This window comes from Clupea harengus, chromosome 7, assembly GCF_900700415.2.
Source record: "Clupea harengus chromosome 7, Ch_v2.0.2, whole genome shotgun sequence".
NCBI classification, from domain to species: Eukaryota; Metazoa; Chordata; class Actinopteri; order Clupeiformes; family Clupeidae; genus Clupea; species Clupea harengus.
The window spans coordinates 28,789,757-28,851,118 of NC_045158.1; the positions used below are offsets into that span (position 1 = coordinate 28,789,757).

The 61,362-nt window shown below is 44.4% G+C and overlaps 5 protein-coding genes across 6 annotated transcripts; 2 read left to right on the forward strand and 3 right to left on the reverse strand.

The window, feature by feature from the left end:
* Positions 1-14,634: 14,634 nt before the first annotated feature.
* On the reverse strand, positions 14,635-17,458 carry LOC105896796 (H-2 class II histocompatibility antigen, I-E beta chain-like). Its single transcript, XM_031571068.1, has 6 exons — positions 17,358-17,458; positions 16,853-17,134; positions 15,994-16,275; positions 15,542-15,655; positions 15,264-15,290; positions 14,635-15,042 (listed from the first exon to the last, which is right to left on the reverse strand). The coding sequence occupies exons 1-5, from the start codon at positions 17,416-17,418 to the stop codon at positions 15,265-15,267; spliced, it is 765 nt and encodes a 254-aa protein (XP_031426928.1). The 5' UTR covers positions 17,419-17,458; the 3' UTR covers positions 14,635-15,042; position 15,264.
* A 1,384-nt stretch (positions 17,459-18,842) lies between these two features.
* LOC105889862 (H-2 class II histocompatibility antigen, A-U alpha chain-like) lies at positions 18,843-21,809 on the reverse strand. The gene is made up of 4 exons (XM_031571067.2): positions 21,652-21,809; positions 20,823-21,071; positions 19,877-20,161; positions 18,843-19,613 (listed from the first exon to the last, which is right to left on the reverse strand). Exons 1-4 carry the CDS (start codon positions 21,707-21,709, stop codon positions 19,492-19,494), a joined length of 714 nt encoding a protein of 237 aa, XP_031426927.1. The 5' UTR covers positions 21,710-21,809; the 3' UTR covers positions 18,843-19,491.
* A 19,590-nt stretch (positions 21,810-41,399) lies between these two features.
* Positions 41,400-45,081, reverse strand: LOC105889866 (HLA class II histocompatibility antigen, DP beta 1 chain-like). Of its 2 annotated transcripts, XM_031571065.1 has the most exons (5): positions 44,999-45,081; positions 44,570-44,842; positions 42,682-42,963; positions 42,049-42,162; positions 41,400-41,840 (listed from the first exon to the last, which is right to left on the reverse strand). In XM_031571065.1, the coding sequence occupies exons 1-5, from the start codon at positions 45,060-45,062 to the stop codon at positions 41,800-41,802; spliced, it is 774 nt and encodes a 257-aa protein (XP_031426925.1). In that variant the 5' UTR covers positions 45,063-45,081; the 3' UTR covers positions 41,400-41,799. The 2 variants fall into 2 exon arrangements, with proteins under 2 accessions (XP_031426925.1, XP_031426926.1); XM_031571066.2 differs by having other exon boundaries at positions 44,570-45,039.
* A 1,617-nt stretch (positions 45,082-46,698) lies between these two features.
* Positions 46,699-48,060, forward strand: LOC116220978 (H-2 class II histocompatibility antigen, A-R alpha chain-like). Its single transcript, XM_031569910.2, has 4 exons — positions 46,699-46,705; positions 46,857-47,138; positions 47,468-47,587; positions 47,874-48,060. Exons 1-4 carry the CDS (start codon positions 46,699-46,701, stop codon positions 47,888-47,890), a joined length of 426 nt encoding a protein of 141 aa, XP_031425770.1. The 3' UTR covers positions 47,891-48,060.
* Positions 48,061-59,549: 11,489 nt separating this feature from the next.
* LOC116221170 (E3 ubiquitin/ISG15 ligase TRIM25-like) lies at positions 59,550-60,398 on the forward strand. The gene has a single exon (XM_031571078.2). It carries the CDS (start codon positions 59,588-59,590, stop codon positions 60,227-60,229), a length of 642 nt encoding a protein of 213 aa, XP_031426938.1. The 5' UTR covers positions 59,550-59,587; the 3' UTR covers positions 60,230-60,398.
* The last annotated feature ends 964 nt before the right edge of the window (positions 60,399-61,362 follow it).

The window sequence follows — 61,362 nt, forward strand, 5'->3', positions numbered from 1 at the left end:
GACCGACAATAATCCTTTAACTTATATAATGACAAAACCGAAACTTGACGCTTACGAACAAAGGTGGGTAGCAAAGCTTTCCCCATACACATTCAGTATCAAACACATCCCTGGGGTAAAGAACATCGTGGCGGATGCCCTAAGTAGAGATCCTTTTGCCAAGTCAGTGAGCCAAAGGTTGATCAGCGAGCCGTATGGAGGTCTGTTGGCCGAAGCAGAGGGAACAAAGGAGGAAGAAAATTCAGGATCTCTTCCGCTGCAAGGTCCAGTGTCTCCGGACAGATGATGCAGGCTGCTGTGTGACCATGGACACCACTCAAGACATACTGGCTGGTAGTCAAGAACCCTCACATGTAAGATCTGCTTTTGAAGCTCACGTAGAGTGGGAAAAGGGAGCAGAGATAAGAGCCACTCAGTTTTTCAAAGCTCTTCCTCAGGCGGTGCCCTCAGAACAGGACACACCTCCAGCCCTCTCCATCGGCGAGCTAAGGCACAGCCAGGAAACGGATCCAGTTATCAGGGAGGTCCTGCCACTCGTTCTGAGGGGTGAGCCACCACCTAGGCGAGGGAGAAGTAGGTTAACAGCTACGGCTCAGACACTGTGCAAGCAGTGGCATCATCTGAAAGTCCAGGACGGAGTCCTATACAGGGTAACTAAAGACCCATTAAGCAAAGAGAAGAGGTATCAGTTTGTGCTGCCTGTTAGCTTGAAGGCCAAGGCTCTCGCTGGTGTGCATGATCTCGCTGGGCATCAAGGGCAAGCTAGAACAGCACATCTTGCCCGACAGCGTTTCTTCTGGCCGCAAATGGGAAGAGACATCAAGGAATATGTGAAATGCTGCCAACGCTGTATCCTTGCAAAGACCCCTGAACCAGCTGCCCGAGCTCCCTCGGAGAGCATTCGCACTTCAGCACCTATGGAACTGGTGTGCATTGATTTTTGGAGTGCTGAGGACAGTCAACAAAGATCTGTAGACGTGTTGGTCATAACAGACCACTTCACAAAATTGGCCCATGCGTTCCCCTGTGTCAACCAAACTGCAAAGCAAATAGCGAAGAAGTTATGGGATAACGTGTTCTGCATCTATGGTTTTCCAGAGCGAATACATTCCGATCAGGGAGCCAATTTTGAAAGTAAACTCATTGCCGAACTCCTCAGCCTCACAGGGATTACAAAAACACACACAACAGCATACCATCCCATGGGGAATGGACAAACTGAAAGGTTCAATAGGACGCTCGGCAGTATGTTGCGTGCCTTACCAATAGCAGCCAAACAACACTGGGCTCAACAGATACAGACTTTGACCTTTGCTTATAATGCCACTATCCATGAAACGACTGGATATCCTCCATTCTACTTGATGTACGGTCGAGTCCCCAGACTCCCGGTAGATATGGTCTTCAAACAAGTCCTGAAGGATCCAGTCGTGGTGAATTATAAGACCAATGCAGAGAAGTTGATGGCGAACCTCCATGTGGCTGCCGGCCTAGCTCAGCAGCATGCGAGGAAAGAACAGAAACATCAAGCTGATGGCTACAACAAGAGAGTCCGTGGAACCCACCTGAACGTTGGCGACCGAGTTTTGCTTGCCAATAAAACGGAGAGAGGGAAGAGGAAGCTAGCGGACAAGTGGGAGGCCACCATGTATACCATCATAGACCGGAACCCTCAGACTCACATTTACAAAGTCAGGGATGAGAGTGGAAAAAACAAAGTCGTCCATCGGAACCTGATGTTGGATGTGAGCTTCTTACCTGTCCCAGAACAAAGCAGTGAGGAGCTGAATGAAGATGCCTCAGATGTGGCCAGTGAGTTCCAGCCTCCCTCTGTTGATGCCTTGAGTGGCCTGGCAGTAGATGCTTCTGAGGACCGTACCTACTCGTGGTTAAGCACATCATCTGATGCTGTGTGTGAGTCTATGGGAGATGCTGATGAGTGTGAGGTGGAGGATGAGAGACCCCATTCTCTGTCCAGAGACTCTGTTCAATTGACACCCACGATAACCCAGTCTGATGAGGTCAGAGGTCAAGGGGAAAACGAATTCTCACCTGTGAGAGACTTAATTGGTTCCAGTGTTCCTCCTGACTCAAACTTGACTGACACTGACTTTGACTCCCCAACTGAAGCTCTTGATTTAGGCGAGACAGTGCCCCCTGATGTCAACTCACCTGTTACAAGAATTGATAGTCAGATACCCACAAAAACACTAGGGCCTGTGAGACAGGTAGTCAGGACACGTACTGGCAGGGTTGTTAAGGCAGTCAATCGCATGATAGAGAACATGGTGCAAAAACCACTCACCAAGGGTTTTGTTGAAGGGGTCAATAGAAGGTCACTGTCTTTACTCAACTTATTTTAGATAGAAAAATAATAGAGACTTAGGTGCTGTGGTATACTTTGCTTTAATGCATGCAGTATGACTTTTGTCATGAGATGTGTTCCAAGATCTTATATGGTGTAAAAGGCATCATACACACTGGAAGAGGCAGTAGCCTGATCAACTGCTGTTTTCTTTTAACTTACATTGTAAGTAGCTTTATATGCTGTGAATGGGAAATAGAGTTCTCAGGGTTATCTTGGACCAAGTGAACAAGAGCTTTGTTTTGTATATCTTTTGTTTCTTTTCTACCCTCTTATGTTTTGAGGATTTTGGCGAAATTAAAGAGGGGTGAATGTAACAGGTTAATGAATGACACATATTTGTGCAATCTTCTTTTCTATTTTGTGTATATGTAATTTTATTTCACCAAAATCTTGGTTTCTTTCATGGTAGCTAGGTATTAGGCCTATCATTTGTTGGGTAAGTGCGCCCTCTATTGGTTGGTTTGGTGGTTACAGGCTGCATTTTCGTGCCTTGCTCAGTATGTGTTTTGCTTGGCAACGAGAGGTACGTGTTCAAATTGTAGTGCTATGAAGGTTTCAAATGTATGTGTTTTAGCTTAAATTTGGGTGCACACGGTGGATTGTAAATGTGTTTTGTGATGAGTTGTGATAAATTGGTCGGATTGTTTTGGAGGTTTTGCTGTTTTGAGAGTTAGGGATATATTTGCTGATATAGCTAACCTCGTGTGTTGTTTAACTGTATGATAGGTTTCGTTTTTCTGTCTTTCTGTAATGTAGCCCATATGTTTCAGTTGTCCTTCTTTTCTTATGTTTGTATGTGTTTTGCTTGGCAACGAGAGCTACATTCTACATACTGGAAGAGAAAGTAAAGGGATTAAAAGAACTTCAGCGTCCTGTGATAATTGCACCTGAACACAACGCAGTAGTCGGCGAAGTACAGACCACACCGGCTACATTGGTGCCGTGTTGCTTGTTTGCAAAAATGAAGGTCTCGCCTATGGAGCTGTAGTTATGGCAGACATGACAACCACCAGTCATCTCTGCTGTTAAGCAAGGTATTCACTATCAAGCAATCAATTGTAATCAACAAGAAACTTTTACAGTCATTTTAAAGTGTAGTTATTTTTTCCTGTCAAACCACACATCTCCAATCTCAATATGCTGCTTCATCAGAATTGTCAGGGTGAATCCAGAAGCATTTAAATTTTTTCTTGACAACAAAGAAACTATGAACAGTACCTTTAACTTAGTGTAACTGCCACCGACTGCATAAGTACACCACTACACCAGCCATTATTTTCTAATTCACTTTCATCTGTGCATTTAAACTGTTCGTCTCTGTACATTGTGCATCTATAGATTGAAACACGTATGGCGTACCACTCGTGACATCGGTGTCGATGACCGTCCATGCGCTTCTTCACCACCACCACCGTCAGCTTGGGCCTGCAGGACCACGACATCAACCGATAACACACCACAACACACAACCATATTAGTACGCAGTTAGTAATTACTACATTAGGAAACACAGCTCCAATTGCAGGCTACCAATCCTAACTGCAAGAGGCTAATTTAACCACAGCCTTGGTTTCCTTGGTCGTGGAGCTGGTCATGTCATTAGCCTGCGTGTGGCCCACATCTCTAGTGAACACTAATTCACTGAGGAACATTCCGGTCAGTGGTTTAGTTCTGAGAACGTCAAGCTCACATCATAACCCACTTCTGACGGTGTTTTAAGAAGAAGAAGCAGCATGACTCAGGCTGTCCAAATACACCAACATGCTTAATAACTACATAATAGCTACATTTAACAAATAATGATAATACATACTTTTGTTATATAATTTTAGATTCACTTTTAAAATGCAATTCCGTTTTCGCGGAAAATCGTTTGGAAAAAATAAAAGCCAGGAGTGAATCTTGCCTAGAGTGCCAAATGTGCTAGGGCCGGCCCTGCCGCCCTATACTTGGAATTAGTTGGGAATACTGTATACTTAAAACATATTCTATCAAATCAAATATCAAATAAAGCACAATTAAATGTACCATAATAGCAATGTAGTTCAATTTCAAGAAGCAGGGATGTATACTAAATGGGTCAGTATTCAACAGTACAGTAATGTACAGTATTTAACATTTTAATAACTATGCTACTAGTGAGTGTTCCAAAATAGTACTCTAAAGTTATACATAATGTACTTCAAACACTACCTAAATGTGGCTTAAATAATATATTTTTAAATAGTACTGTGTTGTTTCAAAATGATACATGCTACAAATATAATGTGTATGTAAGAAAAAATACTTTCACAGGGTGGAGGGAGGGATGTTTTTTAAATCTTCTTGAATGTGACATATTTTTCCTGAGTTTCCTGAAAGATCTCTCTAATGCTCTCTTACACACACAAGAAATTCCATCTAGTGAATGAAAACACATACTGTATAAGACCCACACCCACTCAACAACCCTCACTGATGGAGATGAGAGTCAGATTCACTCCAACCAACCCACCTCAGTCAGTCAAAACTAACACAGAGAGATATTACTGTCCTTGATTGGACTAAATCATCAGATGTGATTCCTACATCTGGACCTTAACAAGGCATCGTTGGTATGTTTTATCCTTTGTTGTAAATTTTGTGAGATACAATATATGTTTATTTAGCCTATCGTAACTGTATGCAATGAGTATATGTTTATGCTAGAATTTATTTGTCTATGTCTTTTGTAAATTTCAGTTTTACACTTCCTATCTACTATCATTAAACCTGTGGACTACGTATATCTTCAGAGTCGTGATTTCGTAGGAAGAGTTTAGCTGGCTGTCAGCGTAGAGCTTACCGAAGACGGCACAGTAAAACAACGCGCTTTCAACAGGCAAGATAACGCAGCGCAAGCTAACAGCTAACCGCCATGTCGTCGCCAAGGGCAACCAGTGGACGCACATCTTTAAATACACGCTCGGAAGCTCAGTGCTCAGTGAGATCCAGCGCATCATCCATAAGGTCTGCGGCAGTCCAAGCTAGAGCAAGAGCCGAAGCAGCAAAGGCACGTCTGCCCTACTTTGAAGAGGAAGCTAAACTGAAGTTGGAATTACTTAGGCATAAAAGAGAGGCAGCCATTGCTGAAGCAGAGGCACTTAAAGCTGCTGCATATGTCTTGATGTCCACACCATCAAAGACGACGCCGACCCCTAGCCACAACATATCACCTCCACAGCTTAAGCCACACCCTCTACCAAAGAAGTTCAAAATTAAAGTCCAGTATTCTGAAAGTGAGAGCGACAGGTACAACACAGCATTTCACCCTGGACCTGCACCCTGGAAACAAGAGGTCAGCCCTGCTTCTGAGCACGGCGGGGAGCAGGAGGGAGCTCCACCACAGTCTCATGTCAACCACAAATGTACTAAAGTCTGCGGTGGCAAGCTCACAGACCGCTCCTGCTCGAAGACATGCCTCGCCAAAGTGTATCCGGCTGGCCACAGAGAAAAAGCAGTGAAACAGTATGCGTTCCTGAACGAGCAGGGCAACATGTCACTGGCTCACTCACAGTTCTTCGATGTGTTCAACGACCAAAGTCTAAGCGCTCCATACACACTGAGAACATGTGCTGGAGTGGAGCAATCAGCAGGCAGAAGAGCCAATGGCTATGAAGTGGAATCCTTTGATGGAACTGTTCGCATACCGTTGCCAAGCCTCATAGAATGCAACAACATCCCGAACAACAGAGAGGAAATTCCAACCCCCGAAGTGGCTCTCCATCATGCTCATCTAAGGTCAGTGGCACACCTCATTCCAGACATCGACCCCCAAGCCCCCATCATGCTTCTCTTAGGACAGGACATTATCAGAGCGCATAAAGTCCGCAAACAGGTGAATGGCTCTCACAACCTGCCCTATGCACAGAAGTTGGACTTGAGGCGGGTCATTGTCGGGAATGTGTGCCTAGGCAATGACCACAAACCACTGACAATCAGCACGTTTCACACGAACACCACAGAGCTGAAACGCTCTACTCTCTTTGCTCCACGCCCCGACGGGTTCCATGTGAAAGAGAACTTTAACAGCGTCCAAGACACCGGTCAGCCCCCAGCGTGTCCTGCGGACCAGCCCACCTGTGAAGCCGACCACCTTGGATGCACGGTGTTAAGGCAGATCAAGGATGACGACCAGGTGGCTCTCTCCATTAAGGTGCTGGTGACTTTCATGGCAGAAGCAGCAGTGATCATCAATGCCAGACCACTTGTTCCAGTGACAACGGACCCTGATGACCCACTCATACTCACGCCAGCATCTCTTCTCACGCAAAAGTCAAACATTCTTCCAGCTCCTGACGGTGAGTTCGGAGTTGCCAACCTCTACAAGTCCCAGTGGCAACAGGTTCAGCACCTTGTTCCAGTGACAACGGACCCTGATGACCCGCTCATACTCACGCCAGCAGCTCTTCTCACGCAAAAGTCAAACATTCTTCCAGCTCCTGGCGGTGAGTTCGGAGTTGCCAACCTCTACATGTCCCAGTGGCAACAGGTTCAGCACCTGTCAAACACCTTCTGGGACCGCAGGAGGAAGCAATTCCTCCCAACACTACAGGCGCACAACAAGTGGCAGTCCAGCCAGCCAAACATTCAGCCAGGAAGTGTTGTTCTCCTTAAGATCAGCCAAGCACGCAGGAATGTATGGCCTCTTGGACTGATAACACAGGCCATCCCTGGCAAGGACAGTAAAGTGTGCCAGGTAGAGGTGAAGACCGTTAAACCAGATGGGACTAGCCTCTTTGTTGGGCCGGGCACTGAAGTAGTGCTCCCTCTGCCTCCAGAGGCAGGGTAAACGGACTGTGCATGGATTTTGGGGTGACGTGTATCCACGTCAGGCGGGGAGTGTTTTGTTACGGTGTGTCTGGTTGGGAGGTGCAAAGATAGATGTTTTGTTACAATGTCAGTTTAACATTCTATTGTGTTTCCGTTGTGGTTCGTGCACTTCAATAAGTGTTTTCATTTCAAGTTGTCATTGTACAAACTAAGCCTTAACTGTCAATTCGCGTGACCCGTATATAACTATAAATAAGGACAAACGAACTAAACTCACGACACAGTTAATCAGCCAATTCAAGCGTATTATTTCATGTTCGTGTTATCTACAGCTAACCTGCATACATCTGGACCTTAACAAGGCATCGTTGGTATGTTTTATCCTTTGTTGTGAATTTTGTGAGATACAATATACAGTGGGGAAAATAAGTATTTGAACCCCTGCCGATTTCGCAAGTTTGACCACTTGCAAAGAAATGTGTGATCTATAATTGTAATAGTAGGTGTATTTTAACAGTGAGAAACAGAATATCAACAAAAAAATCCAGAAAACTGCATTTTATAACATTTATGACTTAATTTGCATTTGATGCAGAAAATAAGTATTTATATATATTTATTTATATATAAATAAAAAACGAGCAACTTCATGCATACAAGACTCACACTGACACTCACACACAGTGTTTACATGGCCTGGATATTCACTTACTATTCTGTGAAAGAGTTATATGCTCATTTTATGCACCGAAGGTCTAGATAAATACCCCTGTGAGGTTCTTTTATAATCAGTAGTAATTTTGTGTCGCTTTTTTTGTGGAGAAAAATTATATTTTCCAGCGCCTCATTTAGAAGAACAAATAATAAGACAACATGAACACTAGGTGAAGCTCTCGAACATTTTTTTCTGCCCAAAACTTCCTCTTAAAAAAAGGAAATGGGGCCCTTCCTTAGCAACAGGTGATCATCTGATCTCATTGGCTTCAGTAAAGTCAAATCTTGCACCCGAGGGACTTTCCAAGAAGGCGTATCACTGAATGTAATGAGCAGAATCTGACACTGGGGGCACTGTTGTGCCACACAGACTTGTGCCACAGAGTCTTGTATCCTGAGCTGAAGCTCCTCTGAAAATTGAAATGTGTCTCTTTCCAGTAACAGATGACGTCTGTGTTTTAAAAAGACCTCATTGGCTGAATGAAGTAAACTGGTCCTTGTTTGGGACTTTCCGAGGTGGTTCTCGAAAAGGGATGTTTGTGTAACCAAAGCTAGTTTCACTTTCACTTGTTTGCTTTCTGAGAACAAACAATGCAATGCAATTTGACCTCATTAGCACCATATGAGGTCAGAAAAAGGCCTTGCAGCACTGCTACTACTATAACTACTGCCATCATCACTACTGCTACTGATAATATTAGTTATAATTTGTCCATAAACCTAAACAAAAAATGTGTTCTTGAAAACGATATAAATCATTTAACATTATGAATCTGTAGTGGTTTAAGTGGTCACTGTGAAATGTATTAAGTGATCTTCATTCATTACTGCCTGTAGGTTCTCACTAAGCCATGGTTGACCACACATACTGAAGATGTGGCTCTGCAACAAAGGATGCAGGGGCGTAACTATAGGGGGTGCAGCAGGTGCGGTCGCACCTGGGCCCGTGGGTCTAGGGGGCCCGTAGCCAGTGCCCATAGACATATTTATGTCAATCTACATAGTCCGGATAGCCAAGTCGCATTGCCAAAAATACTGATGTATACCTATATTCAGCGAAAACATTACACTGACAAGTGTTATAGGCGGAATATGTGTGCGGGGGAGGGGCGTGGTGGCGGTGGCAGTTACAAACATGAAGAAAAGGGTACGGGACTGTAAAATGTTTGGGAATGACTGCCTTGGGTCCGTCATAATAGCCTGCACCTGGGCCCGTGGTAACTACGTTACACCACTGAAAGGATGCATTAGTCAACCTCACTGCTAACGCTGACACCTTTGGATTGAGCATCACGCTCAGTATCTACTACATACATCTCTCATGGTCAGCATCCTCTATAATTACACAACTATAAATATATCCAAACACAACGCTAGTTAGTTTTCACGCCTGTCAGAAAGATGGACTTCATTTGTCAGCACTGTCAGAAGAAGAGGCTTTTTACTCCAGCATCAGGACCTAGTATCTGCTTTACACCCTCAGCACCTTCTACTATCATTTAAACTCAAGCAAAAACAGCACTTAAGGTTTGGTTTGCTATGAGGAAGCTGAGTCAAACAATGTCATATTGAAAGTGCTGTCTGCGATCGCCTGCACTTGTGTCTTAATTGACAAGGGTTATTTGGCCAAGGTTTAACCCATGTTTGGTCTGTTTAGACCTAGCCAGACAATGCGGGTTATTTATTTGTGACGAGTGAGAATAATGTGTCCAGTCCCAGTTCTTAGCAATCCAGATGGTTCCCTTCGTACCAGAACTGACCTGCAACTGGCCCTCATTTGACCTTGCTTAACCCGGCTGGTCATACGTTTTGTTTTTCCATCGGCCTCCTGCAAAACAAAACAAGCATTCCTTGTTTATTATTCTTTTATATTTTAACATTTAGATGACACAGTAGCCTTTTACAAGCTATTTTAATTAAATATTAAGCACATTCGTGCACGTATGAATGATGCATGAATTCAGATGTTAGATTGATACACATTGACAGATTTCAAAATCTTTTTGTTAGTAACAAATCCTTCTGCTGTGTAAGTGCAGTGTCCTTTTCCTGAAAAGTTTTTTGATTTGAATGGTTACAGCACATCATGTCATTGTGGTAATTTCAATGGTTACAGCACATCATGTCGTTGTGGTAATTTGAGCAGAGTACGAGTGAGATGGGCCCTTGCTTGCAAAAACACAGTTTGAATCAGATTCCCTAATCTTCTGATCAGATGACCAGATTGCTCTGGTGAGACATGGGTTTGGCATCTGGCAGTCTCGAGAGTTTTCCACAACATCAGACCAAACTGGGCCCTGTTCGTCGTACCTCGTTTAGCGAGTTACCGAGATCATTTTCAGGATGAGATAACATAAGTCCCTCTTTTCGGTTCGTCAAAGCAACTTTGGCTAAATCACCATAGCAACACATCAATAAACTTGAACCTGCTCCAGGGCAGGCTAACAGCTTTAGTGAGCTGGATAAGCTTGCCACTCCCCTGGAAAAAAAATGGCAGCTCCCTTCCTCAGAGATCTCATTGGCGAAGGAGCAGTATTAGTTAGATTAGCTTTTCATAGGGAGAGAGTTCTTCGCAATCGCCAAGATCCGTTATTCAATCATGATGAGTTCTTGTATGAGCGCTACCGACAGCCGACAAGGAATAATTGATTTACAAGACCTTCTCGAGCCATTTATTGCAAACACCACTGATTGAGACCAGGCTGGGCTTCACTGTGTGAGAGCTACAACCTGTTTTTTATTTAAAGTTGCAAGCGATTTCAGGCCCTGGACAGTTTTCAGCAATTTTGTAGAAATGAATTGCCTAATGGATGCACACACAAGTCAGTAAAATGAAAAGATAGTGGCAGGAAAAAGGTTAACAAGCGTCAGTAAATATATGACACTGGCACTGGGCTTTAAAAATAACAGATTGGTCAGGTAAAGTTGCTTCTGTTTTTGGGGTTGTTTTTAGCTGAAAGTGCTTTGCACTGAGCGTGTCGATAAACAGCATTTGGACAGAGTGGCGTGTCACATCCACAAGCCTGACGCAATTTTGAGAAGCTTTGCTGTTGCTGAGTCAAACACTTTCCCGCTGGGTGGGCAGCCAAACAGTGGAGGACTTGCTGATGTGACTCTCATGACAAAGTAAATGGACACCTGAAGAGATGTATTTACTTCTAAAATAAATGTCAGGGCCTTAAAGTAAAGTATTCAACTTTACTTTAAGGCCCTGACATTCAGCTCATAGTGAAGTTCCTGTATTTCAGATAACAGCCAAACTGAAAACACAACCTGTCCAGCAAGTCACTTAATTAACAGGATATGCTGAATGAACATGTGGACACATATACAGAATACTGTGGCTCTGATACTCTCTGTGACTAACACATCATTACACAGAAACATTGCATGCAATGCCTGGCAAACACTACTGAGTAAATGAGGCCTATGACTTCAAGCCTGCTTAGGACCCCTGGGCAAGGGCAGCGCTATTGATTTTGGGCCCCATGAGAGAAGATCTTCTTGACCGGTCTCTCCAAACCTGCATGATGATGTACTGTATGTAGTACCTGTCCCCTCTCACGGCACCCATACACCTGCGATGTTTACAAAAACACCTTTATAAAGTCTTGATAAAGTCCTGTGGCCCCAAAATAGAGGAATATACTTTACTCCATACGCCCTGCGTGAATGTCCATGAATGTTAATTGCAATTTGACTGTAATAAAGAAGAACGGTATATATATCAACCATGCGGTGGAAATGTGGTGGAGGCCTTTCCTTGGCAACAAAAGATGTCATAACACCCAACTCATGCCATTGGTTCACTCATGAATATGGCAAAGGATTAAAGGGACTTTCCGATTTAGTCTGGTATTTCCACATCTGTGCTTTTGGTTAGGTTTGACAGACAGCCTGGCCTTGTGTCTCTTGCCAAAAGAAGGAAACAGATACATACAGATACGCATATTTGATATATATAACGTTCTTCTTTATTACAGTCAAATTGCAGTTAACATTCATGGACTTTGTTTAGATAATTGCAGTGCATATGGAGTAAAGTATATTCCTCTATTTTGGGGCCACAGGACTTTATCAAGACTTTATAAAGGTGTTTTTGTAAACATCGCAGGTGTATGGGTGCCGTGAGAGGGGACAGGTACTACATACAGTACATCATCATGCAGGTTTGGAGAGACCGGTCAAGAAGATCTTCTCTCATGGGGCCCAAAATCAATAGCGCTGCCCTTGCCCAGGGGTCCTAAGCAGGCTTGAAGTCATAGGCCTCATTTACTCAGTAGTGTTTGCCAGGCATTGCATGCAATGTTTCTGTGTACTGATGTGTTAGTCACAGAGAGTATCAGAGCCACAGTAGTCTGTATATGTGTCAACATATTCATTCAGCATATCCTGTTAAGTGACTTGCTGGACAGGTTGTGTTTTCAGTTTGGCTATTCTCTGAAATACAGGAACTTCACTATGAGCTGAATGTCAGGGCTTCAAGTTCAGCTTGTGAGGCTGAACACACAAAAGGATCTTTCTCTCCAACTGTACCTGTATCTCTACCACACAAACAGGTAAAAAGAAATCATCCTCAGTTCCACACCACTGTTCTGGTATTTGTGACAGCACTCATTATCATCTTTTTAAAGTAATTAAATTCCTCCAGGTGTCCATTTACTTTGTCATGAGTATCACATCAGCAAGTCTTCCACTGTTTGGCTGCCCACCAAGCGGGAAAGTGTTTGACTCAGCAACAGCAAAGCTTCTCAAAATGGCGTCAGGCTTGTGGATGTGACACGCCACGCTGTCCAAATGCTGTTTATCGACACGCTCAGTGCGAAGCCCTTTCAGCTAAAAACAACCCCAAAAACAGAAGCCACTCAATCTATTTCATTTTTTTATTTTTTAAAGCCTAGTGCCACTGTCTTCATTCCATATTTTCTGACTCTTGTTAACCTTTTCATTTTACTGTCTTGTGTGTGTATCCATTAGGCAATTCATTTCTACAAAATGGCTGAAAACTGTCCAGGACCTGGCTCTAAACCCATTTAAAGGCTGCACTTGTTAATGTAATTGGAGAGACGTAAAAACAGATTGGTGACTTGATTTGGCCCCGACAGGAACCAACGCAGACTGGGAACCCAACACTTCACTTTTGCATTGGGCATAGTGTTACATAAGGCTCGTCTCACACCATCATTGACATGTTTGATACCAGTAAAACCCAATGAAGAACAGCTGAGAGCTGACCAACATAAGCAAAATGATTCCTATTCAGTTCCTCTCTGAAGTACAGCCAGTGTTGTATTTACAGTATATACTCTTTATTAATGTATGTGATCATTGGCAGGCTCTTTATTAGTGTACTGTGATCATTGACTTCACTGCTAGTTTTATTTTTTTAATTTTTTTAGTTTGAACCTTTCTTACAATCACCTGCCTGGTCATTTTTCTTGTACATTTTCATCAGTGGGTAACCAGTCAAAGCAACTCCAGGCCTCCAGGCACAGGTAACCAGCAAACACAGAAAGAAAGGAAGATTGAGGATCACATGGTTGACCTGAGATGAACTAAACAACATTGTTTGTCTTTCTCATATTACTGTTTGGTGTCTTTGGGAAAGAAAAGCCATCTCCTTTTTCCTCAGTTTCTGTCTCAGCTGACCTCGATCTGATAGATGTACTGTACCTACATTGAACAAGTTCTGCTCAAGGTATCCTCTGATGAGATATCAGGATCTTGCTCTATGTGTGATCATTTGAGTAATTAATTAATCCTGCGCTTCATGACGACTAAAAGAGCTTCAGGAATTGAATCTGTTTCTTGTATTCACTTCCTGGTGAGCAGAAAGTATATATCTGTATATTCGTGTGTCATACATACAGGGGAACGAAATTTAAGTCCTCAAGGACTACAGCATTGAACATGGAACACAGAATGCACACGTAAGTGGCAATAAATGCATTAGGATTAGGATTATACCGCCTCACCCCCCACTACTCCTCTCCAAAAAACACTTTTTCCAGCTGATGTACTTCAGGCACAAGTACATGATTATCGCCATCATCGTCATCATCACAATCATCATCATTGTCATCTTCATCATGGTCATCACCTTCATGACCATCATCAACATCGTCATCACCATCCTCACCGTCATCATCATCGTCACCTTGATAATTAATTGCAATATTTAATTTAATATTAAATAAGGATACATCCAACTGTTACGGCTCATTGGTGTGCAATACTCATAAAAGTCCAGTGGGAGGCGACAAAGGACCTATGATTGTCACTCACACACACAAGGACAAACGATTTTCATTTCAGTGAGACCATTCTTAGACAGTGTTGGACCTCATCGCATGAGTGACATAACTCCACCAGTTCAGTCTTAACTGAGGCCTGTCACAAATTCCCTGAGCAGGTGGTGTCTCCTGTAAATTAGACTTTGATGATACGCTGCTTTATGTGAGTACATTTTAAAAGAATAGATCATTAGAGTCTAAGTACTGGTATGATGACAGAGTTACTGGGTTCAAAACAGTTAACTCAGTAAACTGGTTATTCGTGGATTAAAGGCATGATGGCAGTCTCTTTAAGACATGGATAGTGTAACACAAATAAAACTACACAAACTATGCTTGAGCCAGTTTCAAAATATACAATATAAGATTACAAAAAATTGCTTCAAACATCCTTGAACAGTCATGATAAACCACATAGAGACAGAGAGATAGCAAGAGAGAATGACATAACAAGAGAGAATGACATAACAGTTTTTTCCCAAACTTTATTGTTAGAAAGGAAGTTTTCATATTGTGGTTGATTACATGTGACTGAAACTAATTATTGACAGAAGTGACAAAGCGGCATCTACAAATATTTACAAAGACTGTAGGAGAAATTAGTTAATATAAACCTCTTTGTGTTATCACCAGTGTTTGATACAGGACAAACATGGAAGGAAATCAATATTAAAGCATTTTTCCCTTCCTCCAAACCAAAACAACTATATATTTTTAAGATTTATGGGTATATGTAATTCATATCTCTAAAGCAAGTTCAGGGAAAAAAGACAGCAAAAAAAGCTAGCAATCTTGATCATTACCATCCCTGATATTCATGATTGATTTCTTGATAGATGTCTTGATTGAATGTCAGTTCAGCGTGATGTGACAGACCTGTAAGAATATAATACTCAAAGGATTAAATCACTTTTTTTATGATGTACAGGCATATTCGAGAATCCATTCTATACAGTGATACAGAAATACTAAGTACTACTCTGTTTTACTTTATTATTTTAATTATAAATAGAGGATAAGCCTTCCTTTCAGACTTTTGATTCTGAGATAAGATGTTAAATAAAAGTGTAGAAATGTCTCATATACTGATGACTTACTCTAACTACTGGGTACCAAGATCCGCCCTGTTAGAAAATAAATCATTAAAATCAGACCATCATCCAAAACACTTTGTTGACATATGACAAATGACAAAATCTATGAAAAATAGTCAATTTTACCAGCGCTGCTTTTTTTTCAATAACCAAATGAACTTTAACTTGTCTGTATGTCCTGAGTGTCTAATGAGTGTCATCCATTATGCAGTGTCATATGTTAACATATTCTATCCTGACTGCTGGATGCATGTTGGTTGTTGGTCACGCACACTACAGACCTCTGGACTTTGTCTTGTAGTAGATGAACCCAGCAGCAGTGACGATTAACCCCAGCACCAGTGCTGCAGCTCCAATGGCAATCCTATTCCTCTCAGGCTCAGGCATGGAGGGGTCTGTGAAAACGCCACGTCACGCATGATGTGTGAGGTCACACAATGTCAACACGTATGATCTGTGTCTATATAGAGCCACTGGGACCAAAAGAGCATCTCTGCTCTGTAGAAGCAGTTTACATTTGAGCAGTCTTACCTGAATAAAACTATGAAAAGCATACATTAACTATAGGACTAAAAGCTGCTATATCGTGTGCAATACTAGGGCTAATGCTACATGTAGCCTGCAGGTCGTCACATGTGTCTTAGCTGCAGTGCGCATGTATATTATTAACTACACCTGATACAGCATGAGACTACAAGTGAGGTCTGCATCAGACAGGAGCCAGTGTTCTCACCCCAGGTGATCTCCACAGGGTCCCTGAGGCTTTCGTGCTCAACCACACAGGAGATCTTCTCTCCAGCTTTGGGGGTGAACTCCAGGTGGGAGTGGGTCTGGTAGTACCAGTCTCCATCCGCCAGCTCCTCGCTAGATACCACATCACCAGTCACCTCCTGGCCATCTTTGTGCCAGGTCACACGGATCATCTTTGGGTAGAAGTTGTACGCGCTGCACACCAGCAAGGCAGGATGACCACCAGTGGAGGCCTTCCCCAAACTCAACCTCACCTCTGGCTCAACTGCAAGACATAGTCCTTTGCATTATGTGTATGCACACACAGGGAATTAAATAAGTGTTGACATCACGTGTATCATCTATAATTTGGTATTTAAAAATCAGTTATAATTTGAAATAGCAACAAAGAATTTGGATACTAGTGAAGTTAGTTTATACTCTGTGAGCAAATGTTTACTAATAAAATGGATTCAGTGCATTGACATTGTACATTGACTAAAAAGTGATGATTACAGTGACATTAGGATTACATTTATATGTATTATATAAATAGATAGATAGCTAGATAGATAGACATTGTTTGTTTGGAGTCAGAAGAAAAATTCTACCTAAATTAGATGGATCAGACGCTTCTCTAGATATACACAATGCATTTACATGTACAAATATATATACATGTATAAAAACTGCCATGAAGAATACCAATTTTATCAATATAATTTCATAAGAATTATGGTAGCTCTAGAGACAGTTTAACTAAAGACACCAAAAAGAACATTTCCTCTTTAACCCAGTCTGATGAGCATAGTGTGTGTAAACTGATTTCCCTTCTTAGAGGCTTCATTTGACTCTTTACTCACCTTTCTTTGTCAGTATGTAATTAATTTCATTCTGGGCACTGGGTTTGCAGTATCTGTCCATCTCAGCCCGCCACTTTGCCATAATTGCTGGATCCTTGTTCCATATCTCTGCATTATGCACTCCATACTCAGTGTATCCCACATACTTCCCCACAGTGCTGTTGAACCGTGCAAATTCAACCTTGTTAAATATTATAGACAGAATGAACTCCATATCACTCAGGTCCCAGGAGCTGTAGCGGCACCGAGCCAGACCAAAGCGGTAGTATCCATTAAATCCATCTGCAGATGAAAACACTATTAGCAGTCTATCTCTCCTGTAATATGATCAGCAGTTTAGAGTCATTCTCACATTTGGTCTAATTACACATGAAGAGTTTCTGCCTATACGCCTAAACACTTTTTACACTGATGACATTTATTACAATCTATATGAAAATGACTGACCCTTTCGTATATACAACTACATGTAGGTGTGTACAGAAATAAACGGTATTGAACTTACCCACTCCCAAAAGAATGGAGACAATGATCACCCTAGAAATCAAATGTTGTGATGAGGACATTCTGCTGCCGTCTGAAAGAGCTAGAGGAAGACACAGAGTATTGAGTGGCACATGTGGAAATGGACCAATCAGTGTTGAGCATCGGGACTGTCAGGTGTTCCTATGCAGAGCTTGATTTGAATAGGCTAGAATTCTCATTCAACAGAAAACTCCATCAAGTCAGGTGCAACAAAATGCTGTTACTCAAACATTTATTTCATATCATATTTCTCTCTATACTGGTTTACTGTCAAACTCAGGACCAGTATTTTTCTTTTTTTCAACAATGCCTCACCAGGCAAACTCCTGACAGACTTAGCTCTGTGAAGCTGCAGTGTTAATTACGCATATGCGTGTGTGTGTGTGTGTGCTAGAGGTTTAGTCTAAACACAATGTGTTTTTTTTGTTGTTGTTACGAGTGATGTGCAAAGCTTACACAAACAATCCTTGTTAACAATAAGTGAGGGAAATTGATCTTACATGGAGAAAAAATTGCCCAGAATGGCATTATTTATTTTATTGTGGCTTTGCTGAGGACTTTATTAAAGTAGCAGTTAGGAGTCTAAACGTGAATCTCTTAAAAGGCAAAACTCAAGCCTGCTCTCATGGTGTTTTCTCAGTGTTTACCATTTCTTCAAGATGTTGGTCTACACCAGATCTGTAGAAGACCACCCATATTCCAGCCCCTCACTCTTCTTCTCCTTACCTTAGGCACCTTGGATGTATCTTAATTTAAACTATTCTTGTGTTCTTCCCCTCTCCTTTCTAGAACAACACAGAAAGTGTTGCAGCTGTTCTACAGGGCAGGTCGCCGGATCCTCCTCTTTGCGCACTGCATGCCGTATTCAGAGTGGTAACGTGCACCTCACCATTTGCCGTGATCGCTTTTTGCAGTGTTGTGTTGTGTGGACATGTGAGGAGGCACCAGAATCAAGAGCACGGGTAGCTGTTGGTAACCCCCTGCAACAGCTGCTCCCTGTAAAACCCTTCAGTGCCCCCTACCCTTCTGGTGGCAGCCATTACCCTCCCTCTTTCCAGATGGTTACTTATGTTGTGGTGGCCTGACGTGGTTCTATCCCAGCTGCGAGAATGGTTTCTTCCGTATTTTATTGTGATTTAGCCATGTATTAATAAATATTGTTTATTTTTCTATTGAATAACATCTACATTCTACCACATCTCTGTCATTTCTGGAACATATCTGTGTGAGAGCCCGCTTGTCTCTGTTAAAGGTACAATTGGACACTTCCTTGGTGTGAAAGGCTCCAGGTGGCATAGAGCCAAGACCTTACTACCAGTAGGTTGCACTTGATTCACCGGTTTTCAGATTTCATGGTGGAAGGTTCCACATGCCAGAAACCTTAAGGTAATGCCTACTTGTAACGAAGGATGGGTAGGGGTTCCCTTAACTGAGTCACAAGAAAGCTTTGGCTGATGCAAACGAATTATTTCAGATTTTTATTATTATCTTTTTTTTGTACATATGGAAATGGTTATGAAAATTTCATCAAAATCATTCAGTGGGTTTCTCCTGTCTATAAGTAACCTATTCTCAGATCTTGGTGGTGGTCTTTGTTCATCATTGAAATAGTCAAGAATTTCCTCTATTGTCAAAGTTAAACCTGACATTAAGGCATCATTTACATCTGGATTAGTCCTAAGATTCCCTCTGGAAATCTGATTGTTTAAATCAAGACTAGGGTATGTCTGAAACTATTTTAATCCATGTCTGAGACCTCTGGGTTTAATATATGATTTAATCTATGACTAGGCTTAATCCCTGTATGGGAAACCAAGCCAATATTTTTTATGGAAACATATGTCGGGAGTAAATCCACAGAATATTAATTAAAAATGCAAAGTAGAATCCATCAAAGCCTCATAAACATGGGTTCAGAGAAACATTAAACAGTAAACCAAAGTAAAAATAGGAGCACACACAGTGATTTACAGAGGGGTCATTGTGAAGTTTCATTCTTCCATTAAACTTCCAACATAAAGGCTGAGGCAGAGAAACAGGGAATGTCAGGATTGCATTATCTACATTTCATTCATCTGATGGGAATGAATAGGAAGCCACATTAGAATACAGTTTCAGTTGCACTGGTTTCCCTTGACGAGGAAGAACGTTCCGGTAGCCACTCCCAGCAGTCCCAGAGTCAGACCCACTCCACAGAACACTGAGGGACCAAGACTGGGCTCCGACACCTCAACATCTGAGGAACACACAGATGTGCACACGCACACACACACTTTAATATCTGAGGAAGACACACAATCAATATTTATACAAATCATGATCTGTAATCTAAAGCCTACAACACTTTTACGTCAGTAGAGCCCAATGCATTGGACAGGTGTAGGTGAATGGTACAACTGTTGAATTGTCATGAAGGCATCTAGTGAGATATAGCAATATGATAATATATGCAATATGAATACCCATCTGGATATGTGGCAATATGATGTAATGCTTTACCAAACTCTCTTGTCATGGGCCACTCCAGTGCTGAGTGCTCCACAGTGCAGGTGTACATGTCCCCCTCCTGAGGGGTGAACTTCAGGGTGGAGAACTGGCTGAAGGAGAAGTCATTAACATTTATACGGAGCTGACTGCTGCTCACTCCCTGGGTCACGTTCTTGTTGTTCTTGGTCCACCTCACGGTGAGTCGGGGAGGGTAGAACCCAGTGATGAGACAGATGAGGGTGTTGCCAGTGCCCACCTTCACCTCATCTCTGGGGTAGATGGAGCACATGGGGGGGGCTGGGGACGACATAAAAGAGTGAGATGGTGTGCCCCTGACAGGAAGACATTACTGTGCAACAAACATTTATCATCAGTGACCAATGACACTCACACACACTGTGTACATAAGAGAAACATACAATGTGGGAGAGACAAAGCGTAGCTGTCTTGACACTCAGTTATTACTGCTGTAGAAAGAGGAATGAGAGAGGAGTGAGAGAGGGAGTGAGAGAGGGGTGTCCCAGAGAGTGTTCCATGGAGCTCATCAATGCTAATAACATGTACACCTTACTAATGCTGGACGTCTATAAAGCCTATAAAGTGTCTACTGAGTAAAGAAATGTAAAACATAAATTTGTCCATGATGAGCAAAACTGTAAACTAATTTACTGCAGCCATTTGTACAATAATAATAATTTGCATGTTAGGCCTACTTAGTCAGTTGTTAACTGTAAATTTGGCTTAAGTGTCCCAAAACTTTGCAAACTATCTCAAATGCAGTCTGCCTATTGAAGAATCCCAATATATCTTTATAAAACTGCACTGAATATTTTTTTTTAATGTGGAAAATCATGATGTCATGAAACAGCTTTGTCCTTAAATATATCATATATTAGCACATGACCAGAGATTAAAACTGACTGAAGAAAATCAAATCTGTGACGTTATTTAAACTCACCCTCTGCTACTGCTGGACTTTTGTTTCCTTTTATGTCTGTTTGCAAGTACTGTTTGCAGCGTTGCTGTTCTGCAACTGCCCTCTCATATGTGCCTTCCACATATTTATACGGATCAGCAAACTCAGGCAGTGTCATAATCATTTTGCCCTTGGTGAAGTCTGCGTGGCCCTTCTCTTCCCCATCCACTCCATACATCTCCTCTCCATCTGAGTCTGTGCACCCCCTCAGACCAATATCCTCATGTACAACTGGAACACACAACAACACACAGTATTAAAACCCCTGCACAAGCTGAGAAAATACATGTCAATATAAAGCACTTTGAGCTGCATTCTTTTGCATGAAAGGTGCTATATAAATAAAGTTTTATTATTATTATTATTATAATATGTGTATGTAATAGGGACACTTCATCCACACAACTCAGTAGAGGTATGATAAATATTCTTTCATTTTATCTCAGTAGCTCTTTACCAACCATGACATCAGCAAGGACGTTTATTAAGACAAATTAATAAATGATCTCATTGTGATATTTTGCAGCCTCAGCGTACACACTATGATTTCCCCACTCCTATCACCATCATATACTGAAGTTCTATCCATGGTGAACTGTAGTCATATTGGCCTTAATCTCACATTTATTTTTCATTTGAAATGAACGGAGAGGCTGAAACAGTATCACATCGAGATTATGTGTGAACAACTCATGCCGCTACATTTTCTATGCAGTATTGAACTTCGTATAGTATATAATTCACAAGTGTTTTCTTTCCTCAGCATTCTCAATGTGAAAATCCCAGTGAACTAAAAAGGCAGTTTACTCACTCTTAGTCTCTGTGCAGATAATCCCAGTAAGGACCAGTAAAATCCATGTTAAAGTCATCTTTGGATGCAGGAACCGAAGGGGTCTCAGTGTTGAACAGAGAGTGAGAGCACAGGGAAGACAAACTCTCTCAGACTACAGAGAAACTCAACTGAGACACGCTCACCCAACAACCAATCAGATAATCAGGTTCCTCAGTGCATCATCTGTGTCCGGGAGAACACCCCTGTCAAATTTCAGTGTAGGGTTTCTGTCAAGTCTTTAGTGACTTTAGTGAGTTAATGACAAACAATATATATTACTCTCTATTTTTCTTCATCAGATTTTCATGAACTGATTCAAATGAAACCCCCCACTGTTTCTCACCGTTTGATTTGATCAAATGATCATTTCTCCTGCTGCATGCAAATACTGTATAATGGTTCCATACTCTAAAACTTTAGAATCAAAGTGTCCAATTAGGCAGCAGTTAAGTTGATAAAATGTCTCATCTATTAGGATAGAACTATCAGTTCAAATGCAGGGAGTCCCAGACAACTCAAATATTTTAAATGAGGCCCAACTAGACTACAAAAGTATTATTTTAATCAGTATCATTTTCAACAAACATGCTTTTTCATATCTTATATGCATTATAGTTATTTGTGTGTACAATTTAACCAACTAGACGCTAAGCGCTGACAAGGCATACATTTGATCAGTCTGTGCTCTCCCGTGGTTTCAATGTCATTCCAAACGTGTTCTATCAGGGCAGCAACAGAAACGCATATCCAACAGCCCTGTCCATTTTACCACGTCCATTTTACCAAAAGCTTCACCTATGTCTCATCTAGTCAGCCATTACAACATTTCAGTTCTTATATTTTCCATAGCCCCCTCCCTTCATGAATATGTATCAGTTTACTACCTCTGAGACGGGAAAACTCTGAAACATTTGTCCAGAGGGGAAATTGTTAAGAGATCCAGCTGTGAGCAAATGTCTCAGAGGCCTGTATTCATGAAGGCAAGGGTTATCAAAGACACTTGACTGTTCTCTCCCTTGTACGTCGCTTTGGACAAAAGCGTCTGCTATATTGACTAAATGACTAAATGAATATAAGATTCAGTGGATCATTGAATATTGTCAATCATTATTAACTGATCCATTAATTCAGATTTTTTAACAGTTCTCCCTTTCTAAGTCTTTCTGCCTTGGACACAAATCATTGTTATAAGATCAGTCAACTTTGCTTGAATTGAGTGATATTCAGTCTCCCTCCACTGAAGATGCCATAACTCTCACAAGGAAAGGCGAAACCCGTGGTTTCCAGAGTAAAACACAGCGTTTAGCCAATTTGGTGGGAAAACCATTGGGATGTTTGCTCAGACTCAAAGACACATGATGACTATAAGACAAAACTAAATGAATGTGTTCGGATTACACAATTGTCTTGCCCAGTTTCCCAGAAATGTGTTCTAGCCTATCCTGATGTGTTTGCTTAGGCCTTTTAGGATGGTACAGGAGATCAAAGATCATGGGAGAGTTATAACAACAACAATATTACAACATAAATTATCAACATTCTGAAGAATTTTCCCTTTCTGGGTACTGATGATACTAAGTGTAAGATGAACTTAATGGGAATGTGGGTTGACTGTGTAGCTGGCATAGGCTGCACTGGTGTTGTGTGATGCAGCCACCCTCTGTCGGGTTCTTCCCACAATGTTGACACACGTAAGTGAGTGTGTGTGTGTGTGTGTGGTGACGATTAACTAATTTAGATTCTTCGCCTCCTGTGGTCTTCTCCGTGTATTGTGTGTAGTGCTTTGCCTATACTAAAGGCCAGGGTAGACTGTCTGAGCCTTAAGGATACTTGCTTCTCAGGGGTTTGTTCTGCCCTCACCAATGGTCCTACTACAAGATGGTGGCGCATGCACAACGCGAGGCTCAGCTTCTATCCAGATTTTGCAAAATAGTTGCTATCTGCCTATTTGTTTCAAGTCTGTTCACTCAGAACAGTCTTGCAAACACTTTCTACAGCCGACAGGATATTTTGGACATCGGATCTTGTAATTCTATCCACTTTATCGATGGGCTCAGGCTCATTCCTGAGATCACCAAGACTACGGAGGCTAGTTACCCGGCTCCACCGACCAGAAGTGCTCACAGGCGGAGTTGAGACCATAAACAAAGATGGGGGAAGAGAGGTGGGCTAAGGGCTAAGCTGAAGCTAACTCCTCACCTGCTATCTCTACCTAGCCTTTTCCTCGCCAACGTTCGATCTCTCTCGAACAAAATGGATGAGCTGCGGCTGCGGATCACCACACATAAATAGATTATGGACCGTAACATCATGATTTTCACGGAAACATGGCTCAACAGCAGCGTTCCCGATAGCGCCATTGAGCTAACGGGGCACTACCTCCTCTGGGCGGATAGCACAGCTAATGACTCCGGTAAGACCAGAGGTGGGGGTCTGTGCATCTATGTGAACAAAGCTTGGTGCACGGACACTATCATTATCGAGAGTCACTGCTCTCCTAACCTAGAATATCTCATGGTTAAATGCAGACCTTTCTATCTGCCCAGCGAGTTCACATCTACTGTTGTGACTGCAGCCTATATCCCCCCTGATGCTAATGCTAAACTGGCAATGAAAGAACTGCATGCTGTGCCATTAGCAAATGACAGACTTCACACCTGGAGGTAGCCTTTATTGTAGCGGGTGAATTCAAACACTCCAACCTGAAGACTGTGCTCCCCAAATTCCACCAACATGTCTCCTGCGCCACAAGAGGAGTCAAGACTTTTGACCATGTTTACACCAGCATGGCTGGTGCATACAAAGCCGTCCCCCTCCGCCACCTAGGACAGTCTGACCACCTCTCTACTCCCCAAGTGCACACCACTCATCAACGTGTGAAACCCACAGTGAGGACAGTTAAAGTGTGGCCAGAGGGAGCAGACTCTGCACTACAGCCCCGGTTCGAACACACGGACTGGAGTGTGTTTGCCATTCAGGCCACACTGGACTACCACACGAACATCGACTCCTATGCCTCTTCCATTTTGGACTTCATCAACACCAACATCAACAGTGTCACCACCCTCAAACAAATGACTACATTCCCTACATTCCCTAACCACTAGCCATGGATTGAACAGAGAGGTCCGCCTTACTGCTGAAGGCACAAGACACCGCTTTCAGATCAGGTGATGCTCGGGCCTACAGTTCATCCAGGGCTGACCTGAAGAGGGGCATCAAGAAGGCCAAGCACTGCCACAAGCTAAGGATTGAGGAGAAGAACAAGAACAACTCCGACCCCCGACGCATGTGGCAAGGCATCCAGGCCATAACGGATTACAAACCCACCACCAACACCCCCAAAAACAGCGATGCCTCCTTCCCTGATGAGCTTAACAGCTTTTATGCCTGCTTTGACAGGGACAACCAGGAGGCGGCCACCAAGGCTGGTCAAGGCTGGTCACTACAGACCACCACTCTCCTCCACCGACGTGTGTGCTACACTGACACTAATTGCATTTGCGATTAAATCGCGATATGATAGAACGCGATTTTCTAACCGTAACGTTCGCGATTTAAAAACGTGGTCTAAAAAAAAAAAGTAAATGTTTTTTTTTTTTTCTTAAGATGGTACATTTTGCACACAGTGTTTAAAAAGTGCATTCCTTGTGTTTATTCTTACAATGACTTTGTTTAAATTACTTAAATGCACAGTGGCAAAGCCACCGATTTGTTCTTGATGAGCAGTTCAATAAAAATTTAAAATGGGGGAAATAATATTCTACACTAAATGTATCAAATATTGTGTTGGTCATATTTAAATCATTAATTACGATTTGTTGGGAAAAAAATGTGGATAAAATAAAAAAATTGCATAATAAATCGCAATCGCAATATTTGGGGAAAAAAATTGCAATTAGATTATTTTCCCAAATCGTTCAGCCCTACACTCCGCCCTTTCTCACCTGGACAATAGCAACACCTGTGTGAGAATGCTGTTCATAGACTTCAGTTCATTCATAGACTTCAGGGTATTGTGTGTAGTGCTTTGCCTATACTAAAGGCCAGGGTAGACTGTCTGAGCCTTAAACACACTGGCGTGCCACAGGGCTGTGTGCTGAGTCCACTCCTCTACTCCCTCTTCACCTACGACTGCACACCTGTACATGGTTCTAATACCATTGTCAATCACAACGGTGATTGGCCTCATCAGCGGCAACGATGAGTTGGCCTACAGAGAAGAGGTCCACCTGGCGGAGTGGTGTGCCGACATCAACTTGGCTCTCAGGAAGGACTTCAGGAAGAAAGGTGGCACACACACCCCAGCCATATCAACCGGACGGGAGTAGTGTGTGTCGCCAGCTTCAAGTTCCTGGGTGGCCACATCTCTGAGGACCTCTCTTGGACCCTCAACTCCTCAACACCAGCGTCTCTTCTTCCTGAGGAGACTGAAGAAGGCCCATTTGTCTCAGATTCTGGTACATTTCTACAGATTTTGTCATGTCACCAAAGTGTTTTGTATGATGGTCTAATTTTAATGATTTCTTTTCTAAAAGGGCGGATAAGAAGTTTTAATGGAATGGAAATTATAATTAAAATAAAATAATAAAAACTTAGTAGTACTTGGTATTTCTGTATCACTGTTTATATTGGATTATTGATATGCCTTGACACCATAAAAAAAGTTATTTAATCCTTTGAGTGTTATATTCTTACAGGTTTGTCATAGCACACTGAACTGACATTCAATGAAGGCATCTATCAAGAAATCAATCATGAATATCAGGGATGGTAATGATCAAGACTGCTAGCTGTTTTTTTGCTGTCTTTTTTCCCCAAACTTGCTTTAGAGATATGAATTACATCTACCCATAAATCTTAAAAATATATAGTTGTTGTTGTTTTTTTTATTTTTTTTAAAGGAAGGGCAAACAATGCTTTAATATTTATTTCCTACCATGTTTGTCCTGTATCAAACACTGATGATAACTGAGATCACAAAGAGGTTTATATTAACTCATTTCTCCTACAGTCTTTGTGATTGGAGATATTATAGAATGTGTCTAGTTTCACTAGTCCGGCTTTGGCTCCCTCTGCAGTATTTTTTCTCAGTGCTTGCAGTTAAATAATTCCCTCCAGAGATTTTCCGTAGATCTTAGATCTTTGTTCAAGACGTTTTGTTACTTCTGTCAATAATTGGTTGCAGTCACATGTAATCAACCACAATATAAAAATGTTCTGTCTAACAATAACGTTTTGAAAAAAACTGTTATGTCCTTCTCTGTCTATTTCTCTAACCTTTTCTCTCTCTCTCTCTCTCTCTCTCTCTCTCTTTTTTTTTGTTGAGTGTTTCCTTGGCAAGATGCCAAGTCGCAGTTTAGTGACTTTTTGTTTTTTTAAACACAGGAATAGGAGCAGGTCTAGGGATAATTGTCTTTGTTTTGTGTTTTGTGCCTCTTTTGTGTTTGGCTACAGCGGCTGCTGACCAGGAAGTGAATACCAGAAACAGAATAAATTCCTGAAGCTCTTTTAGTCATTTTGAAGCGCAGGATGAATTAATTACTCAAATTATCACACATAGAACAATATCCTGATATCTCAGATCGAGGTCAGCTGAGACAGAAACTGAGAAAAAGGAGATGGCTTTTCTTTCCCCCAAAGACACCAAACAGTAATATGAGAAAGACGAAGTATGTCAACCATGTGATCCTCAAGCTTCCTTTCTGTCTGTGTTTGCTGGTTACCTGTGCCTGGAGGCCTGGAGTTGCTTTGACTGGTTACCCAGAAGCCAAGCAGTTTCTATGGTCATAAATTGAAACTCCTCACTCTGCTGTTTTGCTTTTCAGGTTTTGATGAAAATCTGCAAGAAAAATGACTACCAGGCAGGTGATTGTAAGAAACGATCTGAATAGATAACAATACAAACTCAAATTTGCCGTGAAGTCAATGAATAAAGTACACTAATATCACTAAAGCCTGCCAATGATCACATACACTAATAAAGAGCCTGCCAATGCTGGATTTCTCCTTGAGCAGCTGCTGTTGTGATGCGATGTTTGAGCAGAATCACTTCCTGTCCCCAAGACCCTTTGGTCATGTGTGATGGACATATTGTATGTTCTGTGGGAGTGAGAGGTCCTGGTATGACCCTGAATGTCTTCTGGTCTGCTCACCTTCAGGAGGAGCTCTTGAGGGTAACATTCCCATTGATGAGGTTCTCGTGCTTCTCAAATCTTTCTTCTGTTTGGTTTTAACGATAAAGCAGAAGACACACCCAGCAGACAGACAGACAGGCTCACTCACTTACTCACTCGCCTCACTCAAACGACCTTCACTAATGACCTTCACACCTGGCACACTTTTACCTTTTATCCCTCAGAAGACGTTATTATTTTCCCCTCTAGTTCTTCCTTTCACCCCGTCTGACTCTGGTGTTGCTTATGCAGGTCAGCTCTCAGCTGTTCTTATATGGGTGTTCTGATAGCCATAAAAATAAGTGAAATAGAGGTATAGAGTTTCCCTGAGTCTCTGCTTAAATGCCCTAAATGCTGAGATAACTTTATCCTCCAATGAATTATAATATATAGTACACAGTTTCCATGGACAATGTGAATAAAAACAGTGTGTTTCCAATTATAACTAATTTTGCCACTGTCACTGAGGTAATACATTTGATACTGGTGATAACATTTCTATATACAGCAATGGCTGTACTTGAGAGAGGAACTGAATAGGAATTGTTTTGCTTGTGCTGGTCAGCTCTCAGCTGTTCATGATTGGGTTTTACTGGTATCAAACATGTCAGTGCTGGCGTGAGACAAGCCTTATGTAACACTATGCCCAATGCAGAAGTGAAGTGTTGGGTTCCCAGTCTGCGTTGGTTCCTGTCAGGTCAAATCAAGTCACCAATCTGCTTTTCACGTCTCTCCAATTACAGCAACAAGTGCAGCTTTTAAATGGGTTTAGAGCCATTAAGTAAACATTGAAGAGGGTCTGATGGAAAGTCTCTTTTGAAACCACAAAGATCAGCCTTCCATTGCCTCCTGGCTTGACTGTGTGAGAGCAACAATCTCCTTTTTTATTTAAAAGTTGCAAGCGATTTCAGGCCCTGGACAGTTTTCAGCCATTTTGTATAAATGAATAGCCTAATGGATGCACACACAAGTCAGTATAATGAAAGGATAGTGGCAGGAAAAGGTTTACAAGAGTCAGTAAATATATGACACTGGCACTGTGCTTTAAAAATAATAGATTGGTCAGGTAAAGTTGCTTCTGTTTTGGGGCTTGTTTTTAGCTGAAAGTGCTTTGCACTGAGCGTGTCGATAAACAGCATTTGGACGGCGTGGCGTGTCACATCCACAAGCCTGACGCCACTTTGAGTAGCTTTGCTGTTGCTGAGTCAAACACTTTCCCGCTGGGTTGGCAGCCAAACAGTGGAAGACTTGCTGATGTGACAGTCATGACAAAGTAAACACCTGGAGAGAAGAATTACATGATAATGAGTGCAGGCGCAAATCCCAGAACAGTGCTTTGGTTTGTGGAAGAGTTACAGGTACAGTCGGAAAGAAAGTGTTCAGCCACACAAGCTGAACATGAAGCCCTGACATTCAGCTCATAGTGAAGTTCCTGAATTTCAGAAAATAGCCCAACTGAAAACACAACCTGTCTAGAAAGTCACTTAACAGGATATGCTGAATGAACATGTGGACACATATACAGAATACTGTGGCTCTGATACTCTCTGTGACTAACACATCAGTACACAGAAACATTGCATGCAATACCTGGCAAACACTACTGAGTAAATGAGGCCTATGACTTCAAGCCTGTTTAGGACCCCTGGGCAAGGGCAGCGCTAATGATTTTGGGCCCCTTGGGAGAAGATCGTCTTGACCCCCAAACCTGCATGATGATGTATGTACATACGCCCTCGATTATCTAAACAAAGTCCATGAATGTTAACTGCAATTTGACTGTAATAAAGAAGAACGTTATATATATCAAACATGCAGTGGAAATGTGGTGGAGGCCTTTCCTTGGCAACAAAAGATGTCATAACATCCAACTCATGCCATTGGTTCGCTCATGAACATGGCAAAGGATTAAAGGGACTTTCCGATTTAGTCTGGTATTTCCACCTCTGTGCTTGTGGTTAGGTTTGGCAGACAGCCTGGCATTGTGTCTCTTGCCAAAAGAAGGAAACAGATACATACATTGTTATTTAATTTCAGTGAATTATATTTACTCATACATATTAATTAAATTCAATTGTATCTATATAGCATCAAAACAATAACATTGTCTCAAGGTGCTTAACAGAGCCCAGAGCCCCCTGGAGCAAACACAAAGGGGCAAATGTCTTCATATACATTTATTTGTATATAGAAATGAAACATCTTGTTTATGTTCAGTCTTCACAGCTATTAGTCAAGTTATTCTTTGATGTATTTAATGCATTTTCATGAGTATTCTCATACACACCCTTAAGAGGGGCACGTGGACAGGTCTGGGGTGGGTCTTATCAAGTTTTCAACATTTGCCTTTGCCCCTTCGTCACAGGCTTGCTCTTGAAATTTATATCTAAAATTGTGGTCAGGTCAGGTCACCCAGGTCACACGGACAGATTGGTAAAAGTGGTGGGATTCAGTGGAACACACAGTGGAAGACTGAGAAAAGTGTGATGCCATCATACCCTCATGTCTAAAGATTATAGAGTGTGGATCTTACCTTGTGTATGTGATTAAACCATTATAGAACACAGTATGTTACAATAAGGAGTCCTTAACTGTCCATGTTGTAAGGTTAAATAAATCAACCATATGGACTCTTTGAACTGCATTTTGTCTTCTCCATTGCATAGACTTTGCCACCATCTACTGGTAGTCATGGTGAACTATAAATTCTATTTAGCACAACCATGAAATTGCTAAGCTTTTTTTATTTACCTTTTGTTGTGATTGATTGTTCATTGATTAGCTCTTTGGTGTTACATGCAGGCTGAGAACAGTGAAGTCGTTTTTAGAGGTTAGTTTGTCTAGCTGCATCCCATATGCTGTTATTGAGCTGAGGAATGCCTGAGTGTCATGCAAGCATAAAGAGGCACTGCTGGTTTTGCGTAACTGGAACAAAAATGTTTGCAATAAATCTCAAAGCTTAATTAAAAGACACTGTTTCCAAATGGTCCCATTCATTTGGTGCAATTGGATAGAAATTAAATGAAAAGCCTGAAACTCTTTTAACTGCATATTGCTTTCTCCATTGCATAGATTGTTTCAGGCTTTTCAATTCATTTCTTTACATTTTACTGATAGAAACAATCATGAGACAATGTGTGAACACGGTGAATCATGATATTTTACATGATCACTCTGGTGGGTTTGGAAACATTGTAAAAATATGTGGCACATTTGAAAAGATGTCACCTTTTGTCTCCAGACTGCATCCTCTGGATAGTCTCTTTTCTCCTTAAGAGGTTGAGCTGCGTCATTAAGGGTCTCCTTCTGATTTGGGTCCTTTTCAAGGTTTGGACATTTTCAGTGAGTTGTTTTGTCTCTATGACAGCAACTAACTGCTCTACTCATGGAGGATAAGGCTGCTGTACAACAGTAGGGTTTAAAACATGAAATGATGTTCATGCTAATTTTGTTTTAAATTGGTCCACTGCTGCAGTGAATAGGAAGACCAATGCATAATCTCACCACTGGATATATGAATCTGTTCAGTTATACACAGATACAAGATATTATTTGATGTGCTAGTGGTTAGGGATCTTAAACAAATATAGTTTTGTTTTATAAGTCTCGTGCTCTCGGTTGACTGTGAAATAGGAAAATTAGATATATTAACCAGGCTACTGGTGTCATCTGTTGGCATTCTTACAATCACACACATATGAAACAGCATGAAATGTATCAGTCCTTCACAAAGTTTACGATGAATGACAGGTTGTTTCTTCAAATTAGATTTAGGATTTAAAATTCAATTAGGCCACTTTATTTTAGAGGTTTAGTAATGACAAGGCGTGTATACAGAATGTTAAGACTATTACCAATTAATTTATTAAAAATAGGAATGATTCCATCCTTTTGATCATTAAGGTCCATATTTACGCATGGTGTTTTTTATTAGACACATCTAACTTCATTTTTTGTACCGTCGTCATGGTCTCTCATGTTTCAGGAATACAGACCACTGTGCCAAAACTCCGAGCTGTAGATTCTGGAGTGTAGTCCTTAGGCTGTCTGGTGTACAAGCTGTGGCTATTAAATAATGAGGCCAATGCTCTAGTTCAATTCTAATGAACAAAACGCATGTACCTCTTACATACTCTTAATAACCATCTTGTTTTTAGGCTATGTGGTGTAGGTTCATCATAGCACTGGCAGGAGGAGAGTGCAGCATTCTGACATGTCCAGAGCTTCCTGCTTTACTGGGGTGTTACCACCTGCTCCAGCCACAACACACAACGAGGCGAACACAAGAATTTATTGGAAGGGAAAATATAAAGAAACAAATATCTAGGGGAGAATATTAGATCTGCGAGCTGGGTGTGTGTGTTTGCATGTGTGTATGTGTGTGTGTGTGTGTGTGTGTGTGTGTGTGTGTGTGTGTAGTGTCAAATGTGAAAAATGAGAATGACAGATGGAGGAGTGGTAGGCCGCTTTATGCGCACGAGAGGATAATGAGGCCTAATACTACTGCCACTCCCTCAACCACAGAGAGGATATCAAGGCCTAATACTACTGCCACTCCCTCAACCACAGAGAGGATAACGAGGCCTAATACTACTGCCACTCCCTCAACCACAGAGAGGATAAAGAGGCCTAATACTACTGCCACTCCCTCAACCACAGAGAGGATAACGAGGCCTAATACTACTGCCACTCCCTCAACCACAGAGAGGATATCGAGGCCTAATACTACTGCCACTCCCTCAACCACAGAGAGGATATCGAGGCCTAATACTACTGCCACTCCCTCAACCACAGAGAGGATATCGAGGCCTAATACTACTGCCACTCCCTCAACCACAGAGAGGATATCGAGGCCTAATACTACTGCCACTCCCTCAACCACAGAGAGGATAACGAGGCCTAATACTTCTGCCACTCCCTCAACCACAGAGAGGATAACGAGGCCTAATACTACTGCCACTCCCTCAACCACAGAGAGGATAACGAGGCCTAATACTACTGCCACTCCCTCAACCACAGAGAGGATAACGAGGCCTAATACTACTGCCACTCCCTCAACCACAGAGAGGATAACGAGGCCTAATACTACTGCCACTCCCTCAACCACAGAGAGGATAACGAGGCCTAATACTACTGCCACTCCCTCAACCACAGCACAGAGAGGATAACGAGGCCTAATACTACTGCCACTCCCTCAACCACAGCACAGAGAGGATAACGAGGTCTAATACTACTGCCACTCCCTCAACCACAGAGAGGATAACGAGGCCTAATACTACTGCCACTCCCTCAACCCCAGAGAGGATAACGAGGCCTAATACTACTGCCACTCCCTCAACCACAGAGAGGATATCGAGGCCTAATACTACTGCCACTCCCTCAACCACAGAGAGGATATCGAGGCCTAATACTACTGCCACTCCCTCAACCACAGAGAGGATATCGAGGCCTAATACTACTGCCACTCCCTCAACCACAGAGAGGATAACGAGGCCTAATACTACTGCCACTCCCTCAACCACAGAGAGGATATCGAGGCCTAATACTACTGCCACTCCCTCAACCACAGAGAGGATATCGAGGCCTAATACTACTGCCACTCCCTCAACCCCAGAGAGGATAACGAGGTCTAATACTACTGCCACTCCCTCAACCACAGGACAGAGAGGATATCGAGGCCTAATACTACTGCCACTCCCTCAACCACAGGACAGAGAGGATATCGAGGCCTAATACTACTGCCACTCCCTCAACCACAGAGAGGATAACAAGGCCTAATACTACTGCCACTCCCTCAACCACAGGACAGAGAGGATATCGAGGCCTAATACTACTGCCACTCCCTCAACCACAGGACAGAGAGGATATCGAGGCCTAATACTACTGCCACTCCCTCAACCACAGAGAGGATATCGAGGCCTAATACTACTGCCACTCCCTCAACCACAGAGAGGATATCGAGGCCTAATACTACTGCCACTCCCTCAACCACAGAGAGGATATCGAGGCCTAATACTACTGCCACTCCCTCAACCCCAGAGAGGATAACGAGGTCTAATACTACTGCCACTCCCTCAACCACAGGACAGAGAGGATATCGAGGCCTAATACTACTGCCACTCCCTCAACCACAGGACAGAGAGGATATCGAGGCCTAATACTACTGCCACTCCCTCAACCACAGAGAGGATATCGAGGCCTAATACTACTGCCACTCCCTCAACCACAGGACAGAGAGGATATCGAGGCCTAATACTACTGCCACTCCCTCAACCACAGGACAGAGAGGATATCGAGGCCTAATACTACTGCCACTCCCTCAACCACAGAGAGGATATCGAGGCCTAATACTACTGCCACTCCCTCAACCACAGGACAGAGAGGATATCGAGGCCTAATACTACTGCCACTCCCTCAACCACAGGACAGGGAGGATAACGAGGCCTAATACTACTGCCACTCCCTCAACCACAGGACAGAGAGGATATCGAGGCCTAATACTACTGCCACTCCCTCAACCACAGAGAGGATAACAAGGCCTAATACTACTGCCACTCCCTCAACCACAGGACAGAGAGGATATCGAGGCCTAATACTACTGCCACTCCCTCAACCACAGGACAGAGAGGATATCGAGGCCTAATACTACTGCCACTCCCTCAACCACAGAGAGGATAACGAGGCCTAATACTACTGCCACTCCCTCAACCACAGAGAGGATATCGAGGCCTAATACTACTGCCACTCCTTCAACCCCAGCACAGAGAGGATAACGAGGCCTAATACTACTGCCACTCCTTCAACCACAGGACAGAGAGGATAACGAGGCCTAATACTACTGCCACTCCTTCAACCACAGGACAGAGAGGATAACGAGGCCTAATACTACTGCCACTCCCTCAACCCCAGAGAGGATAACGAGGCCTAATACTACTGCCACTCCTTCAACCACAGAGAGGATAACGAGGCCTAATACTACTGCCACTCCTTCAACCACAGAGAGGATAACGAGGCCTAATACTACTGCCACTCCCTCAACCACAGAGAGGATAGTGAGGCCTAATACTACTGCCACTCTCTCAACCACAGAGAGGATAACGAGGCCTAATACTACTGCCACTCTCTCAACCACAGAGAGGATATCGAGGTCTAATACTTCTGCCACTCCCTCAACCACAGAGAGGATAACGAGGCCTAATACTACTGCCACTCCCTCAACCACAGAGAGGATAACGAGGTCTAATACTACTGCCACTCCCTCAACCACAGGACAGAGAGGATATCGAGGCCTAATACTACTGCCACTCTCTCAACCACAGGACAGAGAGGATATCGAGGCCTAATACTACTGCCACTCTCTCAACCACAGGACAGAGAGGATAACGAGGCCTAATACTACTGCCACTCCCTCAACCACAGGACAGAGAGGATATCGAGGCCTAATACTACTGCCACTCCCTCAACCACAGGACAGAGAGGATATCGAGGCCTAATACTACTGCCACTCCTTTAACCAAAGAGAGGATAAAGAGGCCTAATACTACTGCCACTCCCTCAACCACAGAGAGGATAACGAGGCCTAATACTACTGCCACTCCCTCAACCACAGAGAGGATAACGAGGCCTAATACTACTGCCACTCCTTCAACCAAGGAGAGGATAACGAGGCCTAATACTACTGCCACTCCCTCAACCACAGGACAGAGAGGATAGAGAGGCCTAATACTACTGCCACTCCCTCAACCACAGAGAGGATAACGAGGCCTAATACTACTGCCACTCCCTCAACCACAGAGAGGATAACGAGGCCTAATACTACTGCCACTCTCTCAACCACAGAGAGGATATCGAGGTCTAATACTTCTGCCACTCCCTCAATCACAGAGAGGATAACGAGGTCTAATACTACTGCCACTCCTGTTACGAATGGTGGGTGTTGTGCAGGACTCAATCGCACGACTCAGCACAGGGGTAGATTCAGAAGAATAAATGTTTACTAGCAGGGTTCGGTACACAGGTAGGCAGTCCAAAAATAGGCAAACAAATCCACACAGGGAATAGGCAGGAGAATAGTAGTAGGGCAGGCAGAGGTCAGAAGCACGAGTAATCACTTGAACAAGGCAGAAGCGCTAAACGCTAGGAATACACGAGGAGCAGTGGAAACACAAGGAACATACCATCAAACACAAACTTTTACGACGACACAACGAGGAACAAGAAAACAAGGACTATATATACACACACAGGCAACAGATAACGAGGGACAGGTGAGAACAATCAAGGCGGGGCAGACAAAGACACAGGTGGACTAAACAAGGGGAATAACAGGACACAGGTGAAACCAATGATACACACAACCCGGGAGATTGGGAACAGGTGAGGGGTGGAGACACGGACAACAACAAGAGGGCACATGGCATAGACAAACAAACATAGGGAAAGCACATGGCGGGAACAAGGAAGCACGAGGACTAGACATGGGAACAAACATGTGACCACACAAGGGAGACAAACACAGAAATTAGACACGGACAGACACAGACCTTACAGTACCCCCCCTCTAAGGGCCGGATTCCAGACGGCCCTAAACACAAACAGATCAAATCCACCTAGGGTGGGTGGAGGGGGTCCAGAGCAAGGCAGGCGGGCAGACCGGACCAGACAGCCCAAAAACACACAAACAGAACAAATCCACCTAGGGTGGGTGGAGGGGGTCCAGAGCAAGGCAGGCGGGCAGACCGGACCAGACAGCCCAAAAACACACAAACAAACAGATCAAATCCACCTAGGGTGGGTGGAGGGGGTCCAGAGCAAGGCAGGCGGGCAGGCCGGGCCAGACAGAAGGCTGGAAAGAAGGGTCTGGTGGCTGACCGGGTGGACGGCCAAGCAAGGGCAGAATGTCTGGTGGCTGGCCGTGTGGGTGGCCAAACCGGGGCAGAGTCTTTGGCGGCCGACCGGGTGGATGGCCAAACAGAGGCAGAGTCTTTGACGACCGACCGGGTGGATGGCCAAACAGGGGCAGAGTCTTTGGCGACCGGCCGGGTGGGTGGCCAAACAGGGGCAGAGTCTTTGGCGACCGGCCAAACAGACCAACAATAAACACAACAATAACCCTCACAACAAATAGATGCCAGCGATATCGATTGGTGTTTGGGGTTGCAGGGCCAGTGGCTGGGGTAGACGTGGCACCTGGACTCGCTGGTTCATTAGGGCTGGCGGCACCGAACCCTGGGTCTGCTGCAGCTGGGACAGGGAACCCAGGAACACTGGAGACAGGGTCCGGAGCGCCTGGGGCCGGCGCATGGACGCCTGGAACCGGCGCAAGGACACCTTGGACAGGGACGCCGGAGACGCTCGGGACCGGGACGCCTGAGGCGCTCGGGACAGGGGAGCCTGGGACGCTCGGGACCGGGGCGCCTGGGACGCTCGGGACCGGGGCGCCTGGGACGCTCGGGACCGGGGCGCCTGGGACGCTCGGGACAGGGGAGCCTGGGACGCTCGGGACAGGGGAGCCTGGGACGCTCGGGACAGGGGAGCCTGGGACGCTCGGGACAGGGGCGCCTGGGACGCTCGGGACAGGGGAGCCTGGGACGCTCGGGACAGGGGCGCCTGGAACGCTCGGGACAGGGGCGCCTGGAACGCTGGGGACAGGGGCGCCTGGGACGCTCAGGACAGGGGCGCCTGGGACAGCAGAGCCCTCAGCAGCGACGCCATCAGAAGGTGCTGCTGGACCGGTCTCGGCAGAGGGTGCTGCTGGGCCTGCATCGGAAACGGATGCTGGAGGATCTTGGTTGGCAGCTGTGGCAGCAGGGTCCGGGTCAGCTGCGGGGTGCGGGTCGGCAGCGGTGGCTGCGGGGTCCGGGTCGGCAGCGCTGGCTGTAGGGTACGCACAAGCTGGGTGAGCGTCGGCTGGGTCTGCTGGGTCAGCGACGGCTGGGTCTGCAGGGTCAGCGACGGCCGGGTCTGCAGGGTCAGCGACGGCCGGGTCTGCAGGGTGAGCGACGGCTCGGTCTGCAGGGAGAGCGGCGGCTTGATCTGCGGCGGCTGGTTCTGCTGTGGCGTAGACCTCAGTGGCGTCACCATCAGCAATTTCTTCAGAGACTGCTTCAGGGACAGCAGCGACAGAGGCTGCTTCGGGGTTGCTAGCAACAGAGGCTACGTCGGGGGCAGCAGTGGGTGCTTCGGGAGCGGTAGCGACGGAGGCTACGTCAGTGGCATCAGAGGCTGCTTCAGGGACAGCAGCGACAGAGGCTGCTTCGGGGTTGCTAGCAACAGAGACTGCGTCGGGGGCAGCAGTGGGTGCTTCGGGAGCGGTAGCGACGGAGGCTACGTCAGTGGCATCAGAGGCTGCTTCTGGGGTGGTAGCGACAGAGGCTACGTCGGGGGTGGTAGCGTCAGAGGCTGCTTCTGGGGCGGCAGCGTCAGAGGCTGCTTCGGGGGTGGTAACGACAGAGGCTACGTCGGGGGCGGCAGCGTCAGAGGCTGCTTCTGGGGTGGTAGCGACAGAGGCTACGTCGGGGGCATCAGAGGCAGCTTCTGGGGTGGTAGCGACAGAGGCTACGTCGGGGGCGGCAGCGTCAGAGGCTGCTTCTGGGGCGGCAGCGTCAGAGGCTGCTTCGGGGGTGGTAACGACAGAGGCTACATCGGGGGCATCAGAGGTAGCTTCTGGGGTGGTAGCGACAGAGGCTACGTCGGGAGCGGCAGCGTCAGAGGCTGCTTCGGGGGTGGCAGCATCAGAAGCTGCTTCGGGAGAGGCAGAGGCTGCTTTGGGAGTGGTAGCGACGGAGGCTACATCTGGGGCAGCAGAGACGACCTCGGAGGCGGCAGCGTCAGAGGCTGCTTCTGGGGCGGTAGCAACGGAGGCTACTTCAGGGGAGGCAGAGGCTGCTTTGGGAGTGGTAGCGACGGAGGCTACCTCTGGGGCAGCAGAGACGACCTCGGAGGCGGCAGCATCAGAGGCTGCTTCGAGGGTGGCAGAGGCTGCATCGATGGCAGCAGAAGCTGCATCGAGCAAGGCAGCGCCAGAGGCTTCTTTGGGTGTGACAGAAAATCTTTCCAATGCTGCAAAGGCAGCTTCGAGGGCGGCGGAGATAGCTTCAAGGGTGGAAGCTCCAAAGGCTGCGTTGACGGCGTCAGAGACCGCTTTGATGGTGGCCTTGGTAGAGGCTGCTTCGAGGTTGACAGCGTCAGAAGCTCTTCCTAGGGCGACTGCGGCTGTCCTGACGGCGGGAGGCAGGAGACGGGGAGTCGGAGCTGAAGCCAGAGCAGTATTGGCGAGTGAAGCTGAAACCCTGGAGCCGGAATCCAGGCGGCATGGAACCGGAGCTGGAGAGGGAGGTGCAGCGAGGGAATCCCAACGATCCAGGAGCTGCTCGAATTGTCCCAACAGCAGGTTCAGGGACTTCAGGGAACTTCTCCCTTGCTCCTCTATTCCCCTTGTCACGAGGCAGAGAGAGGAGGCTTGTTTGCTCAAACTGAGTCTGAGCACTGAGTCTGAGTCGACTGAGTCCATCTTTGGTGTCGTCGTACTGTTACGACTGGTGGGTGTTGTGCAGGACTCAATCGCACGACTCAGCACAGGGGTAGATTCAGAAGAATAAATGTTTACTAGCAGGGTTCGGTACACAGGTAGGCAGTCCAAAAATAGGCAAACAAATCCACACAGGGAATAGGCAGGAGAATAGTAGTAGGGCAGGCAGAGGTCAGAAGCACGAGTAATCACTTGAACAAGGCAGAAGCGCTAAACGCTAGGAATACACGAGGAGCAGTGGAAACACAAGGAACATACCATCAAACACAAACTTTTACGACGACACAACGAGGAACAAGAAAACAAGGACTATATATACACACACAGGCAACAGATAACGAGGGACAGGTGAGAACAATCAAGGCGGGGCAGACAAAGACACAGGTGGACTAAACAAGGGGAATAACAGGACACAGGTGAAACCAATGATACACACAACCCGGGAGATTGGGAACAGGTGAGGGGTGGAGACACGGACAACAACAAGAGGGCACATGGCATAGACAAACAAACATAGGGAAAGCACATGGCGGGAACAAGGAAGCACGAGGACTAGACATGGGAACAAACATGTGACCACACAAGGGAGACAAACACAGAAATTAGACACGGACAGACACAGACCTTACAACTCCCTCAACCCCAGAGAGGATAATGAGGCCTAATACTACTGCCACTCCTTCAACCACAGAGAGGATAACGAGGCCTAATACTACTGCCACTCCCTCAACCACAGGACAGAGAGGATATCGAGGCCTAATACTACTGCCACTCCCTCAACCACAGAGAGGATAACGAGGCCTAATACTACTGCCACTCCCTCAACCACAGAGAGGATATCGAGGCCTAATACTACTGCCACTCCCTCAACCACAGAGAGGATAACGAGGCCTAATACTTCTGCCACTCCCTCAACCACAGAGAGGATAATGAGGCCTAATACTACTGCCACTCCTTCAACCACAGCACAGAGAGGATAACGAGGCCTAATACTACTGCCACTCCTTCAACCCCAGCACTGCCACCAGGGGGCGCTGATGGGCATAACAGGGGGGACCTCAATGACGCTTGTTACTGTAGATACCAATAAATGGGTTAATGCATCTCAAACCCTGTTATACTGGTATAATAATAACAATAATGAATAATGTATCTATAGATTATACAATGATCAATATTGAACACGGTATTGCCATCCTTCTTGGTCAGTTCACTTCCCAATTCAGGATTGACATATATATAACGCTGTTATGAACAGAAATGTTCTCCTTTTTTGGGGAGGACAAAATCTGGACTAGATCCACCCTCAGAATCAGCTGCAACACAGGAACTGCCTTAAGTAACAAAACAATGTCATATCGACATATAGTATAAGTCACATCAAAGAACATGCCAATGTGACGCCCCTGTCGTGGGAAAGTGTTTGTATCCCACGAAAAGAGATGCATCAAAATGACACGGTACTGTAAGCGGATATTCCATGTGAATTTATGCTACACAGAGTGTGGCGCAACTAAGCATTTGGGGTATTCTGTGGGAGCAAGATGTAGCCAGCAGCAAGTTCGAGTTAAGTTCGGGGGAGAGGGGGCGTGGCGGCGGTTACAAACATGAAACATGGGGGGGGGGTACGTAGCTGGAGATTGAATATGTGAAGGGGTACGGGACTGTAAAATGTTTGGGAACCTCTGCCTTACACCACTGACTAGGGCCCGTCATAATAGCCTGCACCTGGGCCCATCGTAACTACGTTACGCCACTGACTCTGTGTTTGCTTTAGTGCTTATTAAAGGGTGTGTGATGTAGATCTGTGTGTAGATCCAGGTGTGCTGAACGGGTCAACTACCACATTTCAGCAACATTTTCTCAACTGAGTCCGCAATCAACTTAAATATGAGGATGTCAGAAACTGATTCCTGTGAGATATCTTGTGATGGTTAGACGTACAATGAGAACCAGTGCTGGCAGCATGTCTGAGGGCTGATAAAGTCTTTTTAGAGAACACAACACTCAAACAACACAAGTTCATTGATGTTTGTTTCTTTATTCATGCTTTTACCAAGATGGTTTTGAAAATGTCCGCATGTCTGAATGTTAGCCTTAAGGAAATGATAATGCCATGACAATATTGTCAATTGCTTGACAGGTTTTTCTACTGGATGTAAGCACTAGCTTGACCTGAGGCATATAGATGGTAGAGGTTTACAAAGAATGTAACAGATTTGAACAGTGCAGGAAATTAAACACACAAGAAAGACACTTTAGACTTTGGGAAGAGTTAGATCAGTGCTTACTCAGACTTCCACTCCAGAGTTGGTATGCATCGAAGAAACTGAATAAAATGTTTAGTCATAATGTTTGATTGGCAATGATGGCGCACATGAAGGAAGCACTGGAGGATGAGGAGGAACATGAATTATGCCGTCAATGAGTAGGGGTTGATCTTTGAGGAGCCAAGATCCAGCCTGTGCAGGAGAACATATATTTAGAAACACAGTAGACTGTTTCTTTCTCATTATTTCTCTGTCTACTTTGGTTCATCTTGTGGTTGTTTTGAATTTGTCTGGGACGTGTTTATAATGAAACACTGTAACATACTCATACATTTTCCATATTACTGTAATGCTCAAGTAATCCAATGTGTCATGTTTGTTCTAACTCTCAACTGCTAACCTCTTGATGTCTTCCTGTAGTAGAGCAGTCCAGCAGCACAGACCACCAGTCCCAGCAGCAGGCCAGCGGCCCCAATGGCGATCTTATTCCTCTCAGCCTTGGGCATGGAGGAGTCTGACAGTATAGAGGGTACACACACAGTTGTAATGCTGAAGAGAAGGATTTCAGATACAGCTTTAACATTAGATGATTAGAAATCAAACACCACATATTTTTACATCCTCTTTGTCTTTGGCCATATTTTGATTTCTGTAATCTGCTAATCTTAAACAGAGAGAAGTAGTCAGCACGATTTAAATGGGAATACACTGATGATACATCTGTCTGTTGGATTCATTTTTTCAAAACTAAACACAGAAATGACAAAACAGCATACACAAAATCCTAAACACATCATATCAGACAAACACATCACAACTCACAAGAACTAAGTGTCTTAGAATGGGAGTGGTGTTCGTTAATACTTCATGTTCATGCAAAATCATGTTGAAAATTAAGAATTAGTTAATGGTTTTCCAGACATTATTTCATGCACTATACATTTATACATGTACATACGAAACAGTACTACATGTGTGTTTTGCTGTAAAAGCAAAAAAAAGAAGAAATAATGACAAATGATGTGGAACTCACCCCAGACAAACTCCCTGGGCTCCTTGAAGCTGGCGTGCTCCACCACACAGGAGATCTTCTCTCCAGCTTTGGGGGTGAACTCCAGGTGGGAGTGGATCTGGTAGAACCAGTCTCCATCCGCCAGCTCCTCCGTGGCTGAGACATCACTGGTCACCTTCTGGCCGTCTCTGTACCAGGTCACGCGGATCATTTGTGGGTAGAAGTTGTAGGCACTGCACATCAGCATGGCGAGATGATTGCTACTGACTGGCCTCACCAAATTCAGATTCACGCTGGGCTCCACTGTAAAAGTGCAGTTTTTTCAGAGTGATGATTGATGGAGAGAATTTCGAAACACTGTTAAATGACTTCAGAATGTATTAATCAAGTTTTATATTAATAATCACCTTGCATGAATCATGTGCTTATGTAAGCAGGAACATGGCTTTTCTGTGTTTCTGTGTGTGTGTGTAACTTAGATTATTAGGGGCCACTTAGTCTGCATATGTGCAAGAGCATGTTTGGACCAGAGGTGATAAGAAGGGTCGAACTGTGCTTCTTTCGACCTTGTGCAAAACTGATATCCTTGCAAGACAGGGAGCCTCGGACGTCAGAGACCCACCACGTGTTATCCCTGATGCGCCAGAGAATGCTGCCAGAGAATGCTAAACTTCTATCTATATAAACCTTGTGCGATTGTTTAATATTGCTTCTCTCTCGTCTGCTGCAGTCTGGGAGTAAGCCCAGGCTCCCTCTCTCTCTGAGAGGGCCCGTGCTTCTCTCTGACCTGACGGGACGCGGGTGAGCGAAACAAGCTTGTTGTTGTTGTTTAATAAATATACTTATATGCAACTCGGGAGTCCTGAGGTAACTTGAGTGAATTTTCACCTAACAATGATTTTCTATAATTTCCTGCATTGGAAGATATCAGTGTTTTATCATCAATTTACATCAATCAGCAAAGCTTTCAACATGTCCGGAGGAATTCAGACTTTCACATATATTACAGTTTCTGCTTACGCGTGTTTTCTTAAAACTCAGCCTTATTTTATTCTAGCACGGGGGAACTGTGAATTGGACTCTGGTCTCCAAGTGAGAGGCGAGAGCTGAACCCTCTGTGCCTCAGAACAAGCATGAACACATGTGCAGAGACAAAGAGTCAGAGGTGAGCAACAAGTTAAGGGAAGTTTACTGAAGGACTGGTCTGGCAAGTAAAGCAGTCGTGAAAAAAAAGCATCCCAATACATCCTAAATGGTAATACTAATGTATATGTATTATTTAATGATTTATTTATTAACTACACTAACAATACAACATTTTCTCAGAACATATAACCTACTTAGTCGAGAAACTAAAATCAGCACTTACATCTCAAGACTGAGCAGAGAACAAGGTCAGAGAGGTTGCCTAAATCGGATAAAACTTCAAAAGGCTCAGGGGAAAAAATCAAAAGGGAAAACAAGTCCTGAGGACCTGTTGTGGCCCAAAAGGGTATAACATCCTCCAGAATCACATGTTCAGAGCTCTACACACACAAGATGCAAAACACTTTAACTCTTCCCCTTTTACTATGTTCACTTTATTCTACTTTTTTCTACACCATGTTCCCTTGTCTACACCATGTTCCCTTTTTCTGTGTCAAAGGACAGAGACAGCTATTCATGTGGCTACACTTTTTCAACCACTAACTACACAATAGTATGATAACTCTAAAATACTATATTTGTTTGGCTTACGGCTTTTGTAGTAACAGTAACGGCACACACACAAATACAGTACTTAGTTCAACTAAAAACTGAGTGTGTGGCAGAGAATTAGCTTCTGCAGAGGTTTCAGAAACCGTGCCACATGTAAACATCTTGTGTGTAAGAAACTGGAAAAAGACTGGAATCAATATTCTATACTCACTTGTTTTGTCCATTCCATGGCTTTTGTAGACAAGAGCATTGACTTTGCAGAGTCTGTCCACAGAGCCCTGCTCGTAAGGCAGAAGGTGTTTATCTTCATTCTTTTGATGTGCTAGAGCCATTCCAAAATCTGAATAGCCGACATACCTACCAACGGTGCTGTTAAATACTAGGAATTCCATTTTATTATAAAAGTACGACTCTACAAACACCATGTCTGTCAAACTCATTGAGTTGGAGTAGCATCGTATCCATCTGTACTGGCAATATCCATCTAAAAAAATAAAATCAAACTCATTACAGCCTATTAATATTAGGATATTATTAATAGTTTAATGTTTCCTAAGCTGAGACTTCTGTTAACTGCACAACTACTCTTTAATTACTCTTTCTTTCTGTTTATGTATTATATGTACAAGTTTTCACTTACCTACGCCAAGGAGAAGATATACTAATGGCAGGAGACAAGCACAAATCAGTCTTGACCTGGACATGGTCTCCTTCAGTTAGGAGAAAGCCCTGGGTGAAGGTCATTATCACTCAGTGCAACAGACCAATCAAGAAAATAAGAAGGAACAGTGTCATATATTTCCAGGCAAACTGCTGTATCAAATAAGTTAAACAGCAGAGCAATGTAACAATCACAAGAGCTGTCTGCAGTTGATGAACATAGACAAGGCAGCACTAGAAAACACAGTGTCTTTACAAATTCATGAAATCGAATCAAATTCATAAAATATACTCAAATCCATCCTGTTGTGCCTCTGGATCTTACACAGATACTAATGACTGTTAATGAAACTGGCCTTCCTATTGGATATTTCTGTTCGGCCATAACTTATTGAAAGAGGTGGAAAATATTTCTCCGCTGCAGTTGGTTTTCCTGTAGTCCGAGTAAATGGGTCAGCACACATTGGTATATCAATCAGCGCATTTGAAATATGAAGCTTGCTGTCATCTGTTTTTGGATTACATGTGTCCAATGCACAGGAATTCAATGTAAGTAGTGACTTAAAACATTACTCTAACAGTTATCGTTGACAAGACAATGTGTAGTCCGGCGGTCATTATCGAAAAATATATAAAAAACGCCACAAACAGTTGTGTCGTCCTGAAGGATTTATTTTTCGCTAAGAAAAAGCGGGATTTATTTTCAAATCAAAGGAACTTTTTGTAACATTCTGAGGAGCCGTATATTAAACACAATTATTATGTTCCAAAAAAGTTCCGGGATTTTTTAAATAATGACCGCCGGACTTTACATTATCCCTTACATGGTTGTCATACTCCAAAACATTTTCTGAAGTTGGCGTGCAATGAGGATCTGAAGAGAGAAGTTGTTTTTCATTCTGTTTGATTGTTTTTGGAAACCATTATTCTGGATAATTCTGGTCAAATCTGAACTATCCACCAAACTGGGTCCTACTAGAGGTCGAGCAGATTTATTGACCATGTAATTATAATTTAGCAATAAACAGTTTTTACAATAACCTATTCCCACAATCATGGAATGGGTTTAAAGGCTCAGTATATTACTAATAGTTGTTATTAAACCACATAGTATTTTTGATGATAAAACTGAAGTGAACAAAAAGCAGAAAAGAATACAACAAGGACTCCTTTAAGAATAAGACATGGTTTTACACATTCTGAGATGTAGATATAGTGACGCAGTAGGCCATTTGAACTGAGGCCTAACGAGGCCTATTGTATTTCGTCATGCAAAAACAAAAACCTGAGGGGATGCCATGGGAATGCCATAGCCTATAGCTCTATAGCCTGCCTGCACACAGATAATGTATACACTGTGTTTTTCTTTTGTGCTCCAGTTGTGTATCAAGATGCCATCAACGACATATACTGTGACAGAAACCAGGAATACTTTTCAGCAAATCTTGATGGGAATCAGGTACTCTATGTGGACTTTGAGAACAAGACAGTCGTCATCACAATACCAAGTGTTGTAGACCCCATATCCTGGGACACATTCTATGGACTGATATATTCATACGCTTACAATGAAATGAAGGAATTTCAGGATAGCATGGAATATATTGCAGGACAACTTGGTTATCCTCCAGAGGCAAAAGGTAAAGTGCAGCTTTTTAAAAATACTTTTTTTACTTTGGAATGAAAAGTTTGTACACTGCAGTGAGTATCATTAACTTTTGACATGTTTCTAATGCCGATTGATATTGTATTTTTAATAATTTTTTAACAAAGCCAAAGTGAATGCTAAATTGTGTTATTTTTTTAAAAATAAAGTGAAAATAAATGTTAAATTGCAGAGCCCCTGGTTAGTGTCATGTATGTCCATGACGAGGTGCGTTTGGGTTCTGAGAACACCCTCATCTGCTACGTCACCGGGTTCTACCCTCCTCGACTCACCGTGAAGTGGACCAGGAACAACCACAACGTGACACAGGGAGTGAGCTTAAGCCAGATCCACATAAACAACGACGGCACCTTCAACCAGTTCTCCACCCTGAAGTTCACCCCTCAGGAGGGGGACATGTACACCTGCACTGTGGAGCACTCGGCACTGGAGGGGCCCATGACAAGATACTGGGGTGAGACGCTACAGCAAATAAACTGTGTGACTCATTCCCCATTAACCTGGATGTATTAAATACAACACAAGGCTTAGCAATCAGTTATGAGCCTCTCAGTCCTAATAGTGCTTAAACAATTCACCCTGGACAACAAGTAATCAAGTATTGCTAACACTTGTCTTGAAATCTGCAACACTGGTGTTACCATCATAAACATATCGTGGCAGAGCCATAAACTGTCATCATGTAACCTCAGATGTTGAACTGTGTGTCTTCCTCAGATGTTGAAGTGTCTGTGTGTGTGTGTGTGTGTGTGTGGTGTGTGTGTGCATCTGTGTCTTCCTCAGATGTGGAGGTGTCAGAGCCCAGTCTTGGTCCCTCAGTGTTCTGTGGAGTGGGTCTGACTCTGGGACTGCTGGGAGTGGCTACCGGAACGTTCTTCTTCGTCAAGGGAAAAGAGAGTGCAGGTATGAGAACAGAACAGACATTACATGACAGTTCATTTCTTTGCTGTTGTATAAATTCAACCAGAAATGTCTTTTGTTCAGCCTGGCATGCTTAACACTGACCCCTGCTTTAAATAAACTCACACACAGAGGAACTGTGACCTTGGAATTTTCGGATTGTTTTCTTTTGTTGCAAAAAAACCCAAATACCCAGGGCTAGAGTGTTCGGACCAAATGATGCCACTGACCCTACGCTTAATATATATGATATGATATGTGCCGATGTTTTTGATTTTTCTCCTTTCAGGCATAATTCCTCATTAATCAAAGCCCTCCTGAGATGTACTTCCAACGACTGCAGTTAAAACCTGAGTTTTTCCTAGCTGGAATATGTCATGTATATATACAGGTACAGGTAAATACAGCACAGGGTAGGAAAACTGAGAAATTCCTAATTCTAAGTCAGTAAATAAATAAATAAATAAATAAAATTAAAAAAATGAATAAGGAATTATGCTGTCCATAATTTATAATAATAAATATTGTCAGGGATTTGTCGGGGATCGAACCCGGGTCGCTGGCTTGGCAAACCCACGCTCAGCCAAGTGAGCTAGTTAGGACTCAGTTGCAGAGGAGTGTTTCTTGGTTTCTTTATTCTTACAACAAATGATAGTTCCATAAACGGGGAAACGAACACACAGAAGATAATCCCAGGAAACAGAGGATACAGTCCAAAAACACAGGAGATTCTAACAAACGGTTTAAATTCAAAAAGGCAAACTAAAGAGGCTACTAAATGGGTAACTTTCAAAAGTGAACTAGCCTAGCACGAGAGGCGAAGCCTGGAGGCAACGCAAACAAAAGGCAGCGTGAGAGCTGCACAAAGGACCAACCTTAACTCGCGCTAGGCCTAGGGGAACACTGGCGATTGCTACTCTCATTGAGTAAAACGGAAACGACGCAATAATGAGCCGGCTAACCTAGCCGGGTATTTATACCCTACTAATCATAGTATACATGGGAAACAGGTGAGTAACATAATTAGTGTAGATGGGACACAGATGCGTAACACAATCAGTATAGATGAGACACAGGTGAGTAACACAATGACACTAGTATCACGATAAGACTGTCCAATTGTCCTTTGGCCAGCAGATGGCGCCAATGTCCCCAAACTGAGACAATCATTAGTCCAAAGTCATGACAGTACCCCCCCCCTTAGGGGCGTCTCCTGACGCCACCTTGGTGATCAGGATTTCTGCGATGAAAGTCCCTGATGAGAGAGTCATCAAAGATATTCCGAGCCGGGACCCAAGAACGTTCCTCCGCGTCGTAGCCCTCCCAATCCACCAGATACTGTACTCCCCGCCCCACCCTGCGGGAGTCCAGCAACCGGCGGACTGTAAAGGCAGGTTGCCCACCGACAATGCGAGGGGTTGGAGGCGGCCTGGGAGCCGGAGCCAGCGGTGAGGATAGAAGAGGTCGCAGAAGGGACACGTGGAACGATGGGTTAATCCTCAATGTCCGCGGGAGCTGGAGCCGGTAGGTGACAGGGTTTATCTTCTGGACGATCCTAAACGGGCCAATGAATCTGGGAGCCAGCTTGCGGGATTCCACCCGCAAGGGAATGTCCCGTGAAGACAGCCATACCCTCTGCCCAGGGCGAAAGGATGGCGCCGGTCTCCGGCGTCGGTTCGCCTGGGCCTGGTTGGTCTCCGCGGTGCGCAGGAGGCGTCTGCCGGGTCCTCCGCCAGGTCTGTCTACACCGCTGCATGAAGCCTTGGACTGAAGGCACCCCAACGTCCTCCTCCTGCTCGGAGAACAGAGGAGGCTGGAACCCAAACTGGCACTGGAATGGGGAGATGTTAGTGGCCGAGGACTGAAGGGTGTTGTGTGCATACTCAGCCCACGGCAGACACGAACTCCAGGACGATGCGTTATCCGACACCAGCGCCCTCAGGATGGTCTCGAGCTCCTGGTTTATCCTCTCCGTCTGCCCATTCGACTGGGGATGGAACCCAGAGGAGAGGCTGGCAGTAGCCCCGATTAGCCTGCAGAAGGCCCTCCATACCCTGGAGGAGAACTGAGGACCTCGATCGGACACTATGTCCTGGGGAAGGCCAAACACTCGGAAGACATGGTTAAACACCAGCTTAGCCGTCTCTAATGCAGAAGGAAGTTTTGGCAAAGGAACAAAACGACAGGCCTTAGAGAACCTGTCGACGATCACCAAAATTGCAGTCTTACCTTCTGATTCCGGTAGACCCGTCACGAAGTCCATCGAAATATGGGACCAGGGCCTGTGTGGGATGGGGAGCGGGTGCAGCAACCCCTGGGGTCGCTGGTGCGGGTTCTTGCTACGGGCGCAAACGGAGCAGGCCCCCACAAATGAGGCTACATCCCTAGCCATACCAGGCCACCAGAAGCGTCTCTGGAGAAACTCCAACGTCCGTCGAGTCCCCGGGTGTGCCGTAATGTGAGACGCATGGCCTGTAGCACCTCTGAACGGACACTCCGAGGTACAAAAAGGCGTCCGGGTCTCACTCGATCTGGACCAGGTTCATCCTGCTGCGCCCGTCTGACCTTGGCCTCGATCCCCCACTGAATGGAAGCCACGATCCGGGATGCGGAAATTACAGGCCTCTCCTCCCCGTCCCGCTTCGCCGGAGAGAACTGCCGGGACAAGGCATCGGGCTTGACGTTTTTTGACCCCGGGCGGTAGGAGAGGGTAAAATCAAAACCTGCTAAAGAAGAGGGACCATCGGGACTGGCGAGGGTTGAGGTGTTTCGCAACCTGGAGGTACTCGAGGTTCCTGTGATCCGTCCAGACCAGGAACGGATGTTGAGCACCCTCCAGCCAGTGCCTCCACTCCTCAAGGGCCATCTTGACGGCCAGTAACTCCCGGTCCCCAACGTCATACCGAGACTCTGTGGGGGTCAGCCGATGGGAGTAGAAGGCGCAGGGGTGGATCTTGCCATCCGTAGCCCGTTGGGAAAGAATGGCCCCAACTCCCACCTCTGAGGCGTCCACCTCGACAATGAAAGACCGGGAGGGGTCCGGGAGGACGAGGATGGGTGCCGAAGAGAATCGGCCTTGAGTTCACAAAATGCCCTATCCGCCTTAGGGCTCCAAACAAAGGGACCCTTACCCTTCTTGGTGAGGGCGGAGATGGGTTCCGCTACCGAACCGAAGCCTCTGATAAACATTCGATAAAAGTTAGCGAAGCCAAAAATTGTTGCACCTCCTTGATGGATCTCGGAGGGCGCCAGTCCCTCACTGCCTTCGTCTTTCCTGGATCCATTTCGATCTGGGCCTCCCTGAGGATGTACCCCAGGAAGGAGACCTCCGGCCTGTGGAACTCACACTTCTGGGCTTTAACAAAGAGGTGGTTTTGGAGAAGCCTTGGAGCACCTGCCGTACGTGCAGGCGGTGTTCCTGCTGAGAATTAGAAAAAATTAAAATGTCGTCAAGGTACACAAAGACAAAACGATTTATCATGTCTCGGAGACAGTCGTTAATCAGAGCCTGAAACACTGCCGGGGCATTAGTAAGCCCAAAAGGCATCTACTTGGTACTCGTAGTGCCCTGATGGTGTGTTAAAGGCAGTCTTCCACTCATCCCCCCTCCGAATACGAACCAGGTGGTTAGGCGTTCCGGAGGTCCAGTTTGGTGAAGACCACCGCCCCTGGAGTAGATCAAAGGCTGAAGACATCAGCGGCAGGGGGTAGCGGTTGCGGATTGGTGAATTTTATTCAGCCCACGATAGTCTTACTACAGGGCCTCAGGCTCCATCCTTCTTGCCACACAAAGAAGAACCCCGCTCCGGCTGGGGATGTGGATGGGCGGATGAAACCTGAAGCCAGGGAGTCCTGATATAGCTATCCATGGCCATTCCTCTCAGGTCGAGATAAAGAAAATAGCCGCCCGCGAGGGGAATAGAACCCGGGGTGCAGCTCTATAGAACCAGTCATATGGCCGGTGAGGTGGCAGCATAGCAGCCCGGCTCTTGCTGCAAAACCTCCTGTATGTCCCAGTACTCTGGGGGCACCAGACACAATTCAGCGGGGTCCAAGGGTTTGGGAGGTGTAAACGGAGGGTCCACGAAGAGACAGGTGGCATGGCAGGTTAGGGCCCCACTCCAGGATGCGGGCCAGTCACCCAGTCGAAGTGGGGATTATGACGTTTAAGCCCATGGATGTCCAAGACCACTGGAACTCCGGAGAGCAGATCAGGTTGAATTCGATCTCCTCACGATGGTTTCCCGTCCGGAGCCGCACCTGTGATGTTATTTGGGTTACCTCTACCCTTCCCCCAGCGCTCGACCGTCGAGGGCCGTGATGGTAAGCGGACGCTCAAGGGTGACCAGGGGAATATTGAGCTTCCGCGCTAGGTCCCATCAATAAAATTACCTGCCGCTCCGGAATCCTACCAGAGCCCTGGCAAGTGTGCTGGTAACTTGCCCCCATGAGATGGGTCCGTGGGGACGAGCACCGCTTGGTCGGCGGACTGGGAGAGAAAGTTTGCGCCCGTCAAACCCTTCCCCTGGCTGGACGAACTTGGCCTTTTTCCCGAGGAGTTTCGGACAGGACCCTCGACGGTGGCCAGTCTCGCCGCCAGTAACATGCATCGCCCCTCCCGCATTCGCCGTCCTTCTCTCTTGGCAGGGACAGTCGTGCTCCCCCCAACTGCATAGGCTCAGGATTCATCATAGGACTGGGAAGACCACGAAGCTGCCGTTGATGTGGTCTCGGAGAGGACCCCTGATCGCTGGCGACGCTCCCAATCACGGGTGTCCAGCCGGACTGCGTGGGCGATCAAGGGCCTCCAGGCTCGGTGGGCGACAACCAATAGATTGCAATGGCCCGTCCTTAAGGGCGTTCTTGAAAGCCCATGGTGGAACGCCGTCCACTAGGGCCTTGTCGTTCCACTCGCTATCCTCGGCAAGCGTGCGGAATGCGATGGCATATTCCGCAACACTTCTCTTGTCCTGGCGAATAGTCATCAAAAGCTTGCAGCGTCAGGGTCCAGTAGTACTCTGGTCGAAAACCAGCAGCATCTCCGTCTTGAACGCCCGTAGGGTAGCGCATACGGGCCCTGCTTTGCCCAGACTGGAGTAGCCCACTCCAGAGCCTTGCCTGAGAGCCGGGTAATAACGTATGCAATCCGAGCCCGTTCAGAGGAATAGGTAATAGCCTGAAGTTCGAAAGCCAGGTCACATTGCGTGAGGAAACCACGGCAGCCCCTTGGTTCGCCATCATACCGTTGTGGGGCAGTAAGCTTAGTCTCCACATGAAGAGGTCCTGGGTTGGCAGGTGCAAGTTGAAGTACTGGTTGAAGTTGCTGTGCAGCCTCGGTCTGATCCAGCAGTTGTAGTCTCTGCTCGTGTCGGAGTAGATCATCTCGGTAGCGAGCCATACTGTCCTGCTGCTGAAGCAACGCCTGCTCGTGTTGATCCAAGCGAGCCTTGGTACGAATGATCGCGTCCATCAGTTGCTCTCGCTGTGGTGCCTCCTCTGCTGACTCCATAATGATTGCGTCGTTATGTCAGGGATTTGTCGGGGATCGAACCCGGGTCGCTGGCTTGGTAAACCCACGCTCAGCCAAGTGAGCTAGTTAGGACTCAGTTGCAGAGGAGTGTTTCTTGGTTTCTTTATTCTTACAACAAATGATAGTTCCATAAACGGGGAAACGAACACACAGAAGATAATCCCAGGAAACAGAGGATACAGTCCAAAAACACAGGAGATTCTAACAAACGGTTTAAATTCAAAAAGGCAAACTAAAGAGGCTACTAAATGGGTAACTTTCAAAAGTGAACTAGCCTAGCACGAGAGGCGAAGCCTGGAGGCAACGCAAACAAAAGGCAGCGTGAGAGCTGCACAAAGGACCAACCTTAACTCGCGCTAGGCCTAGGGGAACACTGGCGATTGCTACTCTCATTGAGTAAAACGGAAACGACGCAATAATGAGCCGGCTAACCTAGCCGGGTATTTATACCCCTACTAATCATAGTATACATGGGAAACAGGTGAGTAACATAATTAGTGTAGATGGGACACAGATGCGTAACACAATCAGTATAGATGAGACACAGGTGAGTAACACAATGACACTAGTATCACGATAAGACTGTCCAATTGTCCTTTGGCCAGCAGATGACGCCAATGTCCCCAAACTGAGACAATCATAGTCCAAAGTCATGACAAATATACCATGTCGATGTCTCACGAGTAAACTGTGACTTCAGTAGTATGTTTTACCATCCTATTTTTATTATAACAACATGTACACTATAGCAGATTATCACTTCATGAAAGAAGGTTTAGCTAAGAATCTGATGTACACTGCTGGTAAAAACTCTTCATTCTTTATCCTCTCTACAAACACACAATAAATAATTGTAATCGGTAGTAATTACATTTGATTGGTTTTTGATTATGTTAGGCGTTTGTGTTTAGTGTTGATGGTCAGTTAACCATGATGTACATGATGATTTTTTTGCCTACTTTAAAGGTACAGTGTGTAGTTCTTAGTGATGTCTAGCAGTAGAATAATTATGTTTTCATTAGTGCATAACTACCTGTAACTATGAATTGTTGTGTTTTCATTAGCTAAGAACGAGCCCTTCGTGTCTACACAGGGAGTGGGTCCTCTTCCACGTCCATTTTTATGGCCGCCATAGACACTTGCACACGCTTGTGAAGGGAAGGGTATTCAGCTAGTTGTAATTCAGCAACCTCATCACTAGATGCCACACAAAAAATATTGTACAAAGACTAAGGGAAGACTACCAGATCAATGAGAGCAATTGAAGTGATATCTGTGTAAATCAAAGTCTTCCTACAACTTAAAGAATTACATTTACGTTTCCCCCATTGCTATTTTGTTGTTTTGTGTTCACTTTTTCACTAGTTTCCCAATTGTACACTATCGTTGGTGTCAATATTTACAGCATTAATGGATACTGTTCCCTTTGTACCTGTACCTTATTTTATAGCAAGTCATCTCTCCAAGAGGGAAGCAAAAATATCAGATGAAGTTGTTTGGAAAGACAAAAAAAAGCTACTGAGCGTTCATCCATCCATCCACTTGAGCTGACATTGAAAGAGATGAATCTTAGCCCTTTCTATGAACCAGTGCGACCAGTTCTTCAAATAAAAACAAGCGTCACTTTAGAAACTTAGAAAGTTAGTAGAATCTTTCACAGTACACAGTTCAACACTTTTCTTCAGTCTAAACCAATTTAAAAGGATTAGGTATTGAGCTGTTTTGACTTGCTACTGTAATGTGCTCACTACCCATTTACCTCTCTTAATCCTATCCAGTGTGAGTGCAATTTATGGGTGAATCTAGTTCAGTGAAGTAAAACTCCTAAAACTTCAACAGCGTCTACTCTAGCGGAAACAGCATGGCATGAAAACTACATAGAACAGTCCAGTAATGTTCCATGGTTTAATCATTGTTCTTCTGAACAGTGACATGCAAAGCCACTTGCTTCCTCATACGGTCACAGTTCCTCTTCTGACATGGCGCTGGACCAGAAAAGACCACTGACCAAAAAATAATTTATGACAGCATTAGTAACTAGGAAAATACTTGTGGAGGACTCCAATCTTAGGGAAGAGAAGGGGGAGACCATTGTTGATACTGGCTATCAACTTCAAGTCGGTGCTTCATACTAGTTTTAGTCTGTCTCAGTCAGAGCTGACAGTCCTCTGATACCCCTTTTCCACCAGCAGGGAACAGGTTCAGTTCTGCTTTGTATCAGGATCAAGTATTAAGGCGCAAGCGCAGACAGCAAGTGGGGTTCAAGATCGAGTTTATTAAATTAAAGGCTCACAGAACAGAATATGTAGTCTAATCCACAAAGGACAAATTAATAGTTCATGTTCATAGAGTCCGAGACGGTTTCAGTAATCCACAACAGAAAGTATAATCCACAGAATAGTTATCCAACTGAAAGTATTAGTCCAAGTAGAAGGCAACTCACTCAGGTAAACAGTCACTCGGTAATTAGGCTATCCTAGCATCTTTGAAGAAAACAGTGCATAAACGATCTCGGCAAACATCAGTTCAGCATAAGTACACAGAGGCAACACTAAATGGTCCAAAAGAGAAAATAGAGAGAGGAGTCACTAGTACTCACGTTAGCCCATGACCGAGTGAAGGACACCCAGTGCTTGAGTAGAAAGTTGTAATCACCGCAGGTTAGTGGCGGTTGAGCCGGGTGCCGAGGAAAAGCTAGTGCTAAGGTGCTCTAGGACAGGTTTCGCTCTCTAGATGAGCCGTGATCATGCATGGATGTGAGTTTCTGCACAAAATTGTTAACCGATCTGAGCATTTTGACCAAAAATATATTGGCTCAGAACCTGAAAGGTTGGTTTGCAGCTGGACCATGGACTCTCATTAAGACTTTCATTATTTCCTCAGTCTGCAGAGCGAAGATGCACTGAATAGAAGCGCCTGCCGTCTGTCTCATTCTTTCTCCTGTTGTTACAGGAGTCTTATGTGTTTATGGGCTCTCAGTCAGAGACCTGTTACATTCACTTTGGTGAAGCATCCTTCATTACAACGGTTTCACTGGTGGAAACGCTGGCTGGTTCACTAGATGGCACCAAAGTTAAAAGAATGCTGAATGGAACTGGTCCAAGAACAAGCTCCCTGTTGGTTGATAAGGGCTATGAGAGATGCTGTTGGTTGATAACAGCTATGAGAGATGCTGTTGGTTGATAACAGCTATCAGAGATGCTGTTGGTTGATAACAGCTATGAGAGATGCTGTTGGTTGATAAGGGCTATGAGAGATGCTGTTGGTTGATAACAGCTATGAGAGATGCTGTTGGTTGATAAGGGTTATGAGAGATGCTGTTGGTTGATAAGGGTTATGAGAGATGCTGTTGGTTGATAACAGCTGATGATGAGAGATGCTGTTGGTTGATAAGGGTTATGAGAGATGCTGTTGGTTGATAAGGGCTATGAGAGATGCTGTTGGTTGATAAGGGCTATGAGAGATGCTGTTGGTTGATAAGGGCTATGAGAGATGCTGTTGGTTGATAAGGGCTATGAGAGATGCTGTTGGTTGATAACAGCTATGAGAGATGCTGTTGGTTGATAAGGGCTATGAGAGATGCTGTTGGTTGATAAGGGTTATGAGAGATGCTGTTGGTTGATAACAGCTGATGATGAGAGATGCTGTTGGTTGATAAGGGCTATGAGAGATGCTGTTGGTTGATAACAGCTGATGATGAGATGCTGTTTCATGAAGGTGGATGTGAATAGAGACCCAGGATAGGTAGATAAATGGGCCACAAAGACCTCTCTTTAAGTACAACAAAGCTTGGTTTAAAAAACAATTACAAATGTTTTGAATTAATTACATGCTTTGTGATTCATTTGCCTAAATTAATTGCATATACTGTATAAAATTGCTGTGAGAAGTATTTAAAAATCTGATAGGTTTGCCATTGAGGTGAAGTGACAAAGTAAACAAGCCTGAGCAGTGTGATGTTTACCACACAATAATGGCAAACAACAGATACTTCAGTGGACTTTATTTAATGAAGAGCACATTTTCTTTGTTCCTGATTAACCCATCTCCTAGTTTGTCTGAAACTAGCAAGCTAATTTACTTAGGTAACGTTAGACTACACAAACAACTAAAGCACAGGTCTTGCATACGATCTTGCTCCCTTGTAAACTTACGTCAATTGGTACGACCCCCTGCAGACGATGTAATGGCCTGCATTCAACAGTGTGGACGGACAAATATGATTGACTGATTACCCACACCTGGGGAGACATGGAGGATAAAAAGAATCAGCGGACACCTGACTCTTGTGATGGCGAAATGAAGCTTCATGAAGCTTCAAAGCTTTCCAGTCAGGCGTGTTGAAAAAAAAGGTTCATTACTCGAAGCTTTGTTCGCACTCTAGTGACACCTGCTGGTCACTAAAAATACGGTGTAGGAAAGATTCTCGGGACAGTGAATTTGTTCTATATGTTGTGGTGCGCAAGGCCTGCTAAAATAACATGCACACAAACGTATGGTGAAAAAAACGTACCTCCATTAATTCAAATTTCATTGTATGTGAAGTCTTCATTGCCTTGTAAGTCTGCATTTGTACGAGTCTTTCCTTTACACAGAAAATAACAATATAAGAATTTCTGAGGGAGACCATAATGACACGGTGACAACGACATAAAACATGTAGTACAATACAAACCTGTCAATACATGATTGTGAGAATGATAACAGCAAATATAATGTAACAGTAGTGCTGGATCGGAACAGACCCACAAGCTTCCTTGCCTTCATCCTGAGCTCTGGGAGCCCAGGAGTCTGGTCAAGGGCTTTCTTCACCATCAGGTTAATGGCATGTGCTATGCCGACTGCATGCTTAACCTTCAGGTCCCTGGCACAGGCAAGCATATTAGCTGCTGCATCGGTCACCACACATGTAACTTTTAGGGTTATTCCCCATTCCTCCATAATGGAGGCCTTGGCTGCTGCCAAGTTCACCGCAGTTTGGGCTTGGGGACATTTCTGCACACCTAAAAGTACTGTGCTGAAAGAAGTGACCGCAAGATATGCATCCATGTGAACCGAAGTCCATATATCTGCAGTGAAGCTCACTGCAGCAGCTTCCTCCACTCTGGCCTTGGCTTCCTCCTTGGCCATTTGGAATTTCTGCTCCACCATGGCTTTTAAGGCCTGAAGAAATAATATTACAGGTTGAATAAAAGCTGTGAAACAATATATTGTGCACATGTAATTGTGCAAATATTCTGTGCACGTACATACCTGTCTTGTTGGCAGAACATATGTGGGGTCCAGTTGGTTTACAAACCCTCTGAACCACTCATCCTCGACTAGGGTGAATGGTTGGCTATCTTTTACAATCATGTCAACTAAGGCCTCATCCAGTTCCTGTTTTCTGGAACCTAAGCAAAATAAAAAAGGCCATGTATACAATATTACAACAAAAAATGAAAGTGCATACAAAGTTACAAAAAAACATACCTTACCTTGGCTTGGTCCAGCCTCGGCCTCTTTGATCTCATGCAAGGCACAGTAATGCAGATCACACATTTCATCTACAAATAAAAAAAAGATACTCATTAAACTAAAGGTACAACAGAATGTACTGTAGAGAATACATTGTTGGACATAAAAAAAAAGATCCGTGACAACACAATAATAGGCTAATGTCAGGGAAGTCATACAAGCTACAAACAGACCTTATTAGGAGAAATCAAAACAAAGAATTCCCGAACGGGTGACTACTTTCTCTTCCTAACTGGCTCCATAACTGAATCTCAAATAATTTATACTTCTAACTATCGCAAATAGGTATAGTCAGCAACGCATGATAGAATAGGGGCGTGGCTTAACATGGGGAAAACCATGCAGTTCAATGGGACTCTAATGTAATTCCTGATGAGAAAGTCAAATACTTCACTGGAGACGTTCAGGATAGATTATTACCCCTGCATTGTGTATGGTTGGTAAAAGATGAATGCCTTAATTTCTCCTAATTGTTTGTGTCAGATGAGTGAATATTTCACAGTTTTTGGGGGAAAATAATAATATTCATTTGTTGGTCTTGAATTCAAAAATCATTCTTTAAAATACTTGACTGATGAGCCAATAAGCTTACCAGATGTGTAATACTAATGTACTCACTCCATTCCACCTGTTCTATCCTTCTCTCTCTCTCACTCCATTCCACCTGTTCTCTCCCTCTGTCCTTCTTCCTCTCTGCCCTTCTACCACTCTCGCTCTCTCCTACCTCTCTCTCCTTCTCTCTCTCTCTCCTTCTCTTTCTCTCTCTCTCTCTCTCTCTCTTTCTCTCTCACACACACACAGACACACATAGACGTACATTCTCAAATAATCTGACTGACTCCTCCTCATCAGTGTGGCATCAACATCTCCGCCACTCCTCTTTAGAATAAAACACATGACACAGAAACTGAACTCTCACACTGTTATCTCCCTGTGTGTGATCGAGGCTGTGAGAAATGGCGGAATCTTCGACCAAAAGACAGGATTCTTTCACTTGTTCAGTTTGTCTGGATCTAATAAAGGATCCAGTTGCCGTTCCATGTGGACACACTTATTGTCTGGGCTGTATTAAAGGTTGCTGGGATCAGGAAGATGGTAAAGGCATCTACAGCTGCCCCCAGTGCAGACAGACATTTAGACCAAGACCTGTTCTGAGTAGAAATGTTCTGATTGCTGAAATGGTGGAGGAATTTAGGAAGACCAGAATGCAAACTTATGTTCCTGCTCACTGTTATACTGGACCTGGAGATGTGGAGTGTGACATCTGCACTGGGAAAAAACTGCAAGCCGTCAAATCCTGTCTGGATTGTCTGTTGTCTTACTGCAAAACTCACTTCAAAGCTCACAATGACCTGCACCCAGGAAGAAAACACTCAGTGATTGATGCCACAGGTCAGCTACAGGAGAGGATCTGCTCTCGTCATAAGAAGGTTTTTGAAATATTTTGTCGAACCGATCAGAGTTGTATCTGCTATCTGTGCATGATGGACGAACATAAAGGCCATGACACAGTCACAGCTGCAGCAGAACGGACTGACAAACAGGTGAGTATTGGAGTTAGATATGTGTCTATGAGGGCTCTTATAAGTACTAACTGAATGTAATACTATAACTACAAGAATGCTATTTCACCAGTCTTTAAGTCTGCCTGTTTCCGCAATGACTTTGCCTATTAGAGAAAGGAAAAATCAGGAAATGATTATCAGGTGTAAGGTCCAGTGTTGAATGAAAACAGTGAAACATTAACCTGTCGGCTTCAAACTGAACACATTCTTACCTCGCAAAATAATGTTCTGTTCTGTTCTATGTGTTCTGAGCCAGCTTGACAAGTGTTTTTGATGTTTAATACCAGTGCTACTCTTGAACTTTTATAGATTTTCACTTGAAAATGATGGCAACTGCTTCGATGTGTCATTAAATCTCTTGAAAAGACTCTTTCTGCAATGACTTTGCCCATTAGAGAATGGAAGAATCAGGAAATTATTATCAGGTGCAAGGTCCAGTTTTGAATAAAAACAGTGAAACATTAACCTGTCGGCTTCAAACTGAACACATTTTTACCTCGCAAAATAATGTTCTGTTCGCTTCTACACGTTCTGAGCCAGCTTGACAAGTGTTTTTTGCCGTTTAATACCAGTGCCACTCTTGAACTTTTATAGATTTTTACTTGAAGATGATAGCAACTGCTAAATGTGTCATTAAATCTCTTGAAAAGACTCAAATGTACTTAAAAGTCTTTGCTTATAAATGTTCAGTTGTCATGTGTGATGTCTGATCGTCATTATTTTAAACAACCCCCCGATAATACAGTGAAAAGAAGCTGATTTTTTTTTTTTTTTTTTTACAGAGGCAGCTGGGGCAGACCCAGAGGAGATTCAATCAGAGAATCCAGGAGAGAGAGAAGGAGCTGCAGGAGCTGAGGAAGGCTGTGTTGACTCTCAAGGTGAGTACTGACCAGAGGAGAGGAGGACAGCTGGTTAGAGGTTTTAGCAGTCATGTGTTATTGTATTGTCAAATCTGCAATGATGTACTATGTACTATGGCCAGATCAGAGCGATAAGGCTGGTATAAATGAGGGGGGAAGTGGGAAGTGATATTCCAGCTTGGGCCAAATAATTCTGAGCACTCTCAAGGTGAGAACTGACTGCATAAGCCAACAGCTGGCTCAGCAATTGCTTGTTATTGTGTTATCACCGTTATGCTGCCATCTCTACATGATACAGACAAACAT

What these genes read in the sequence shown, in the direction of transcription:
- LOC105896796 (XM_031571068.1), bottom strand. Translation starts at nt 17,418, where the DNA reads ATGTCCTCATCACAACATTTGATTTCTAGGGTGATCATTGTCTCCATT. An exon ending in CTCCATTCTTTTGGGAGTGG is followed by an intron (nt 17,135 to 17,357) that starts GTAAGTTCAATA and finishes TTTCATCTGCAG; the next exon opens with ATGGATTTAATGGATACTAC. An exon ending in CTACAAGACAAAGTCCAGAG is followed by an intron (nt 15,291 to 15,541) that starts GTCTGTAGTGTG and finishes ATTTTCTAACAG; the next exon opens with GGCGGATCTTGGTACCCAGT.
- LOC105889862 (XM_031571067.2), bottom strand. Translation starts at nt 21,709, where the DNA reads ATGACTTTAACATGGATTTTACTGGTCCTTACTGGGATTATCTGCACA. An exon ending in AAGTCCAGCAGTAGCAGAGG is followed by an intron (nt 20,162 to 20,822) that starts GTGAGTTTAAAT and finishes TGTCGTCCCCAG; the next exon opens with CCCCCCCCATGTGCTCCATC. An exon ending in GCCCATGACAAGAGAGTTTG is followed by an intron (nt 19,614 to 19,876) that starts GTAAAGCATTAC and finishes TGTGTTCCTCAG; the next exon opens with ATGTTGAGGTGTCGGAGCCC.
- LOC105889866 (XM_031571065.1), bottom strand. Translation starts at nt 45,062, where the DNA reads ATGTCCAGGTCAAGACTGATTTGTGCTTGTCTCCTGCCATTAGTATAT. An exon ending in GCCCAGGGAGTTTGTCTGGG is followed by an intron (nt 42,163 to 42,681) that starts GTGAGTTCCACA and finishes CTATACTGTCAG; the next exon opens with ACTCCTCCATGCCCAAGGCT. An exon ending in CTACAGGAAGACATCAAGAG is followed by an intron (nt 41,841 to 42,048) that starts GTTAGCAGTTGA and finishes TCTCCTGCACAG; the next exon opens with GCTGGATCTTGGCTCCTCAA.
- LOC116220978 (XM_031569910.2), top strand. An exon ending in GCCCATGACAAGATACTGGG is followed by an intron (nt 47,139 to 47,467) that starts GTGAGACGCTAC and finishes TGTCTTCCTCAG; the next exon opens with ATGTGGAGGTGTCAGAGCCC.
- LOC116221170 (XM_031571078.2), top strand. Translation starts at nt 59,588, where the DNA reads ATGGCGGAATCTTCGACCAAAAGACAGGATTCTTTCACTTGTTCAGTT.